Below are 72,089 nucleotides of genomic sequence, written 5' to 3' on the forward strand. Positions count from 1 at the left end.
CAACATGGAAACAGACCCTTCAGTCCAACTCATCCATGCCGATCACATATCCTAACTTAATCTAGTCCCATTTGCCAGCACTTGGTCCATATCCCTCTAAACCCTTCCTATTCATATACACACCCAGATGCCCTTTAAATGCTGTAATTATAACAGCCTCCACCACTTCCTCTGGCAGCTCATTCCATACATGCATCATCCTCTGTGTGCAAAGATTGCCCCTTAGGTCCCTTTTAAATCTTTCTCCTTACACCCTAAACTTATGCCCTCTAGTTCTGGATTCCCCCACCCAGGGAAAAAAAATCTTGTCTATTTATCCTATCCATGCCCCTCATGATTTTATAAACCTCTATAAGGTCATCCTTCTCTATGACTATGACTCTATGAACATCCTTGAAAATCTTTTCTGAACCCTTTTAAGTTTTACAACACCCTTCCAATAGGAAGGAGACCAGAATTGCATGCAATATTCCAAAAGTGGCCTAACAAATGTCCTGTACAGCTGCAACATGTCCTCCCAACTCCTATACTTAATACTCTGACCAAGAAATGAAAGCATACCAAACGCCTTCTTCACTATCCTATCTTCACAATCTTCACAATGCAACTCCACTTGCAAAGAACAATGAACCTGCACTCCAAGATCTCTCTGTTCAGCAACACTCCCCAGGACCTTACCATTAAGTGTATAAGTCCTGCTAAGATTTGCTTTTCCAAAATGCAGCACCTCTCATTTATCTAAATGAAACTACATCTGTCGCTCCTCAGCCCATTGGCCCGTCTGATCATGGTCCTGTTGTACTCTGAGGTAATCTTCTTCACTGTCCACTACACCTTTGATGTCATTTTCTGCAAACTTACTAACCATACCTCCTATGTTCACATCCAAACCATTTATGAAAATGACAAAGTAGTGGACCCAGCACCGATCCTTATGGTACACCACTGGTCACAGACCTCCAGTCTGAAAAGCAGCCCTTCACCACCATCCTCTGTCTTCTACTTTTGAGCCAGTTCTATATCCAAAATCTGTATTCCATGAGATCTAACCTTGCTAACCAATCTCCAATGAGGATCCTTGTCGAAAGCCTTACTGAAGTCCATATAGATCATGTTCACCGCTCTGCCTCCACCAATTCTCTTTGTTACTTCTTCAAAAAAGCTCAGTCAAGTTTGTGAGACGTGATTTCCCATGAACAAAGCCATGTTGACTATCACAAATACATGTAAATCGTGTCCCTCAGTATACCCTTCAACAACTTGCCCACCACTGATGTCAGGCTCACCGGTGAGCATGTCATTGGTCATTGCAGGTTTAAAGTAGTATGTTCAATGTAATGGGAAGTCCAGTGGCAAGTGAAATGAACTGTTTCCAGGAGCTTTATCAGCAGGTGATGAGGGTGAATGAACAGACTCTTGCTGGATAAAGGGGGTGAATATGTGGAAGAAGGGCTGATAGGAGACTTTCTTCCATGCAAATGCTGTAAATAGTTCCTCATTCATCTTAAATTTACCTTCTGTTTGTAATGTCAAAAGAATAAAATATGTGTGCTTCAAAATTTTTATAATGTGGAGGAGCCAGTGTTGGACTGGGGTAGACAAAATTAAAAATCACACAACACTAGGCTATGGTCCAACAAGTTTATTTGGAAGCACTAGCTTTTGGAGCATTGCTCCTTCACCTGATGAAGGAGCAGTGCTCCGAAAGCTAGTGCTTCCAAATAAACCTTTTGGACTATAACCAGGTGTTGTGTGAATCAAATCTTTACGCTGCCCATGTATTTAAATCTCATACTGTATTTTCTTTGTACTCAGCAGGATTCCACAACACAGGCCAATGAGGCTGAAAGACATCTGGCGAAAATTGCCAAATTCAAATCCTTCATCATCCATTCAATGTCTGTGAGTGAGACTGAAACTGCTCCAAGCTCATTGGAGGCTCAAGTATTGACCCAGGAGCTTTAAGGCCAAATCCAAACAGATGCTTTGCATTTGTTTTCCTTTGACTCTGTGGAGGTAGGAAACAGTACTTGTAGGCATACATTGTACTTGCTGATATGTTGGAAGTGCAAAGATTCAGGGAAAGACTGAAACACCGGAAGATCTGACAATTGAAAACTGGATTGAGGACAGAAAGCTGCTTTGACATCCAGGGGCTTCCATGTGACTGAGCAAGTACCACTTGTGATGGAGCATCTGTGTGCGTAAGCCCATAGATAAATATTGGGAAGAGTTGCAGTCGTTCGAAGAGGTCTGAAGGCATCTTTTAAGTACTGACACTGTTACATTTGAGATTTTGAGTACAAGCAAGCTAAAGGGGAGGAACTCGTCCCTATAACCCTGGAACTGATGAAGTTCTTCAATTACATTGACCTCCTGGATTCCACCTTCTGATTGACCAGGGATAGGATAGGATAGTGAATGGCCACCTGGGAGAGGAAGTTAACTATGGGGATATGAGGAGGCATTAGAGTGACAAACACCAGTTATGTTTGAAACATGGCACCACATCATCTAGATCATGGGGAATGACTGACTCATAACACCAGGAAAGAAGCTACCATCAGGGAGGTGATTGTCAGTATGGATATGAATGTAGACCTCAACTGAAAAGCAGATGGGACAGATCGCGGCACAGCCAGTGCAGATTCAGTCCTTGCTGACCTATCTCCATGGTAAGTCTTGCAGTTGATGCCACCCAAGGAATACCATAAATTGGTGCTAGAATTGTGACAGGGCTGGGTATTTCAAATGAATTGCCCCCAACAACAATGGCACCACTGCCAAAAGGCACAGAGACCCCATCTAGTGCAATGGCGTTCCCTTCCCATCAGGCTTTGAACTTGTTGTGTCCTAATTGAAAGTTAGGGGAAGGGGAAATGGTTCCTTCAGGCACAGGCTTGGTATCTTATGTACAGCAATAGAGACTAGCCCTGTGATGAACATGAAAATTGGCAAGGTAGAATCATTGCACCTAATTGACATAGAAGCAGAGCTGGCAGCATTCAAGGAGCAGGCGAATCAACATTTCAGGCATAAGCCTTTCATCAGGAATTCCTGCTCCTCAGATGCTGCCTGATCTGCTGTGCTTTTCTAGCACCATACTCTCGACTCTGATCTCCAGCATCTGCAGTCCCTATGTTCTCCACAGAAACAGAGCTGCCAACCATTCCTCATCAGATTTTCTACGAGCATCTTACTGAGAAGTGCAAACTGATTAATGTCTTTTTCCTCATATATGTCACTGCTGCACAAGGATAGAATATCCCTAGCATGGCTACATTGAACTTTCCCTAATTGCACACAATCACAGATTTAACAGATTGGGGTTTATGGAAGTTTCTGGTCCAAATCGATATCTGATTGAATGGAAGGAATAAAATTGAGAATACTTGGAGTTGAACATATCAAGAATATCCAGGCATCCTTGGAAAACATGCATGTTGAGGCCATGAGAAGTACATTATGAGGTCAGCAGAGGACACAGGAATTCTGTGGAGTCCCATACAGGTTGGTACACCTTACTCTGCACGTTACTCTAAACTATATCCCAAGGAGATATAGTTTAATTCTGTTCAATAATTAACCAGTTATCCTACTGATTGTATGAGTAAGTTTGTTTCTCATAAATTAGCTATTTTAGTTAGTTTAATTAGTTAATTGCAAAAGTGTGGTGGTCTTTTTTTTCTGGATAGTGGTATAAAAATCCCTATCCCTGAGCCAAAGGCCTGGGTTCAAGTCCCACCTATTCCAGAGGTGTGCAATAACATTTCTGAACAGATTGTTTAAAAATGAATTTGCTACAAAGATAATCAAATTTTACTATATCTGTGCTTAAATAAACCATGAACATGTACAGTTGTGGATTATCAGGGTACTTCTTCTGTCAGAATCCTACCAATGTTTAGCGCTACAAATGTGTTATAGTATGACACTTGAACCACATATAATGGGAGAGCACATAGCTTGGTAAATTCCTCTTCCCACTTAGAATAATAGAATCATATACATTGAGTCTGTATGACCTAAAATATGTTATGAGCTGCACTCATTTCACTTCTCTGCACAATGTCCATAGCTTTGAATGTTAATACATTTCAAGTTCTCATCCAAGTACTTTTTAAGGATTACATGTCTCAAGTACTCTCCCAGGCAGTGCATTCCAGGCCCCACAACCCTCTGGGTCATAGAGTCATAGAGATGTACCGCATGGAAACAGACCCTTCGGTCCAACCTGTCCATGCCGACCAGATATCCCAACCTAATCTAGTCCCACCTGCCAGCACCCAGCCCATATCCCTCCAAACCCTTCCTATTCATATGCCCATCCAAATGCCTTTTAAATGTTGCAATTGTACCAGCGTCCACCACTTCCTCTGGCAGCTCATTCCATACACATACCACCCTCTGTGTGAAAACGTTGCCCCTGAGGTCTCTTTTATATCTTTCCCCTCTCACCCAAAACCTATGCCGTCTAGTTCTGGACTCCCCGACCCCAGGGAAAAGAGTTTGCCTATTTATCCTATCCTTGCCCCTCATAATTTTGTAAACTTTTATAAGGTCACCCCTCAGCCTCCGACGCTCCAGGGAAAACAGCCCCAGCCTGTTCAGCCTCTCCCAATAGCTCAAATCCCTCAACCCTGGCAACATCCATGTAAATCTTTTCTGAACTCATTCAAGTTTCATAACATCTTTCCGATAGAAAGGAGACCAGAATTGCACGCAATATTCCAACAGTGGCCTAACCAATGTCCTGTACAGCTGCAACATGACCTCCCAACTCCTGTACTCAATACTCTGACCAATAAAGGAATGCATACCAAATGCCTTTTTCACTATCCTATCTACCTGCGACTCCACTTTCAAGGAACTATGAACCTGCACTCCACGGTCTCTTTGTTTAGCAATTCTCCCCAGGACCTTATCATTAAGTGTATAAGTCCTGCTAAGATTTGCTTTCACAAAATGCAGAGCCTCACATTTATCTGAATTAAACTCCATCTGCCACTTCTCAGCCCATTGGCCCATCTGGTCCAGATCCTGTTGTATTCTGAGGTAACCCTCTTTGCTGTCCACTACACCTCCAATTTTGGTGTCATCTGCAAACTTACTAACTGTACCTCTTATGCTTGCATCCAAATCATTTATGTAAATGACAAAAAGTCGAGGACCCAGCACTGATCCTCGTGGCACTCCACTGGTCACAGTCCTCTAGTCTGAAAAACAACCCTCCACCACCACCCTCTGTCTTTTACCTTTGAGTCAGTTCTGTATCCAAATGGCTAGTTCTCCCTGTATTCCATGAGATCTAACCTTGCTAATCAGTCTCCCATGGGGAACCTTGTTAAATGCCTTACTGAAGTCCATATAGATCACATCTGCTACTCTGCCCTCATCAATCTTCTTTGTTACTTCTTCAAAAAACTCAATCAAGTTTGTGAGACATGATTTCCCATGCATAAAGCCATGTCGACTATCCCTAATCAGTCCTTGCCTTTCGAAATACATGTACCTCCTGTCCCTCAGGATTCCCTCCAACAACTTGCCTACCACTGAGGTCAGGCTCACCAGTCTATAGTTCCCTGGCTTGTCTTTATCGCCCTTCTTAAACAGTGGCGCCACGTTTGCCAACCTCCAGTCTTCCGGCACCTACCTGTGACTATCGATGATACAAATATCTCTGCAAGAGGCCCAGCAATCACTTCTCTAGCTTCCCACAGAGTTCTTGGGTACACCTGATCAGATCCTGGGGATTTATCCACCTTTAACCGTTTCAAGACATCCAGCACTTCCTCCTCTGTAATCTGGACATTTTGCAAGATGTCACCATGTCCCTTTTGTCCTTAATATATTTGTAAAAACCTTTTGGATTCTCCTTAATTCTATTTGCCAAAGCTATCTCATGTCCCCTTTTTGTCCTCCTGATTTCCCTCTTAAGTATACTCCTACTTCCTTTATACTCTTCTAAGGATTCACTCGATCTTTCCTGTCTATACCTGACATATGCTCCTTCCTTTTCTTAACCAAACTCTCAATTTCTTTAGTCATCCAGCATTCCCTATGCCTACCAGCCTTCCCTTTCACCCTGACAGGAATATACTTTCTCTGGATCATTGTTATCTCATTTCTGAAGGCTTCCCATTTCCCAGCCGTCCCTTTATCTGTGAACATCTTCCTACAATCAGCTTTTGAAAGTTCTTGCCTAATACCGTCAAAATTGGCCTTTCTCCAATTTAGAACTTCAACTTTTAGATCTCGTCTATCCTTTTCCATCACTATTTTAAAACAAATAGAATCATGATCACTGGCCCCAAAGTGCTCCCTCACTGACACCTCAGTCACGTGCCCTGCCTTATTTTCCAAGGGCAGGTCAAACTTTGCACCTTCTCTAGTAGGTACATCCACATACTGAATCAGAAATTCCTCTCCATCTGAACCTTTAACACTATGGCAGTCCCAGTTGCTGTTTGGAAAGTTAAAATCCCCCACCATAACTACCCTATTATTCTTACAGATAGTTGAGATCTCCTTACAAGTTTGTTTCTCAATTTCCCTCTGACTATTAGGGGGTCTATAAGGTGATCATCCCTTTCTTATTTCTCAGTTCCACCCAAATAACTTTCCTGGATGTATTTCCGGGAATATCCTCCCTCAGCACAGCTGTAATGCTATCCCTTATCAAAAATGCCACTTGCCCCTCCTCTCTTGCCTCCCTTTCTATCCTTCCTATAGCATTTGTATCCTGGAACATTAAGCTGCCAGTCCTGCCCATCCCTGAGCCATGTTTCTGTAATTGCTATGATATCCCAGTCCCATGTTCCTAACCATGCCCTGAGTTCATCTGCCTTCCCTGTTCAGCCCCTTGCATGGAAATAAATGCAGTTTAATTTATCAGTCCTACCTTGTTCCTGCCTGCCCTGTTTGACTCACTTCTGTTCTCAACTGTACCAGTCTCAGATTGATCTCTTTCCTCACTATCTCCCTGCGTCCCGACCCCCCACCTTACTAGTTTAAATACTCCTAAGCAGTTCTAGCAAATTTCCCTGCCAGTATATTAGTCCCCTTCCAATTTGCGTACAATCCGTCCTTCTTGTAGAGGTCACTTCTACCCCAAAAGTGATTCCAATGATCCAAAAATGTGAACCCTTCTCCCATACACCAGCTCCTTAGCCATACATTCATCTGCTCTGTCCTCCTATTCCTGCCCTCACTAGATCGTAGCACTGGGAGTAATCCAGATATTACTACCCTTGAGGACCTCCTTTTTAAAATTCTGCCTTCAGAATCTCAACCTTTTCCCTTCCTATGTTGTTAGTTCCAATGTTGTCAATGACCTCTTGCTGGCCCCTCTCCCCAGTGAGAACATTCTGCATCCTCTCTGAAATATCCTTGATCCTGGCACCAGGGAAACAACACACCATTCTGCTTTTTCTCTGCTGGCCACAGAGACACCTGTCTGTACCTCGGACTACAGAATCCCTTAACACAATTGATCTCTTGGAAGCTGACGTACCCCTCGTTACATTAGATCCAGTCTCAATACCAGAAACGTGGTTGTTCGTGCTACATTCCCCTGAGAATCCATCACCCCCTACATTTTCCAAAACAGCATACCTGTTTGAAATGGGTATATCCACAAAAGACTTCTGCCTTAGGTGCCTACTTCTCTTATCCTTCCTGGAGTTAACCCATCTGTATGACTGTATCTGAGACTTTCCCCCCTTCCTATAACTGCCATCCATCACATATCGTTGCTGTTGCAAATTCCTTATGGCTTCTATCTGTCTCTCCAACCAATCCACTCGATCTGATAAGATTCGCATCCAACAGCATTTATGGCAGATATAATCCGCAGTAACCCTTAAACTCTCTTTAAACTCCCACATCTGACAAGAAGCACATACTAAAGGCCATTTTTGCTCCTTCACAATCTACAGACCCAGAAAATAACACCGTCTTATTCCTCTATAAAACACTGCACCAGGTTAAATTAATAGCTATGGCTTATATTTTAAGTTTAATCAAGAGACTTATCTCCAAAAACATACAATCAGGAAAGGACCCACTGTACTCACTAATGCAGCCTTTCTCTTGGACAGACTTAAAACAACAATTAACTTATCTGATTCTGTGTTGTGAACTTTGCCCAAAACGGTTCCTCCAAGATTAGTTGTGAAATTCACTGTTTGTTAATTTTCCCAGATGCACTCCGATGTCCAGCGACACATGAATTTAAAAACAGCAAAGGCAGTAATTGTGCAGGTTCTCTCTCTTTCCTGCACTGTCTTCACCATGGAGAAAGTGAGGTCTGCAGATGCTGGAGATCAGAGCTGAAAATGTGTTGCTGGAAAAGCACAGCAGGTCAGGCAGCATCCAAGGAGCAGGAGAATCGATGTTTCAGGCATGAGCCCTTCTCCGGTACCCTTCCACTGACATCCTCCTTCAATTGACTGAACTGGTCCTCACTCTTAGCAATTTCTCTTTCCAATCCTCCCACTTCCATGGGCACCCGCATGGGCCCCAGCTATGCCTGCCTCTTCGTAGGATATGTGGAACAGTCCATCTTCCGCAGCTACACTGGCACCATCCCCCACCTTTTCCTCCGCTACATCGATGACTGTATCGGTGCTCCCACAAGGAGGTTGAACAGTTCATCCACTTTACCAACACCTTCCACCCCGACCTCAAATTTACCTGGACCATCTCAGACTCCTCCCTCCCCTTCCTAGACCTCTCCATTTCTATCTCGGACCGAACCAATATGGCCAACATCCCTCCCCCAAGTCCCTCATCCCTACCTTTTATCTTAGCCTGCTTGACACACTCTCCTCATTCCTGAAGAAGGGCTCATGCCCGAAATGTCGATTCTCCTGCTCCTTGGATGCTGCCTGACCTGCTGCGCTTTTCCAGCAACACATTTTCAGCTCTGATCTCCAGCATCTACAGTCCTCACTTTCTCCTAGAAGATTTTAACCTACTGCGAATCCTCTTGCAAGGATGCCTTCCTTGAAGGACCTCTCTTCCTCCCTCTACAAGGATTTCAGTGAGTCCCTCTCTCACTGCACACCCCAGGTCATCTCCTCTGCCCAGAAGCTCTTCAGCCACGTTCTCAAACAGACTCGCTACCACAGCCACATCTCCTTCCTCAGCACCTGCCTACGGAACCGATTGACCCCGCTCGGACTCCGGACTATGTTCAGACCAACAAAAGTTGGACCCAACCAGGACAACCAGTACCTACAACAAATCCGAAGCCTCCAGCAACAGACCTCTCTCCGGATCCTCCGCTACCTCCTGCCCAAAATCCACAAACCTGACTGCCCTGGCCGACCCATTGTCTCAGCCTGCTCCTGCCCCACCGAACTCATCTCTGCATACCTCAACACGGTCCTGTCCCCCTTAATCCAAGAACTCCCCACCTACGTTCGGGACACCACCCAAGCCCTCCACTTCCTCCATGATTTCTGCTTCCCCGATCCCCAACGCCTTATCTTCACCATGGACATCCAGACCCTGTACACCTCCATCCCCCATCACGAAGGACTCAAAGCCCTCCGCTTCTTCCATTCCCGCCATACCAACCAGTACCCTTCCACCGACATCCTCCTTCGACTGGCTGAACTGGTCCTCACTCTGAACAACTTCTCTTTCCAATCCTCCCACTTCCTCCAAACCAAAGGAGTAGCCATGGGCACCCGCATGGGCCCCAGCTATGCCTGCCTCTTCGTAGGATATGTGGAACAGTCCATCTTCCGCAGCTACACTGGCACCACTCCCCACCTTTTCCTCCGCTACATGGATGACTGTATCGGCGCTGCCTCATGCTCCCACGAGGAGGTTGAACAGTTCATCCACTTTGCCAACACCTTCCACCCCGACCTCAAATTTACCTGGACCGTCTCAGACACCTCCCTCCCCTTCCTAGACCTCTCCATTTCTATCTCAGGCGACCGAATCAACATGGCCAACGCCCCTCCCCCAAGTCCCTCGTCCATACCTTTTATCTTAGCCTGCTTGGCACACTCTCCTCATTCCTGAAGAAGGGCTCATGCCCGAAAGGTCGATTCTCCTGCTCCTTGGATGCTACCTGACCTGCTGCGCTTTTCCAGCAACACATTTTCAGCTCTGTCTTCACTATGTGCTTCCTTTGTCTGTTCTTCTCCCTTTTAAAACTGCTGTTGTTTTGACTTTTTTTTCCCAAAGTTCAAAAACAATGCAACAGCATATAAAACAGTAATTGCTGCTCCTGGAATTCAAGGAAATCACCTCCAGCACCTAAAATACCTCAAAACAAGGAGCCGCTCTTACCGCCAGAAATTTTTCCTGTCTGCCATCTTGGAGAAAATATTTTTCTTCAATCCCCTCTAAATTTCTTGCCTTTCACCTTAAAATTATGCCCCCCTATTATTGATCCTTCTAGTAAGGAAAACAGCTGCTTTCTAGTAACCTTGTCTAAACCTTCTCAATCTTATGCACCTCTATCAGGTCTCTCCTCAATCCTCTCTGCTCCAACAAAAACACCCCACGTTTATGCAGATTCTCTTCATAGTTGCAATGCTCCATCCCAGGCAACATCCCAATGAATTTCTTTTGCATTCCCCCCCCCCCCCAATCCAGTCACATCTCTTCTATAGTGGGTGTTTGGTCAAAATTCAATACTAAATGTAAAGGGCAGGGGAAGAGAATTTAATTCAAAAGATAAAAGTTGTGAAATAAAAACTTGGCTTTTAAAAATTTCTTTAATGAATTGATAACTTTGCACACAGTAAAAAAGTTAAAAATCAAATTTAGAATAGCAATAAAATATTGTGGCATTTTGGGGAAAAGGTAGAAAAATGTAAATTTATGGAGTAAAATATTATATTTTACATCCATACATCAAACTGTTTCAAATATTGAAATACATTATTTGGTACTGTATAGACTAAATTATACTAAAGTGGGAAAAGAAAATTATGTAGGGGTGGCACGGTGGCTCAGTGGTTAGCATTGCTGCCTCACAGCACCAGGGACCCAGGTTTGATTCCAGCCTTGGGCAACTGCTTGTGTGGAGTTTGCATATTCTCCTTGTGTCTGTGTGCATTTTCTCTGGGTGCTCTGGTTTTGTTTCACAGTCCAAGGATGTGCAGGTCAGGTGAATTGGCTATTCTAAATTGCCCATAGTGTTAGGTGCATTCATCAGTGGGAAATGGGTTTGGATGGGTTACTCTTCAGTGGGTTGGTGTGGACTTGTTGGGCCGAAGGGCCTGTTTCCACACTGTAGGGAATCTAATCTAAAATCACTTTTACGAGATAAAATATATCATTCAGTTTATTAATATTTGAGCAACACAGCAGTAACTGAAACAAGATAAATCTAATGTAGATCCAAACAATTATTGGAACAGGAGAAAGTGAGGACTGCAAATGCTGGAAAACACCTTGATTTGAGCTGGGATCAGCAAATCTCTAATTCAGAATAATGTAGGCTTAGTGATGAATGCTGCCTTATTATAAGCAATAGATTCATGCAAAGAATTTGCATCTGGTGTCTGCTTGACTCAGTTGAAACGGTAGAGAGAAGCACAAAGTATTAGGTAACATTTTTATCCCCTGAGATGAATAAAATTCCATAAGGCAGCTACAGAGTAGCAGTAGAAGATATCTCAAATCAGCTTCCTTACCTGACTTGTAACGGTGTGTGTTATTGTAAAAGGAGAGAAAAAAGCTAGTCAAGATAATCACCAAGGGATAACTTGGTGATCTAATTAAACCAATTGGTGGTTCAGCTACTGTAAAAGCTTTCATCAGCATGGCACTATTAAGAAATGAAAGCAGTAAGATACTTCTGCATGCTACATTTGGAGAGAGACCAAGCAGTGAAAGATTTAGAAAAATACCTGAAGGCACAGAAGAGTTGAGTAAGCTTAGCATAAAACTCTGGAACAATTGAAACCTAAATCATAAATATGGAGAGCTATTTAAATGGGGACAGGGGTTTGTGTAGAAGTGTATTAGAGAGCCTTTGAATATAGAATAGGACACAAGACTCAAGGAGATTATGATCACAAGGCCTAATGTAGTTTGTAACAATAAGATGAAATAAGTCCTTGTAAGTATCTGTAAAACTTTTGATTTGAATTCATTTCATTGGTGTACAGAATCATCCGAGATCAGTGAGGTGAGAGATGATGAATAAGTATGGTCCAATCTAAGGTATTTAACTGGCACTTTTAAAGATAACATTCCATTATAATTTGCTATGTTCCAAAGAAGTCAATGCATAATAAAATATGTGGGATTTTATTTTATTGTTCATTTGTTGGATGTAGGCGTCGCTGGCTGGCCAGCATTTTTATAGCCCATCCCTAGTTGCCCTTAAGAAGAAGCTGATGAGTTGCCTTCTTGAACCGCTGCAGTCCACCTATTGTAGGTTGACCCAAAATGCCAGCAGGGAGAGAATTTCAGAATTTTGACCCAGTGACTGTAAAGGAACGGTGATATATTTCTAAGTCAGTTTCATCAATGGCTTAGAGGGGAACTTGCAGTTGGTGTTCCCATGTATCTGCTGTCCTTGTCCTTCTAGATGGAGGTATTTATGGGTTTGGAAGGTCTACCTAAGGATCTTTGGTGAATTTCTGCAGTGCATCTTGTAAATAATACCTATTGCTGCTATTGAGTGTCAGTGGTGGAGGGAATGGATGTGTGTGGATGTAGTACCAATTAAGCAGGCAGCTTTGTCCTGGGTGGTATCAAGCTCCTTGAGTGTTGTTGGAGCTGCCCCCATTCAGGTAAGTGGAGAGTATTCCATCACACTCTTGACTTGTTCCTTGTAGATGATGGACAGGTTTGGTGAGTCAAGAGGTGAGTTACTTACCACAGTATTCCTAGCCTCTGACCTACTCTTGTGGCCACTAGCCCAGTTATATGGCTAGTCCAGTTGAGTTTCTGGTCAATGGTAACCCCCAGGTTGTTGATAGGGGGGGGCGGATTCAGTGATGGTTACACCATTGAATGTCAAGTTGCGGTGGTTAGATTGACTCTTATTGGTGATGGACATAATCTGGCATTTGTATGGCATGAATGTTAGTTGCCACTTATCAGGCCTGGATATTGTCCAGATCTTGTTGCATTTGAACACGGACTGTTTCAGTATCTGTGGAGTCGTGAATGGTGCTTAACATTATGCATTCATCAGCGAACATCCCCAATTCTGACCTGATATTGGAGGGAAGATCATTGTCAAAGCAGCTGAAGATAATTGGGCCTTGGAAACTATCCTGAGGTACTCCTGAGAGATGTCCTGGTACTGAGATGATTGACCTCCAACAACTACAACCATAAAATACTTGACTAATATTTCAGTTCAGTCAATCCATCTATTTTGAATTTAATGCATTTCCTTTGTATGCACCACTGAGGTGCTATCAATATGGCTTGGCCATGATCTGAATTCATTATTTCATCCTTCACACTTGACCTGAAATTAGCCCACAGCCCCCTCTAACTTTGTTACAACACACCATTCTCAGGTTTGGTTTGATTGTCATATTTATGCTAATGGTCTAAATATTGAACTACTCCAAATTATCTCAATCCCATTTTCAAATTCTCCAATATTACATTAAAAAGGGCAAGATTGAATTACAGGGAGTTAAAGGTGACTGGTGCTTGAACTAATTTGGTCTTTTAACCTTGTTTCTAAGCAAAATATGATTATAGGCCAAAATCAACATATAACAGCCTGATCTAACAAAGTTGGGCAAGTGGGCTTAATTGACAGGGTTGCAATGTCCTAGGTGTATAGTGACAAATGCATATGGAGCAAAATTGTTAGACTCATGCAGTGATAGTACTTCTCCATCAGAACCATAGGCCCATTCTGGAGTCAAGCATGCAATTTAGGTTGACATTTCGGTGCTGTTATATTTTGGTTGAGCTGTTAAATTGAAGCAATATTTGCCCCTAGAAGATGTCAAATGTCCCATGCCACACTTTAAAGAGGGGTAAAGTTGACTTGCTAATATGTTCCCTTAATCAAATAATGACAGCTAAGGAGGTCTTTTGTAGTGATTATTGAGCTAGTTACTGGAGGAATATTTCTATGCAGAAATTGGCTGTTGCATTATCCAATACAGAGGAACCTCTATTATCCGAATAAGGTGGGCGGCCACTATTTTGTTCAGATAATTGATTATTCGGATAATTGATTTTAGCTTAAACTGGTGAAGCCATACTGATCTAACTCTGTGCTATACCAGAGAATTTGTTTAAATCTATGAGTCTACCATTTAAACAAACTAATCTTTGCAGTCTGCAAATTACAAGTTAAAATGAGAAGAATGAAACCATTACCATGAAATCCCAGCATTAAACAAGGTCCCTAACAGCTTCTACGATTGCAAGACCAATACATATCAGTTTCCAGGAACTCAGCCTCACAATAGAAAGATGGAAGCCCCATCGCGCATGCATTTACGTTCTCGGCCTTTTTTTTAAATGAATGCCCCAGTCAAGTGCCGGGATTACTGTAAAGCACTTACTTCTGCAAAGAGCTGTGTAATAACCCTTACCTAAAAAATATCCAGTCACTGATGCTTGAACTGCTTGTGTTTCTTTGTTTTGGCCAGCGTTTTCACATGTTCTTCAGTACAGGTAAATTGAATACACTTATCTCTTTGATGTTTTTGGGGGACCTTGAAGTCTTCTTCAGATAATCGAGATTCAGAAAATTGAGGTTCCTCTGTATTAGACTAGTGATTGCACTTCAAAAGATTTGAATTGATTTACTATTGTTACATGTGCCAAGATACAGTGAAAAGTATTGTTTTGTATGCTGTCCAGAGATGTTCCATTGTCTGTGCAGTGGCTTGAATTTCTTGTTGTTTTGAAAGATTCTAACTTCATTAGTCAACTCTGAACACAAATAAGGTAAATCTGTTTCCTTTGTATAATATGTTCTTAACCCAACCACAATTAGATTAGTTATGCTAATATAACATTTCAACAGCATTGTTAACTTTCTTTTCAGCTACCAAAGTGCTTATTTTGTTGGGACAACACAGGTCCCACTTGCACTTAATGCAGGACCCCTTGTAAAACTACCAGGCATGCCCTGGCAAATTTCCAACAGAGCCAAGAGTCGTCTTTCCTTGGCCACTTTAAGTGTTTTAGTTAGCCTCTAAATCTACATAAAGGTGACTGTGCATTCACAGACAGTGGTAAATAAGATTTTAGGCATTATTGACATATTGAAATGAGATGTGGCTATAATAGAGCCTGGGAGTGCAAGGATAACCCTTGATAGAAAGTTCTGGATTAGTGGTGCTGGAAGAGCACAGCAGTTCAGGCAGCATCCAAGGAGCTTCGAAATCTACGTTTCGGGCAAAAGCCCTTCATCAGGAATAAAGGCAGTGAGCCTGGAGCATGGAGAGATAGAAGGTGTCAAGGAAAATAAGAAAGGATGAAAGAGGAAGGGGTAGGAGTACTGGTTAGGGACAGTATTGCAATGCTGGAGCAAGAGGACATAACCAGAACAATCAAGGATAGAATCCCAGAACAGTCAAGGATAGAATCAATTTGACTATAGCCAAGGAGCAAAAAAGATACAATTACATTGCTTTGTGTTATATGCAGCCATCTTCACTGGGGTACGAGTAGATCTGGGTCAGGTTAAGTCAGATTCAGAGGTTGGCAGGAAATATTGTGACAGAACATTGGGCAACCATCAAAGTGATGGTTCAGATATAGTCATGATATATTGCCTCGAAAAGGAAATGTGAGGCAAATAAATTTACAACATCCTCAATGACAGAAGAGAGAACATTTTATGGTAAAGATGAAAAAGTATGCTTATGACCGATGTTAAGTAGAAAATATATTTAAAACCAGGTTAAATAAAGTAGGTTCAGAAAGTTAATAAGAAACATAATCAGAGAAGCAAAGAAGGAATATAAAGATGCCTCTTTATTGGTATTTGTGGATTCATGTCTGAAGGGTTGAGGAAATTGGTTCATTTGAGATGTAAATCAGATACCAGGACTTTTCTTTCTCTCTATCTTTTGTCACGGAAAGGACAGAAGTCACATGACTTAAGCTAACTCCTTTAACTTGTTTACTGGAAGTTACATTACCTCAGCTAACTGTTTGCAATTGAGGGACATAGATTAGGAATAGGACATTCAGCCATTGAACCTGCTCCACCATTCTAGATCATAACTGATTATCTACCACATTGGCATATGCCTGTGCTTACCCTCATATTCCTTGATGTCATTAGAAACTAGAGATTTGTCTTGAACTTACCTAATGACTGAATGTCTTTGGTCCTTTGGGCTAGCAGATTCCAAAGATTCACCACACTGAGTGAAGAGGTTCCTCATAATTGGAATCCTAAATGGCTCGCCATTTATTCTGAGACATGTCATGTGGTTGGAGACCTCTACAGTCATGGGAAACATTGCATATACACTTTTTGCATATACACCTTTTGTCTCTAAACTCTAGACAATGTCTCTAGCCTTGCCTCCTCCATAATTCCTCATAGAACAATCCCACCATCTCAGGATCAGTCTGGTGAACAGTCACTGCACTCCCTCCTTAGGCAGGGGATTCAGAACTGCACACAATACTCTAGGTCTAACCAGTGTTCTATACATTTGAAGCAAAACCTCTCTACTATTTTATTGAAATCCTCTTGCCTTCCAAGTTGCAAATGCATCTGCATTCTAACTTTCAGTGACTCAAGGAGAAGGATATCTAAGTCCCTTTGGACAACAACACTGTCCAACCTCTCACCATTCTTCTACCAAAATGGACTTATCCACATCTGCCATCTTGTTGCCAATTCATAGTATATTTAAATCCATGGCAGACTTTTTGTATTCTCCTCACAATTCATATTCTCATCAATTTTGTATCATTTACAAGTTTGGAAATATTGCAATTGGTCATCAAGTCAAAATTATTGATATGGATTGTGATAACCTGGGAACAAGCACTAGTCACAGTTTGCCAACTTGAGAATGATCCATTTATCCCTACTCTCTGCTTTCTGCCTGAAAGCTAATCTTCAATTCATGCTAGTACATTACCCCAAATCTCATAGACTTTAGTTTTCTTTACCAACTTCATATGTGGATTCCATCAAAGTCTCCTCAAAATCCAATTCCTCATGAGGTGAATGGGTGGTGCATTGGTAACTTCACTGGATTTGTAATCCAGCTGGTGAAATCAGAACTAAACTTTTAAAACAACCTGGAATTAAAAAAGCTGTTCTCAAGGCACCCTTTTAACCACTGTTGATCATTAACCTTATCCTTTGGAGAAGGAATTCTGTCAATCTTAACCAAAACAGAGAACTGTGGATGCTGAAGATCTAAAATAAAAACACAAACTGCAGGGGAAACTCAGAACATCTGAGAAACCATTCCATCTGCCATGCTCTTGACAACTCAAAAAACTGAAAGAACAGCAGACGCTGAAAATCTGAAACAAAAACAGGAATTGTTGTAAAATGTCAACAGGCCTGACAGCATTTGTGGAGACAAATCAGAGTTAACATTTCAGGCCCAATGACCCTTCTTTAGAACTGATGGTAGCGAGAAAAAGAATGGTTTTTATGGGGTGGGGGGAGTGGCGAGTATAAATGATAGGAGGAGATAGAGCGCAAAGAGAGAGAAAAAGAGTTTGACAAATAAAGGAGTAATTAATGGCCAATATGGGTTTTGTTATAGACCAGACCAGGCCCCCTCAAAACATTTCAAGAAGGTAGCCCAGACCCTAACTTTTCTAGTTGTTTTAAGCAGGTGAAAAGTGTATGTAGTAGGCATGATGTAGCTAGTCCAACTATTCAGTTTTACACAAAACAAAATGTAATTAAACACAAACAAGCCAAAAAATCAAATATAGAGTGACATATCATATCTACAAACTCAATTGATTCTATCGCAACTTAATGATGCTGTTCCAAATACTTGCAATATCCCCATAAACACCCCTTGACAAAAAAGGTAAAATCAAACACATGTTCTTACAGGAGATTTGTCAGAGAGAGAGAGAGAATCAGCATGGAACTGTTTCTTTGGGTCCAGCAGCTTCTCTGAGTCTTCAGCTAAAATTTGACTAGCAGCTGCAAAACAGCCAAAGTGCCAAAACTAAAACAAACCAGAGAAATGTTTTGCTGGGAGAATTGGCCACTCCCCTTTCATTGTACGTGTTTTTTTTTAAACTTGAAAGACTTTTGCTTGAAGCAGTATCCGTTATGTATAATCAATTTGGCCCCAAAACCCAGACAAACCAGACACATCAGAACCTCTGCATTTATGATCCCTCTCAAAAAAAAGGACAGAATAACATTGTCAAAAAAGCAGCATCTTCACAGTAATTTGTGGTAGCAGGCCATGTGATGACAAATCCTGGTGTGTGGGGGTAAGGGAAAACATGAGGAAAGGTGCTCAAGCCCTAAAATTGATGAACTGAATATTAAGTCCTGAAGGCTTCAGGGTTACCAAGCAGAAAATGAAGTGCTATTCTTCCAGCTTGCGCTGAGCTTTGATGGAGTACTGCAGCAAACCCGAGACAGAGACGTTGACCAGAGAATACAGTGGTGTATTGAGGTTACAGGAACTGGAAATTCAGGGTCTTTTTTTTGCAGACACAACATAGGTGTTCTGCAAAGCTCTCACCCACAGTCAAAAGGTGTGGTGCTGGAAGAGCACAGCAGGCTAGGCAGCATCTGAGGAGCAGGACATCAGGAATGATAAAGGGTTATAACTGAAATGTTTACTCTCCTGCTCCTTGGATGCTGTCTGACCTGCAGTGCTTTTCCAGTATTACATGGTTGGACTCTGATCTCCAGCATCTGCAGTCTTCACTTTCTCAAAGTTGTCACCCAATCTGCACTTCACTTCCCCATGTAGAGGAGACCACATTGTGAGCAGTGAAAACAGTAGGCTAGATTAAGTGATGTGTTAGGTCCTTGGATAGTGAGGTGGGAGGAAGTAGATGGGAAGGTGATATACCATAGCAGTTACAGGGGAAGGTGCCATTGTGGGCCTTTGGGAAGGCTAACAAGGAAGTGGAGGTGAATATGCGCCTGGTGGTAGCATCCCGCTGGAGGTGGCAGAAATGATAGTGTATAGCTGGAAGAAAGACAACCACTCAAACTTTGCCACATTTTGAGAAACCCTCTTTTGCCAACTCACTCAGCCAGTCTAAATCTCTGGAAGATTGTTTGCATTCTCTTAACAATTCATATTCCTATCATTTTTTTCTGAGAGACCTGCCAAGTTTCTCCAGCAATTTCTGTTTTTGATTCTGTCATCCTTTTCTGGTCTGGCTTCTGTGCAACCTTGGATCTGACCTCCGTGCAACTTTAGATCCTCAGCAATATGGTTGTCTTTTAACTGCCGTCCAGAAAATTAAGGATGAGTAATGATGGAAAAGGATAGACCAGATCTAAAAATTGAAGTTCTAAATTGGAGAAAGGTCAATTTTGACGGTTATTAGGCAAGAACTTTCGGAAGCTGATTGGGGACAGATGTTCGCAGGTAAAGGGACAGCTGGAAATTGGGAAGCCTTCAGAAATGAGATAACGAGAATCCAGAGACAGTGTATTCCTGTTAGGGTGAAAGGAAAGGCTGATAGGTCTAGGGAATACTGGATGATTAAAGACATTGAGGGTTTGGTTAAGAAAAAGAAGGAAGCATATGTAAGGTATAGACAGGATAGATCGAGTGAATCCTTAGAAGAGTATAAAGGAAGTAGGAGTATACTTAAGAGGGAAATCAGGAGGGCAAAAAGGGGACATGAGATAGCTTTGGCAAATAGAATTAAGGAGAATCCAAAGAGTTTTTACAAATACATTAAGGACAAAAGGGTAACTAGGGAGAGAATAGGGCCCCTCAGAGATCAGCAAGGGGCCCTTGTGTGGAGCCGCAGAACATGGGGGAGATACTAAATGAGTATTTTGCATCAGTATTTACTGTGGAAAAGGATATGGAAGATATAGGCTGTAGGAAAATAGATGGTGACATCTTGCAAAATGTCCATATTACAGAGGAGGAAGTGCTGGATGTCTTGAAACGGTTAAAGGTGGATAAATCCCCAGGACTTGATCAGGTGTACTCTAGAACTTTGTGGGAAGCTAGAGAAGTGATTGCTGGGCCTCTTACTGAGATATTTGTATCATCAATAGTCACAGATGAGGTGCCAGAAGACTGGAGGTTGGCTAACGTTTAGGAAGGGTGGTAAGGACAAGCCAGGGAACTGTGGTGGGCAAATTGTTGGAGGGAATCCTGAGGGACAGGATGTACATGTATTTGGAAAGGCAAGGACTAATTAGGGATAGTCAACATGGCTTTGTGTGTGGGAAATCGTGTCTCACAAACTTGATTGAGTTTTTTTGAAGAAGTAACAAAGAGGATTGATGAGGGCAGAGCAGTAGATGTGATCTATATGGACTTAAGTAAGGCATTCAACAAGATCCCCCATGGGAGACTGATTAGCAAGGTTAGATCTCATAGAATACAGGGAGAACTAGCCATTTAGATACAGAACTGGCTCAAAAGTAGAAGACAGAGGGTGGTGGTGGAGGGTTGTTTTTCAGACTAGAGGCCTGTGACCATCGGAGTGCCACAAGGAATGGTGCTGGGTCCTCTACTTTTTGTCATTTACATAAATGATTTGGATGCAAGCGTAAGAGGTACAATTAGTAAGTTTACAGATGATACCAAAATTGGAGGTGTAGTGGACAGCAAAGAGGGTTACCTCAGATTACAACAGGATCTGGGCCAGATGGGCTAATGGGCTGAGAAGTGGCAGATGGAGTTTAATTCAGATAAATGCGAGGTGCTGCACTTTGTGAAAGCAAACCTTAGCATGACTTATACACTTAGTAGTAAGGTCCTGGGGAGTGTTGCTGAACAAAGAGACCTTGGAGTGCAGGTTCATAGCTCCTTGAAAGTGGAGTCGCAAGTAGATAGGATAGTGAAGAAGGTGTTTGGTATGCTTTCCTTTATTGATCAGAGTATTGAGTACAGGAGTTACGAGGTCATGTTGCGGCTGTACAGGACATTGGTTAGGCCGCTGTTGGAATATTGCGTGCAATTCTGATCTTCCTATCGGAAGGATGTTGTGAAACTTGAAAGGGTTCAGAAAAGATTTACATGGATGTTACCAGGGTTGGAGGATTTGAGCAAAAGGGAGAGGCTGAACAGACTGGGGCAGTTTTCCCTAGAGCGTCGGAGGCTAAGAGGTGACCATATAGAGGTTTATAAAATTATGAAGGGCATGGATAGGGTAAATAGGCAAAAATCTTTTCCCTGGGGTCGGGGAGTCCAGAACTAGAGGACATAGATTTAGGGTGAGAGGGGAAAGATATAAAAGAGACCTGCAGGGCAACTTTTTCACACACAGGGTGGTATGTGTGTGGAATGAGTTGCCAGAGGAAGTGGTGGAGGCTGGTACAATTGCAACATTTAAGAGGCATATGGATGGGTATATGAATAGGAAGGGTTTGGAGGGATATTGTGTGGGTGCTGGCAATTGGGACTAGATTGGGTTGGGATATCTGGTTGGCATGGACAAGTTGGACCAAAGGGTCTGCTTCCATGCTGTACATCTCTATGACTCTATGACTCTAAGTGCTGGCCAAGCCAATGATGCCACATCCCATGAATGAATTTTAAAAAGTCCAAAGTTTTACCTACATCAACTCTGGTAGTAACACCCTCAAAAACTCTCAGGTTTGGCAAACAGGATTTCCCCTTCATGAATCCATGTAGACTCTGCCCAAATAGACAGAAATTATTTAAATATCCAGCAATTACATCCTTTATTTGGATTCTAGTATTTTTCTTCCTACTGATATCAGGCTAGCAGGTCTGTAGTTCCTTGTTTTATCTCTCCTTCTTTTGTTAAACAGAAATTGGGTTACATTTGTGACCTTCCAATCTGCAGGCAACATTGCAGAGTTAATAGAATTTGGAAAGATAATCACCAATGCATCCAATACCTCTGTTGCATCTTTTAATACTTTCGGGTAAAGATCATTGGTACCAGGGATTTTTAGCTTTCATTTCCATGAATTTATCCTGTACTTTATTTTGCCTAACATAATTTATTTCAGTTCCAGTCTTGTTAGATTGTTGAGATTTTATTTTTTTTCCAAGGAAACTCTTGTGTCTTTCTTATGAAGATAAATTAATTAGCTTTGTGGTATTTCTCTATTTTCCATTATAAATTCTTCTGTGTCTGCCTGGAATGGAATCATATTGGTCTTTGCCAACATCTTCCTCTTTACATACCTTTAGAAGTACTTACTGCAAGTCACATGTCACATGTTTAAGTTTATAGCTGTCAAGAGTGTGGCAATTTGAAAGTGTTTTGGAGTTCAGTTAGAGAGTAAATTATAACTTGGTGAAGGGTAGCTGGAAGAAAAGGCTACCAGCTTGGTTTTTGCCACTTCTTGAGAAACCTTTTTGAGGAGCCTATGTGAGAGCTGAATAGTCAAAATAGCAAAACATGAAAGGCTTCTCTAAGTTTCCTCGAGACATCCTGAATGAACTGCATCTGAAGTGGTCCCAATGGGATAACAATATGTGTCTAGTGACTGATGCTGGTGTCAAGTGACCCATCTACTGGTTCAATGACACTAGACTGGAAGCGCTCTGGCATATTCTTCTCACTTCTGCTAAGAAGATTGATTCTTTTCTTTTTCTCTGAGAATTAAGAAAAACAATTTGGCCAAACTGTTTGATAACAAAGTTAATCACTGCCAAGAAAATTTCATTTTTTTTAAACTGTGTGTGGGGGAGCAAAATTTAGATGAGTAAATAAATAATGTTTATATGTAGATATTTAAATCTGTGTTCGTTTTGCCTATTTGTTGAATAACTTGCATTATTATAATAAATCATCATTTTGTGTATTAAAGAAATCAGCTTGATGGATCTTTTCAAGCTGAACATGCTATGGATAAATTATATAATTTATTTAGTCTTATACAGATAAACAAAGAAGGTTACCTCAGGGTACAATGGCACCTTGATCTGATGGACCAATGGGCTGAGGAGTGAAAGATGGAGTTTAATTTAGATAAATGTGAGGTGTTGTATTTGGAAAGGCGAATCAGGGCAGGACTTATATACTTAATGGTAAGGTCCTGGAGAGCGTTGCTGAACAAAGAGAGTTTGGAGTGCAGTTTCATAATTCCTTGAAAGTGGAGTCACAGGTAGATAGGATAGTGAAGAAGGCATTTGGTATGCTAGCCTTTATTGGTCAGTGCACAGAGTATAGGAGTTGGGAGGTCATGTTGCAGCTGTACAGGACATTGATTAGGCCACATTTGGAATATTGTGTGCAGTTCTGGTCTACCCGCTATCGGAAGGATGTTGTGAAATTTGAAAGCGTTCAGAAAAGATTTGTAAGGATGTTGCCAGGGTTGGACGGTTTGAGTATAGGGAGGGGCTGATGCTGGGGCTGTTTGCCCTGGAATGTCGGAGGATGAGGGCTAACTTTATAGAGGTTTATAAAATCATTAGGGGCATGGCTAGGGTAAATAAACCAGGTCCTTTCCCTGGGGTGAGAGATTCTAGAACTAGAAGGCATAGGTTTAGGGTGAGGGGAAAGATTTAAAAGGGCCCTCGGGCAACATTTTCACGCAGAGAGTGATGCGTGTATGGAATGAGCTGCTAGGGGAAATGGTGAAGGCTGATAAAATTCCAATATTTAAAAGGCATCTGGATGGGTACATGAATAGGAAGGGTTTAGAAGGATATGGCCAAATGCTGGCAAATGGGACTAGATTTATTTAGGATATCTTGTTGGCATGGACAAGTTGGACTGAAGGATCTGTTACGATGCTGTACATTTCTGTGACCTAAGACTCTATTTATATTAATGTTGTGACAAGTGGAGTGGTTGGGCTAGAAATATAATGCGCTATTCGAACCTTAGTCATAACATTGGCAGCTAACATAAAAGGCATTTAATAGTAAGAAGCTGGTAAAAGGAGGAGTGAGCACTTTTAAGGATCAAAAATAGACTTACAAAAGGAGGCAGACAACTTGATTGAGGTATTAAATGAATACTCTGCATCTGTCTTTACCAAGGAAGAATGTTATACCCAGGGCTTGATGAAATTGGAAATTTAGTCATTATAGTGGTTTAAAATTGATAGAGGAGGCATTGGATAATTGGTCAGTATATAAAGTTAACAAGGTACCAGGACCAAATTAAATGTATCCAAAGAAACTGAGGGAAGTGAGAATAAAAGCTGCGGAGGCATTGGTCACAATTTTCCAGTCTTTCTCAGAGTCAGGAGTGGTATCAGTGACTGAAGAATTGGAAACATTTTGCCGTTATTCAAAAAACTTTATTCATATAGACACAGAGTACAAAAGCAAGAAGTTTCATTTGAACTTGTATAAGATACTAATACAACCTCAAGTGGATTATTGCTTTCAGTTCTGGGCATCACATTTCAGAAAGGACCTGAAGCCATTGGAGACAATGTAGAGAAGTTTTCCGAGATTAGTTCCATGGATGAATAATTTTTATTATGTACATTAGAGAACTTGGAACGGTTAAGCTGAGATCTCGTAGATATTAAAATTTGTGAGAGATCTGGACAGAATAAAAAACAGAGGCATGTTTTCCCACTTGTGAAAGGATTGACCACAGGAGAGTACAGATTCAAAATAATCTGTAAAAGAAACAAAAGTGATATGAGAAAGATTTTTTCACACGAAGCGTAGTTAGGGGAATGTGTTGCCAGAAAGTATGGTGCAGGCAGATTCAATCAGCATATTCAAAACAGAAATAGATGGTTATCTGGAAAATAATAATATGCAGGTTTTCAGAGAGAAGGCATGAGCATTGCATCAAGTAATATATTCATTTGGAGAGCTGGTGCACACATGATAGACTGAATAGCCTCCTTCTGCATTGTAAGAGTCCTATGATTTTGTGATTCTGCGTTAAGGAATTTGCATAGACGTGAGGGAAATGATCTTGTAGGCGATGTTAGATTGCTCCACAAAGAACCTGCATAGACTCCATGTGCCAAATGGTTTTCTTCTGTACTGTCATAACTCCATAACTTGATGGCACCTATACAAACTCTCCTCCTACTTTCTAAAAAAAAGTTTAATCTAGCCATCAATTTGCTGACTGCGATTTACTAACTCACTGTGCAGAAACTTATCATGTATTTCATCATGGTTATGGTCCAATGTAATACACCACAGTTCAGAGTTACAAATCTGACACTTGTGTTCTATAAAATTATTGTTGAAGGATTTTGGACTTTCCAAGAATGTCTTTTAATACCTGGTTTTAAAAAAGAATAAAAGAATATATTTGTAAATCTTGATCACTTTCTGAAGAATCACTGAATTATTAATTTAAGCAAAGATCAGAATGCTAAAAACTTAAATTATCGCCTCATTTCAAAATTGATCATGTTTACTACTTACTGCTTGGGTAGAGTTTTTCTCAGACAGTTAGTAAGGTATGACATTGAGGGAGGTCTGAGGAATTGATAGAAAACAATGTTTGCAACTGCGAAATAGATATCAAAGTTGGAAGAACAGATAAATTATTAGTGTTGGAATTGAAAATAATTGAAATATGGTATTATATTGTGATCAAAAATGATATCTTACATTTATATAGCATTTTTAACAGCACATAAAGACACATAATGAGACATTAGGGCAGATGAGCAAAAACTTGGTTAAAAAGGACATTTTAAATACGTTTTAAAGGTGATAGAGAGGTAGTAAGGTGGAGATGTGGAATGAGAGGATTCAACAGCAGGTTTAAAGGAAAACATAAAGACCAGTTCATTCTAAAAGCAATTCAACGAAACATGACATTGCAATTGGACAACATAGAAAATAAACACTATTATCCAAAGACAAAAATGAATTAATCAGTTCTTAAATCTGGTGTTGTATACAGCAGAAGAATGTTGCATGAGGAGTATTATTTTCTTCAAATAAAAACTGCCATGCCTGTTAGTCAAATTATTTTGTGGTAGAAAATAATTACAATATATCCCTTTAACTTTGACTTTTTACATCATACGCAAGAGAAATCCTGCTCTCCAATTACTCCTGTAATAATAATGAGACATGAAGGTGAATTGTGTGGGGGTTCAGGTTTTACGCATCAAGGCAAGAGAGCCTCTGAATGTGGTCTTGATTGTGCTTCTCACCTTGCCTCGGAAGGTTTCTGCTGCAAAGTAATATAAAAGGGGGTCCAAACAGGGATTGATTACCACTGCACACAGGGTAACCACCAATGCTTTGTGAGTACAGCTGACCGAGGGTGAATTCTGCCTTGTGACAAGATAGACGGTTCGTAGAATGTGATAAGGCAGAAAACAGGTCAGAAATATAATCATTACGATAATAATCATTGCAATCGCTGTTTTGCGGGAGCGCTTTTGCTGGTGGCACTGTATTTCTGAAGTTAGCAAAGTCTTAACAACAAATATGTAGCAGACAGAGATAGTTAAGAAGGGAATAATGCAACCTACCACCAGGGAAAAGAAATTCATAGTAGATTCATTAGACATAGTACTATTTTCATTACTAATCCCATTGTTGAGTTCAAAGCATTTTGTTGTGTTCGAATCGTTTTGTTCATTCTTTTTAATTACAAAAGGAACGGTTGAGACTCCCACAAACACCCATATTGCGACACAAATGATTTGCACAGATCTAACAGATCTATACTTTAAAGCTTTCATTGGATGCACTACAGCGAAGTAGCGCAACACGCTCATCAGGGTCAGAAAGTAGATGCTGCAGTACATGTTGAGGTACAGAGCATAAGTCAGGAACATGCAGAAAGAAAATGGAAAGTCCCATTTGTTGTTATTCCAATAATAATGGACCCGCCAGGGCAACGTGCAGACAAAGAGCAGATCCGATATTGCTAGGTTCACCATGACGATGCTGAATGTAGTGTTCCTCTTGTATAATTTCAGTAATATGTATAAACAGAAGGCATTTTCAATGAATCCAAAGATAAATACGATGATATACGTTTGTATATAAATATTAGCTTTGAAGTTAGTAATGTTGCCGCATGAATCATTGTTCAGGTTATTGTTGTCGTTCACCATTCTTTGCTTTGAGAAAATCGGTACGATCAGACGTTTCTGTAGGAAGAAACCATTAATTATAATGATGGCAAATAGATGAAAGGTTAAGCATTTTTACAAATTGTTTTCATTTGATGCTAACATTAATTATATTCATAGTTACTTGAGTGTCGCCAAGGATATCATTCAGAGTCATAGAGTCATAGAGATGTACACCACGGAAACAATCCAACTGGTTCATGCCGACGAGATATGTGAACCTAATCTAGTCCCATTTGCCAGCACTTGGTCCATATCCCTCTAAACTCTAGGTTCATATTCATATACCCATCCAGATGCTTTTTAAATGCTGCAATTGTGCCAGCCTTCACCATTTCCTCTGGCATCTAATCTCACACACACACCATCCTCTGTGTGAAAAAGTTGCCCCTTAGGTCCCTTTTATATCTTTCTCCTCCCACTCTAAACCTATGCCTTCTATTTCTGGACTCCCCCACCCCAGGGAAGAGACTTTGTCTATTTATCCTATCCATGCCCCTCATGATTTTATAAACCTCTATAACGTCACCCCTCAGCCTCTGACGACCCAGGGAAAACAGCCCCAGCCTATTCACCCTCTCCCTATAGCTCAAACCCTCCAATCCTGGCAACAATTTCTTCTTTGCAATGCTGTCTCTGGCAAAGTTTGAAATGAAATGTTTATTTTATTTTGACATTTATGTGTAATAAACTTATATTGACTTATTAATAATTTATTTGCTTTACAACATAAGTCATTTCCATTAACACTCAGGGGTAAGAACTTAGGAGGTGTATCTTGCCTAAGAAACTGGCCATTTTTTGACAGGTTTAATGGTGGCGTTCTCGCTGTGATGCTTAACAAGTTTTCTCATGCAGTTATTCCAAATTGCCTCATTACCTATGCATCATACCTATGCATTGCAGGTGGCACAGTGGCTCTGTGGTTAGCACTGCTGCCTCACAGTGCCAGGAACCTGGGTTCGATTCCTGCCTCGGGTGATTATCTGTGTGGAGTTTGTATATTCTCCCCGTGTCTGCGTGGGTTTCCTCCAGGTGCTCCGGTTTCCGCCCACAATCACAAAGATGTGCAATCACAATTGGCCATGCTAAATTGTCTATAGTGTTAGGTGCATTAGTCAGGGGTAAATATAGGGTAGGGAAATGGGCCTGGGTGATTTATTCATCCGAGGGTTGGTGTGGACTTGGGCCATAGGGCCTGTTTCCATACTACAGGGAATCTAATCTAATCATACTCCAATGCGACCCTGTTCATTATATTCTACTATTTGCCATCGATGGAAGTTTTTGCCACTGCTGAGACATCCTGAGACCCCTGGCACCAGCACGATATTTCAAAAAGCAGTCTGGAGTTGCCCTTCTCAGTTCATTTTATTTGACTTGGATGTGGCAGACAAGAAATTTGGCACCCTGCTTTGGGGATTCTAGAAGTCCTGGTGGTGTTAGAGAGATGTCCCCTCCCCTCAGAATTGGCAAAGGATACTATGACAGCAGACCTAGCCAGGCTGCTCTGAGGATGCCACCTGAGTCAGTGCAGTGCATTGCAGTGCAGAGGAATTCACAGTAATGCCACAAGGTCAATGACCTTCTCCGCTCCTCCAGGACAAACGTTACAATCTGTCTACGACCTCACTCCATCTATTTATGTGAGTTCAAAGGCCTGAAGAAGAGTCATACTGGACCCAAAACATTAACAGTGTCTGTCTCCATTGATACCACCAGACATGCTGTGTTTCTTCAGCTGTTTATTTTTACTTCAAATCTCCAGCATCCACAGTATTTTGCTCATATTATTTCACAAGCAATTGCTTATTTTTCATTTATCAGAGCTGTTTAAGGCAGGGCTCCTAAGCATTATTCTTTAAGCTTGGAATGAAGTTCAAGAACACATGCTTCAGTCAATATTATTGAGGGACACCTACAGAATTTATTCCATCATATTCATCACTTCTGCCTTGTAGATGGTGGGCTGGTTTTAAGGACTCAGCAAGTGAGTTACAACGCCACAGAAATCCCAGCCTTTGGTCTGCTTTTCTAGATGCAGTATTTATATGCCTGGTCCAATTATATTTCCATGGGGTTGTAGTGAATTTTCAGAGCCCATACTTCTGACCAATGCAAGTGATTCACAGTCCACTAATTTTTTTTCACTACCGAAGAAGTTTCAATTGTCCCTTGTTGGTACCTCATTATTGTTGGTGTTCATCATTATCGTTTCTTTGTCTCCCTCCCTTTATTATGTTTTTCTTTGTATTCCTCTTTATTAATCTTTCTCTGGTCTTTTCATGCTGTTTTGTTCTCTTCTGTAACTTCCCATCTGTAAGTTTTTACTTTTCTCTGTCTGTCATACATCTCACACTCTTGTCAGTCCACTCTTGTTTCCAATTATTTTACCTTATAATCCAAGTCAGTATTTAGAAGTCTGGGCACAGATGAAGCCAAGAGACATGGATTGGTCTCTTGTAAGCACATAGTTAATATCAAACAGTACAAAACTGACATTTTCCAATATATCATTATCAGGAACAGTTCGTAGTATTGATTAACATATTTAAAAACTCCCAATTATATGACAACAAAACAGGGATAGTCATTTCTCACACCTTATGATGCAGGCAAAACACTTGATTACATCATTTTTTTTCCATAGCTGTATTTCCCTGGATTGGTTGCTAGGCTTTCACCTGAAGTTACAACTTGAGAGGCATCATTCCATATCAACCATGGGTGACCAGGAGACTCTTTTTTGGTACCAGCCATAGGCTTATTGAAAAGTTTTTAAAGTCAGTTATAAACCTGTTTTGCCATGTCATGTTGCACCTTCTGTGGCCATTGGGTGCTGGAGTGGGACTTGAGTGCACAGTTTCTAGCTTCGAGGCGAGGACACACTACTCACTACACCACAAAACCTTGCTTTTTCTCGCTACTTTATCATATGAGGTTATAATTTTTACAATTTACTTTTGAGATATTACATCAAAGACCTCAACATTAAATGCCTCATAGATAGTACAAATATAATCACAAATTTTGGAACTTATAAAACTTTGCTATTTTACAATAATTTGTCTGTGACCACAATAATGACAGGGAAGTAAAGATGAGGATATGCAATGTGAAATTCGCAGTGACCAAAACTAATTTTCCATTCATTCAAATTCTTTTTCTGCATACCAAACAATGCGAACAGCTGGACATGTAAATTAAGCTCATTAAAAGCTATGATTACAATAAATTATGTTTATAAAAATATAATCCCTTGCTGCTGAGAAGGAAATGGTGCATTTGAATGAAAATGCGGGCTACGTTACCGACTTAAAACAAGTCGGTAACAGACAGCGGATCAGACAGCCTCCATGGGTAGAGAGCAAACAATGATCGAGTCTAGATGACAGTCCCACTGGGATGGGAGGAGGGGCGAGAGGATATGATAGCATGTAACAAGTTAAAAGATAAGGGAAGAAATGAGAGTTGGTTAACAATTTGAAGGTTTTGAACTCAATATTAAGTCCAGAAGGCTGTAAAGTGCCTAGTCTGAAGATGAGATGTCGTTCCTCTAGTTTGCACTGTGATTCACTGGAACACTGCAGCATGCCAAGGACAGACATGTGGGCATGTGAGCAGGACTCTGTGTTAAAATGACCGGCTATGGAAAGGTTGGGGACGTGCTTGCGCACAGACCAGAGGCGTTCCGCAAAGTGGTCATCCAGTCTGTGTTTGGTTTCTCCAATGTAGAGTAGGCCACATTGGGTGCTGCGAATGCAATACACAAGATTGGAGGAGGTACAGGTGAAATGACGCTTCACCTGGAAAGACTGTTTAGGTCCTCAGATGGTGAGCAGAGAGGTGGTGAATGAGCAGGTATTACACCTTCTACCGTTACATGGGAAGGTGTCGTGGGGATGGGGATGGTGTTGGTGGTTGCAGAATGGATTAGGGTGTCCCAGAGGGAATGATCCCTGCGAAATGCAAACAAGGGGGTGTGACTTAACATTATCTGACAGACATCAAAACATGTCATGAAATAGATTACTTGATTTTTATTTCACATTTATCAGCTCCATTTAATGAATGGCTGATAAAAGCTATTACTTATACCTGCAAAGATTGTTTAGTTAATGTGCTACAAACAGAGATATAATTAATTGCTTTTGCACAAATAGATACTTGAGGAATTTGACACAATTGGAGTGGCAAAGCCATTAGTGCCTTTTCTTTATTTTTCACCATTACCTTCTCAAGGGCAATTAGGGATGCCAGCAAAATTCAAATCTCAATAAACATTTTTAAAAAAGTCTTTAACATTGCTAAAAGGAGAAAAGAGGTTGAAGGTTTTCATCAAATTTATTTAAGTTCTATGTTCAAACATTTATTTAAACAAAAACTTCCTTTCCTGCATCAAATCTCATATTGCCTGAGAATTTTCACAGCATAGGTATTTATAGACTGTTGATTAGTCTTCAATTTGAAAAAAAAAATTAAATGTTCAACTTTCTGCTTCTGCTCAAAAGAAATTGAAATAATGTATTGGGATGATTTCCAGCAAATAAACCTCCTTTATTTAACATTATTTGAATGGCCATCATTATACAAACGGCAGTTGCTTCCTCACATAAAATGGGACAATTATAACAATGGAAAATTACTTGTTTGGAAACTGGCAGTGAAATAGATACAAAATAATCTTTAAAATTATCAGATTATTATTAAAGCTGAGTTTAATTGTTATATATCATTTTACAATGTTTACATGTATTCTAAGTTTGCATTTTTAAACATAACTTTACAGTGAAGATGTTTGGTTAGAAAAAGCACAACACAAATTTGAAAACATAAGTGCAGGAAAGTCAGAGGTGGTGCTAGTGCCAAACAGAGTTTGGGCATTAAATGCCCTCTAGAATCACGAAATCTACAGCACAGGAGTCCATTTAGCCTGTTGTGTCCATGCTATTCGTTGTAACAACATCTCAATTAGCCCCACTTTCTCCAACTTTTGCAGTAGCTGCAAGTTTTTCCTCCTCAGATAATTATCCAATTACTTTCTGAAATGCATGAGTGAATCTACCACCACTATACTCTGAATCAGTGTCTGTCATATCCTAAATAATTACTGCATAAAAACACTTTTCCTTATCACATACATGTTTCATTTGTCAATTAAATTAAATCATTGCCCTCTGGTTCTCAACCCCTCGGGCAATGAAAATTTTCACAATTTACTCTTTCAGATATTTGATGATTTTGATCCTTTATATGTAATTTCCTTTCAGTCTTCTCTTTCCAAGGAAAGTAGGCCCATTTTCATCAAATTATCCACAAAACTGAAGTCTATCATCTTCAGAGATGTTAAAACCTTTTTTGCTACCTCTCCAATGCCATTGCATTCTTAATGGACTGCGCTACTTAAAATCAAAGAGAACACTTCTATTGAGGGTAACTGTTTCATAAAGATTTCTCATAATTTATTTGCTTTCTTTAACTGTATGCTTTTGTTGATAAAGTCTAGGATCCTGTGTGTTTTAGAACTGCTTGTTTAATATGACTTGCCATAATCAATGATTTTTGCACATTTACATGGAATCACAGAATTATTACAATACAGGAGACCATTTTACCCATCATGTCGTCACCAGTTCTCTGAATGAACAATTCATGTAGTGCCACTCTCCCACCTTTTCTAACCCAATAACCTTATATATGCTTCCCTTTCATGTATCAATCTAATTCCCTTTTGAATGTTTCAGTTGAATCTACCACTACCATAGACTCAGATACAGCATTCCAGATTTTAACTATTCATTGTGTCGCAAAGAATTTTCTCACATTGTTTTGACTGCTTTATCTAATTACTTCTCATTCTTGATCCTTTCAACCGTGGGGACAGTTTCTCCTTAACTACACTGTCCAGGTCCCTCATGAGCTTCAGCACCACAATCAGATGGCCTCTTAGTCTTTTTCTCTAAAAGGAAAACAATCTTAACTTCTCCAAACAATCTATATAATGAAATTCCTCAAAGTTATAACTGTTTTGGTGAAACTTATCTGCACTGTCTCCAATGCCTTCATATCCTTCCTAAAATGTGAAGTATTTGTGAAATAGTTGCAATACTCAAGTGTTTTACAAGTTCAGCGCATCCTCCTTGCTCTTGTTGTACTCTATACTCCAGTAATGAATCTTGGATATTGTATTCTTTATTAACTGGTCTGTCAACAGTCCTACCATCTTCAATGACTAAAGCACATATGCCAATACCCACGTCCCTCTGCACCTGTATCCCATTTAGTGTCTGCTCTTTATTTTGGATTGTCTCTTCATGTTCTTCCTACCTAACTGAATTAATTCACACTTCTCTGTCTTGAAATTCAGCAGAACATGAGCATACAAAATAGGGGCAGAAGTAGACCATTTTGTCACTCAGGCCTGCTCCACCATTCAATAAGGTCATGGCTGGAATGGGTGGGAAGGTGGCAGATATTTCTTCTTGTGGGTCAGTTCAGATCAGAACTATGGTCACTGTTCTGAAATTAGGGGTTGCCACCTAAGGACAGAGATGACAAGAATTTTTTTCTTCTTGTGAGTTGTTAAATTTTGAAATTCTCTGCCTCAGAAGACAGTGGATGCGAGGTTATTGAATATTTTCAAGGCACATGCAGAGAGACTTGTGTTAGGTAGGGGTATCAAGGATCATTGGGGGTAGAATGTGGCAACACATGATCTTTGTTTTGCATCTGTGTCACATTGATGCCTGTTTATTTCCCCTCATTGTCAAATCGCTATTTTTCCAGTCTTCTTTGAAATCCACACCTGAGCTACACATGATCCCATGGACTTAGCTTCAGCTGCCCATCTGTGATTAAACATCACTTTCAACAATATTTCGAATTGAATACTATTAAAAGAATGGAATGCATTCAGAGGGCGCCTGCACTATCTGCCTATTTTTGTTTGCCTGCCTGATGGTCACCCATTCTCTCTCTCCTTCTACGTACTTTTAAGCTGTTGATCACATTTGTACATGTACTATCCACTACAACTTCATGGATGCACTACAGTATTGCCATCTGCAGCTCATGTTCCCAAACTCCCAATATCACATTGCTATAATTGGTAAGACTTCCTGCAGAAATGGTTACTCTTGTTCTGGTGTTCTCACAGGATGTGCATTGTTGTGGTTGGAACAGTCCTGCTATTATTTTATTTATTAGTTACTGTTGCTACTGCTAATAACATTACCAATACTAATAAACCTTACTACTATAAATAAATATTACCAATTTTGATAAGTCCTACTAATAACTGATAGGTCTTATTAGTATGTAGTAATAAATCTTATATAAAAAGTAAAAATAAAAGATAATATCAGCGACTTACTTGTTACATCATATTATCATTTAATCATTTTACAGTTCTAATCAGCCAGTTGTTTAGACTGGATAGCTTCCTTTAGAATTATAGAAATATTGTCTTTCCTCATTCTTCCTATAGAAATATATCAGGTCACAGATGTCTGCTTAAATTTCATTGTCTATTTGTCTGTCCCTCCCACCTAATATTTTGAAATCTGCCACTAATTTCCTCACTGGTCATAATACTTTCCGATTTAGCTTTGAAATTGTTCCCTGTATGTTCACGCTTAGCTCATTGTTTAGGAGCAAGACAGGCAATGATCATAATACAGTCTTTGAGGACAACTACTGATACATTTATCTGTCAGAAAAACAAGTTTGCCACTATTCATTGTTGCCACTCAGCCAATTTCACACTGCCACTGTATCTTTTATGTCATGTGTTTCAGCTTTACTGAAACATCTGTTCCATGACTCTTTATCAATAGCTTTTTGCAGTTCACAAGTACTTACATCAGCCAGATTACCATCAGCATCCTTTCTATCAAATTCCTTAAATGTGACTACCCCTTAACACATCTCTACTGCTTTTTCTAATCATTCCTTATTTGTCCAAGCAGTTTGTAATTTTTTTCCGGATTATCATTTCTAAGCATTTCCATCACTGAGCTTAAACCAACTGGCCTGTAGTTACTTAATTTAGCTTCACAACATATTTTGAACAAGTATGTAACATTTGCACTTCTCCAGTCCACTGACAACATACCTGTATCAAAGAAGGATTGGAAAATTATTACAAGTGCTTCAACAATTTCCACCTTTTGTTCCTTCAATATCCTTAAACACAATTGAATCAGTGCTGGTGATTTCACATTTTAAATCCCCATTATTAGGGTGGTGGGAATCTGGAACTCACTGCCTGTGAGAGTGGGTGTAATTACTGAGGAAGGAATGTCATTATTGCTGAAAACCAAAATAAAGCCACAACGTGTCGTTTACATTGGGTAATCTAAGCCCGGAGTTTTGCAGATCCATTCTATTTTTTAAAAAAATTAATTTACCCATTTTTGAATATACCTGATCAGAGGTGTTATTGTACAACTCTGGAACAGGTGGCACTTGAACCCAGGCCCTCCGCTCTGGAGCAGGGACTGTACCCCTGTGCCACAAGAGGGTCCCCTGGAAGCAGTTTTCCTAATTAATCCTGTTCATAAATGTTACATGCCTCTGGAGCAGGTGGAACCTGAACCTTGTTCTCCTGATCCTGGGGTAGGGGTCTACCTCTGTACCATGAAAAGGCCCCTCCCAAAGTTTTAAAGGGCTAATGGTGATGAATTCTAGTGGGGCAGTCCAAGGGAACTCATACTCAGTGACCTCCATAAGGAGATTAATTAGTGATTGCCCAAGCACCTTGTAGAGATTATCATAGTGGTAGAGGAAAAAACCCTGATAACATTAAGAAGTATTGGATGTACACTTGCAATGCCAAGGCATACAATGCTACAGGTAAGTGCTAAAAAATTGAATTAGAGTAGTTATGTGGTTGCTTTTGACCACTGCAAATCTGATGGGCTGAGGGATCATTTTCTATGCTGTAGATCTCAATGATTTAGATTAGATTAGATTACTTACAGTGTGGAAACAGGCCCTTCGTCCCAACAAGTCCACACTGATCCGCCGAAGCGCAACCCATCCAGACCCATTCCCCTACATTTACCCCTTCACCTAACACTACAGGCAATTTAGCATGGCCAACTCACCTAACCTGCATATTTTTGAACTGTGGGAGGAAACCGGAGCACCCGGAGGAAACCCACGCAGACATGGGGAGAACGTGCAAACTCCACACAGTCAGTCACCTGAGGCGGGAATTGAACCCGGGTCTCTGACACTATGATTCTTTGACGTTTCAATTTTTAATCCTCCAGTATATCAACTATCTCCTCTTTCACTACTACTTCAGCAACATCTTCTTCCTTTGTAAAAGCAGGTGCAAAGCATTGATCTAGTGTTGCAGCTATGTCCAAGAATCAATTCCCCTATCGGATCCTCAATGTCCAAGAATCAATTCCCCTATCGGTTCCTTAATGGTAATAATACACCTTTATTACCCTTCTTATATTTATAAGCCTGTAGAAAATTCTTGCATTCACTTTTAAATTGGCTGTCAATCTATTTTCATACAATGTTTTGTCTGCTAATCTTTGATTCCAATTTACCTATGTCAGATCTGTCCTTGAGAGAAAGTGAGGACACAGATGCTGGAGAGTCAGAGTCGAAAAGTGTGGCGTTGGAAAAACACAGCAGGTCTGTTCCTTGCCATACTGAAATTAGGTGCCCTCCAATTAATTGTTTTTATTCTAGATTTTTCCTTGTCCTTTTCCACAGCCAACCTAAACCTTATGATATTACACTCACTATCCCCTAAATGCTCCTCTAATGACATGATCCATTTGTCTTATTTCATTCACCAGAAAGCAATTCAGCAATATGTCCTTTCTCTTCATCCAGAAACATACTATAGAAAATTCTACTTTACATATCTAGAAATTGCTCCCTCTCTCTGCTCTATGTGGATTATATGCCAATTAATATTAGGGTAACTAATGTTTTCAATTACAACAAAATGTTTTAAAGTCTCTGTAATTGTTTGCAACATTATTCCTCTTGGTGGCCTCTACAGTACACCCAATATTGTAATAGTATCTCCGTTGTTTCTTAATTCAAATCAAATAGATTCTATCCTTGCTATCTCTCTGTCCAATACTGTTATATTATCCTTCACTGTTATATGATCCTTAAGCAAAACTGCCACCTTTCCTCTTCTCTTTTGTTCCCTGACTTTCCTGAACACCTTAGAAACAGGTCAGTACCTAATCCTACCTTTGTCTGAACCAGGTCCCCATTATCACCACAACTTTGTGTCTATCAACAGCATTACTTGTTACTTCCTGTACAATTCACATACATGTCAAATAAACCCAACCTTTATTGCATATCCTCTTACTCTGGCTCTAACTCATCATTTTCTTGCTCACTCAAGAAGGTGGCAGATTAACCAGTGGCCGCCCTGAATCTTTACTCTGAACTCCTGGCCTTGATTGAGCCTAATTTTTGGTATTGCCACAATAACATAATTCTATAGTGTGGAGGTGCCGGTGTTGGACTGGAGTGGACAAAGTTAAAAATCACACAACACCAGGTTTTCGTCCAAAAGGTTTATTTGAAAGTACAAGCTTTTGAAGCACTACTCCTTCATCACGTAGCTAGTGAGACACATAGTAAAAGATAGAAAAATTGTCATACAGCTGATGCAATATATTAGACAAATAGAGTCATAGAGTCATAGAGATGTACAGCATGGAAACAGACCCTTCGGTCCAACCCATCCATGCTGACCAGATATCCCAACCCAATCTACTCCCACCTACAAGCACCCGCCTATATCCCTCCAAACCCTTCCTATTCATATACTCATCCAAATGCCTTTTAAATGTTGCAATTGTACCAGCCTCCACCACTTCCTCTGGCAACTCATTCCACACATGTACCACCCTCTGCATGAAAAGGTTGCCCCTTAGGTCCCTTTTATATCTTTCTCCTCCCACTCTAAACCTATGCCTTCTATTTCTGGACTCCCCCACCCCAGGGAAGAGACTTTGTCTATTTATCCTATCCATGCCCCTCATAATTTTGTAAACCTCTATAAGGTAACCCCTCAGCCTCCGATGCTCCAGGGAAAATAGTCCCAGCCTGTTCAGCCTTTCCCTATAGCTCAAATCCACCAATCCTGGTCACATGCTTGTAAATCTTTTCTGAACCCTTTCAAGTTTCACAATATCTTCCCGATAGGAAGGAGACCAAAATTGCACGCAATATTCCAACAGTAGCCCAACCAATGTCTTGTACAGCTGCAACATGACCTCCCAACTTCTGTACTCAGTACTCTGACCAATAAAGGAAAGCATATCAAACGCCTTCTTCACTATCCTATTTACCACTTTCAAGGAACTATGAATCTGCACTCCAAGGTCTCTTTGTTCAGCAACACTCCCCAGGACCTTACCATTAAGTGTATAAGTCCTGCTAAGATTTGCTTTCCCAAAATGCAGCACCTCGCATTTACCTGAATTAAACTACATCCACCAGTTCCCATCCATTTGCCCATCTGATCAAGATCCTGTTGTAATCTGAGGTAACCTTCTTTGCTGTCCACTACACCTCCAATTTTGGTGTCATCTGCAAACATATTGACTACACCTCTTATGCTCACATCCAAATCATTTATATAAATCATGAAAAGTATTGGACCCAGCAGCGATCCTTGTAGCACTCCACTGGTCACAGGCCTCCAGTCTGAAAAACAACCCTCCACCACCACCCTCTGTGTTCTACCTTTGAGCCAGTTCTGTATCCAAATGGCTAGTTCTCTCTGTATTCCGTAAGATCTAACCTTGCTAACCAGTCTCCCATGGGGAACCTTGTTGAATGCCTTACTGAAGTCCATATAGATCACATCTACCGATCTGCCCTCAACAATCCTCTTTGTTACTTCTTCAAAAAACTCAATCAAGTTTATGAGACATGATTTCCCAAGCACAAAGCCATGTTGACTATCCCTAATCAGCCCTTGCCTTTCCAAATACATGTACATCCTGAGCCTCAGGATTCCCTCCAACAACTTGCCCACTACCGATGCCAGGCTCACTGGTCTATCGTTCCCTGGCTTGTTCTTACCACCCTTCTTAAACAGTGGCACCAAGTTAGCCAACCTCCAGTCTTCCAGCACCTCATCTGTGACTATCGATGATACAAATATCTCAGCAAGAGGCCCAGCAATCACTTCTCTAGCTTCCCATAGATATCTAGGGTACACCTGATCAGGTCATGGGGATTTATCCACCTTTATGCATTTCAAGACATCCAGCACTTCCTCCTTTGTAATATGGACATTTTTCAAGATGTCACCATCGATTTCTCTACATTTTATATCTTCCATATCCTTTTGCACAGTAAATATTGATGCAAAATATCCGTTTAGTATCTCCCCCATTTTTCTGCGGCTCTACACAAAGGCTGCCTTGCTGATCTTTGAGGGGCCCTATTCTCTCCCTAGTTACCCTTTTGTCCTTAATGTATTTGGATTCTCCTTAATTCTATTTGCCAAAGCTATCTCATGTCCCCTTTTTGCCCTCCTGATATCCCTCTTAAGTGTACTCCTACTGCCTTTTTCGATCTCTCCTGTCTATACCTAACATATGCTTCCTTCTTTTTCTTAACCAAACCCTCAATTTCTTTCGTCATCCAGCATTCCCTATAATTACCAGCCTTTCCTTTCACCTTAGCAGGAATATACTTTCTCTGGATCTTCGTTATCTCATTTCTGAAGGCATCCCATTTCCCAGCTATCCCTTTACCTGCGAACATCTGCCCCCAGTCAGTTTTTGAAAGTTCTTCTAGGAGAAAGTGAAGACTGCAGATGCTGGAGATCAGAGCTGAAAATGTGTTGCTGGAAAAGCACAGCAGGTCAGGCAGCATCCAAGGAGCAGGAGAATCGACGTTTCAGGCATGAGCCTGAAGAAGGCCCGAAACGTCGATTCTCCTGCTCCTTGGATGCTGCCTGACCTGCTGCGTTTTTCCAGCAACACATTTTCAATTTTGAAAGTTCTTGCCTAATACCATCAAAGTTGGCCTTTCTCCAATGTAGAACTTCAACTTTTAGATCTGGTCTATCCTTTTCCATCACTATTTTAAATCTAATAAAATTATGGTCGCTGGCCCCAAAGTGCTCCCCCACTGACACCTCAGTCACCTGCCCTGCCTTATTTCCCAAGAATAGGTCAAGTTTTGCACCTTCTCTAGTAGATACATCCACAAACTGAATCAGAAAATTGTCTTGTACACACTTAACAAATTCCACTCCATCTAACCCTTAACACTATGGCAGTGCCAGTCTATGTTTGGAAAGTTAAAATCCCCTACCATAACCACCCTATTATTCTTACAGACAGCTGAGATCTCCTTACAAGTTTGTTTCTCAATTTCCCCCTGACTATAAGGGAGTCTATAATACAATCCCAATAAGGTGATCATCCCTTTCGTATTTCTCAGTTCCACCCAAAAACTTCCCTGGATGTATTTCCAGAAATATCCTCCCTCAGTACGGCTGTAATGCTATCCCTAATCAAAAATGCCACTCCCCCTCCTCTCTTGCCTCCCTTTCTATCCTTCCTGTAGCATTTGTATCCTGGAACATTAAGCTGCCAGTCCTACCCATCCCTGAGCCATGTTTCTGTAATTGCTATGATATCCCAGTCCCATGTTCCTAACCATACCCTGAGTTCATCCGCCTTCCCTGTTAGGCCTCTTGCATTGAAATAAATGCAATTAATTTATTAGTCCTACCTTGTCTTTGCCTGCCCTGACTGTTTGACTCGCTTCAGTTCTCAACTATACCAGTCTCAGATTGATCTCTTTCCTCACCACCTTCATTGGCTTCAATTGATGTGGAGATGCCAGTGTTGGACCTGGGTGGACAAAGTTTAAAATTACACTACACCAGGTTATATTCGAACAGGTTTAGTCACCTGATGAAAGAGCAGCGCTTGGAAAGCTTGTACCTCCAAATAAACCTGTTGGACTATCACCTGGTGTTGTGTTATTTTTAACTCGGTTTCAATTGATTAATGTGTAAATCCACGAATTTCTTTCAAGTCGCTACCTCAGATAATTTAAGGTTTTCTCAGTACATCGAAAGAAAAGATGATACCTCAACTCAGACAATGCATTAAAGGTATGAGGTTAGGGTCTGCCTGTGTCCCATTCTAGAGTCAGACTGGTTTTATTTCCAAAATAGATATTTATAAAATGTCACATTGACTGCCTACAAATTGTGTGCTAGTTGAATAAAGTAGATTGTATCTGCAAATGCAAATTCACTGTGTGTGTGCGCGCATTTGTGGGAGAGAGTGCATGTGTGTGTACGTGCACGCTTGAGAGAACGTGTGCGTGAGTGTGCCGGAATGTAGCCTGCGAGAAACTGTGCATGAGAGTGTACAAGTGTGTGTGTGTGTGTGTATTTGTGTGAGAGAGAATGAGACAGAGAGAGAGAGAGAGAGAGAGAGAGCGTTTATATGAGAGAGGGTCTGTGTGTGTGCGAGAGTGTGTGTGTGTGTGTGTATGTGAGAGTGAATAATGTGGTGAGGTCACCTGTCGTGTAAGATGAACCCAAGGTCCTGGTTGAGGCCGTCCTCGTTCCATCACACTTGCGCATTTGCTCTCTTCAACAAACACACATTTGCCTACACACATACACACACACTCACACACACATACTCTCACTCTCTTTCTCACAACATGCACTCTCACTCTCACACTCTCTCTCTCTCACACACACACACGTCTATGGGGCAAATTTGTATTTGCAGATACAATCTATTTTGTTCAAAAAGTACACTATCTATGGGCAGTCAGTCAATGTGACATTCTATAAATATCTACTTTGCAAATAAAACCAGTCTGACTCTGGAATGGGGCACAGGCAGACTCTAACCTCACACCTTTAATGCATTGTTTGAACTGAGTTATCACCTTTTTTTTAAATATACTGATAAAACCTTAAATTATTTGGGATTTACATATTAATCAATCAAAACCTGTATCTAGATTCCAAGTGATTAAGGACTTAACAGCCATCTAGGTTTATCTCATACATTGCATCAGTTGTATCACACTTTTGCTTGGCCAGGGTGGCACGGTGGCACAGTGGTTAGCACTGCTGCCTCACAGCGCCAGAGACCCGGGTTCAATTCCCGCCTCAGGTGACTGACTGTGTGGAGTTTGCACGTTCTCCCCGTGTCTGCGTGGGTTTCCTCCGGGTGCTCCGGTTTCCTCCCACAGTCACAAAGATGTGCAGGTTAGATGAACTGGCCATGCTAAATTGCCCAAGTGTTAGGTAAGGGGTAAATGTAGGGGTATGGGTGGGTTGCGCTTCGGCGGGTCGGTGTGGACTTGTTGGGCCGAAGGGCCTGTTTCCACACTGTAATCTAATCTAATCTACTAAATGTTGTGTCCTATGTATCCTGTCCCACTAGCTACCTGATGAAGGAGCAATGCTCCAAAAGCTTGTATTGTCAAATAAACCTGTTGGACTATAAACTGGTGTCACGTTATTTTGGACATAATTCTATGTGGCAATATATATAAGCAACTGGAGTTCACCATCCTATTTGCCTTTATTTAAAAATTTGCTGATTTACCTCCATACAGTTTAAATCCACTCAAGTCTAATTTGCATCACATTCCTTCTGATCCTTCCAATTTCTGAATTACATTTTAGTAAACATTGAAACTTGGAAGAAAGGTTCTCTGTAATACATTCACAGGGAAAAAAAAGCTATTAGAAAAGAGTAAAACAAAGAGATCTGAATCTGTATGGTGTGCTACCAGCATATAAAGAGGAAACATTAAATAGAATTTAAGGATTTTTTAATCCCTAATTTTAAAGAATAAAATTATCTGACACTGTAAAGATCAGAAAATACACATTTTGTTTCTTCTAAAATAAACATATTTTACTTAATTTCAGACTCATGCTTGAAAGGGAAACCTGCAGCATACTGCCGAGGTAGACAGGATTTGCCTTAACAGCCAAGAGCAATCTGGTCAGGTTCTCAAGCTTACTAAATTAAATTCATTTAATTAAATGGCGCAAGAACCCCAAGAATGTTGTCTCAGAACACTTCACAAGTTTACTGTGTATTGCATTCAGACTTTACAAATGACAAAGTGTGTTGATGGTCCCAAGTGGACTTTACACGGAAACTCTGTGGCGTGAGGAGATAAACTAACATTGTTTATTTGTTCTGGTGGTGCTGACATTAATTAACTGCATCCTTGAATTAACTCACTTCCATTGCTGAAGTTAGAAAACAACAATGTTACAAACCAAGTTCCAAGCGCAATACTACCTTGAGTTCCATTAACTTGCACGTTTGCAGCTCTATTCAGCAAAAGAGTTAAGCTAAAGATATCTACAACGTACACACAAAACCAACATCCTTTCAACAAGTTTGGTTCATATAAATAACTTTAATGTAACCTAGCAATGGTTCTAATAACACATTTGAAATGTCCCTACCTTTGACCTAGAAGTCCGGGATCAAGTCTCACCTACTCCAGAGGTCTGTTAGAAAATATCTAAAACAAATTAGTCTTGTATTAACTGACGCAGAAAAATCAAAAATAAACAAGCTTCAAGACTTTAATATTTGACAATTCTCTTCAATTAAGTAAAGAGAAGGAGCTACAGTATTACCTGACCAAATTTCTTTCAGTGTGCAATGTGATGGTGAATCTCACTGAAATGGCACTGTTCAGCTAAGATGAACTAAGTTAAATTCACAGTGGAAATGACTTCATCAATTGCTTCTGACTCATTCAATAGCTGGAAGCTGAATAAATTAATTGAATAAATTAACTGAATAAACAGACTATCTTCAATAAGACAGCATTCTTTTTATTAAATTTCAGGAGCTTTTTGCTGTAGAATTCTCTTGGAGAAAGTGAGGACTGCAGATGCTGGAGATCAGAGTTGAGAGTGTGATGCTGGAAAAGCACAGCAGGTCAGGCAGCATATGAGGAAACATCCCTGATAAGGACTCTTGCCCAAAATGTCGATTCGCCTGCTCTTCGGATGCTGTGACCTGCTGTGCTTTTCCAGCACCACAATCTCGACTGTAGAATTCTCTTTTTGTTTTGTAAAGGTGCTAACAATGAAATTCAGTACCTGCATCAGCCACCCTCAGTGGAGAAGAAAGAGAAAGATAAAAACACAAAAGGGAATACAAATTTGAGGTGTTATTGAGCCTAGAACTAGGTTTGTAACATTGGTGTTTGCTAACTTCAGCAATGGAGGTGAAGTTAATACAAGGATGTAGTACCTAATTCAGGTGAAACTACCGAATTCAGCCACCTTTGAACTGGACAGCTAGGACATTACTGACATCGAGGTTACCATGGGAAGGTTTGTGGCCCTTAGATTTTACAAGAAACTGATACTAAATACCACAAATTTGGTGTTAAGTTCACAGATGCATTCGACTTTATATTCAGATATATGAAGAACTACATTTAGATCTACAGTGGCCTTGGTGAAGAAATACTATCGACTTTGTACTGGGTTAGGCAAGGAAATATTTTAGGACTACAACAATTCAAATTGGCAGCTGAATAGGGTGCTTCATTAGGAACTGATCCTGTCCGTCTGTTTCTTTTTTGTTTCTTCTCTTTATTTTCTCTTCTGTGTTTTTTCTTCCTCTTTCTTCTCAGCCTTGGGCTCCCTGCCTGCCTCAGTGTGGGCTTGAACTCTCGGCCTCGGACACTTAGCCTTGGACTCTCGGCCTCGAACACCTAACCTCAGACTCTCAGCTTCAAACACCCGGCTATCGACTCCCACCTTGAACTCCTGGGCAAGGTGTCTTCTCAGCCTGGTATGTCAACTTGGCAGCTCCTCTGCCTGTCATAGCTTCCTCTCAGCCTGGTGTTGCAACCTCTTGACCCAACATGGTGTCCTCTCAGCCCGGCATGGCGGTGTCTCAGCAGTCTAGTGTGGCACTCTTTTGGCCCAGTATAGTGGTCTATCTGCCCAGCGTGGTGGTCTTTCAGCAGCCCATGGCAGTCTTTTGATCTGGCATGCCTCAGCATGGTCTTGCCATCCCAAGGTGATTCCAGAGCAGTCTCCAGTCTCGTGAACCTTGAGGTGAAACCCAGTGCATACTGGAGGCTAGGTGCCAGTGTGGACTGGTTTGGAAGGACCATCATTCTGAACTTATTATTTCTCTATTTCTTGTTTTTTTCTTAAGAACTTGGACTGAAGAATCTGTTCCTAGGCACCTTTATATCTAAGATGGCATCATAAGTGGCGACCTGAAAACTTTTCACTGTAATCATCTGAGTACATGTGACAATAAACCTAATTAAACTCATTCAATTCATTTATAATGGACAATATGAATGTAAGAAAAAGGAGAAGGGGCAGATCATAGATTCCATCAATTCTATTCTGCCAGTCAATATTATCATATCCTATCTGCTTTCCTATCTGATCCATACATTCCTTGATTCCCTGTGAGAAAAATAATTGATCTATCTTGACAGAAATATTTCAACCATGGCGTATCCACAACTCTCTGGGCAGAGATTTACAAAGGTTCACAATCTTGTGAATGAAGAAATGTCTCCTCAGCACAGTCCTAACTGATTGGCACCTTATTCTGAGATTGCACTTGAGTTCTAATTTTCCCAATTAGGAGAAACAACTTCACGGTGTTCATCCCACCAAGCTTCTTCAGAACTGTACATGTTTCAATATGATCACCTCTTATTCTAAGCTCCACATAATATGGGCCAATTTACTCAGACTGTCATCAAAGGACAACCCTCTTATCACAAGTACCAAACTGATGAAGGTTTACCACATTGCCCGCAATGCAAGTACCTGTACATTCTTACTTAAATATGGAGACCCAAGCTGTGTACAATCATCGAGATGTTGTCTCCAGGTGTAGCCATAACCTTCTACAACTGCAGCAAGACTTGACTTATACTCCAATTCTTATACAATAAAGGACTTCTTAATTGCTTGCTATATGTAAACACTAAGTTTTATTTTCCTTATACGGATAAACCCAAACTCATCTGATCATCAACATTTGCAAGTTTCACACCTTTACAAAGTAATTACTTTCCTATTCTTACTAAAAGAGCGAATAAGTTCACATTTCACACATTATTGTTCATCTGCCACATTTAAAATGTCTACGTCTCTTTGCAGCTGCTTTGTATCCCCCTTTCTTCCATTGCCATTAGCTTTCTATCCTCAGCAAATTTAGTTACATTGCGCCTTGTTTCTTTCTATGTATACTTAGTATAGATTGTAAATGATGAGGAGGTGCCAGTGTTCGATGGGGGTGGACAAAGTTAAGAATCACACAACACCAGCTTATCGTCAAACAGGTTTTTTGGAGGTACTAGCTTTCAGAGAGCTGCTCCTTCATCAGGTAGCTAGTGGGGCAGGATCATAAGATACAGAATTTATAGCAGAAGATTATAGTGTCAAGCAATTGATATGATATATTGAACAAACTATTGTAAATAGCTAAGACCCCAGAGCTGATATTTACGCAGTCCATAAGTTACAGCCTGCCAATTTCAAAATACTCCATTTTGAACAAACTCCGTGTTTTGTTCATTACCCAATCCTCTATCCATGCTATTATCCCTTAGTCCATGAGTCCCTAATATGGATATTAGCCTTTGTACAACACCTTATCAAATGCCTTTTAGAAATCCAAATCTGACATATTCTAATTTCCTATTATCACCGTACAAGATACAACTTGAAGAACTGTAATAATTTTGTCAAACAGCATATTCCTTTTGTCTGATCATACTATCATTTTCCAAGTGCATTGTTGATTCTTACTTAATTCCAATATTTTACTTATGCTGATACTTGACTAACTGTCCTGTAGTTCCCTGCTTTCCCTTTCTCTCCTTTCTTGCAGCATGTATTTTCTAATTAATAATCCCTACAATCTTGTTTACAATCGAGAATTTTGGAAAATCATAACCACTGCACCTTTTTAAAATACTGGAATGTGTCGCACATGGGCTTAATAGTTATGTGCTAATAGCTAGAACATCATCAGTGATTTCAGATTACATGGAACTGTGACCTGCATGTAGAAGGTCTAGAGACGCCATTCCTATACATAGTGCACATTTTCACTAAAATGGCTGCAGACTTTTTTTTCAAGAGCTCCCAAACATCAATCCTGATATCGCAAAAGGTGATATTGTAAAGTTCCCAGCCAATGCTGTGACAAGCAGTAAACCAAAGAAACAAAGAACATACTCAGGAACTGCCTGCAGTAATACATCACTTGACAACTTGCTGAAAGAGTCTCACAACTGTTGAACACACATAGAGGGATAGAGAAACCCTTATTCTGTCCCATGACCACGAGAGAGGCCCTGATGAAGCTTTGCGTTGGATCAAATCGCAACACCATTTCAACCAGGACTGCCTCGCCTCCAGACTTTCTAAAAAACATGCAAAGTTTAAGTCAGTGTACTCCTGCAGTTGCTGCATTGACCGTAGTTTAAGAAGTCCAGTGGTTAATGGAGAAACCACTGAATATGAAGAATTCAATAAATTCTTCCATTTATACTTCAGGCTCTGAAGGAAGGCTCTTCATTTATTCACTTAAGGGACGTAGGCATTCCTTGTTGGCCACCTTTTATTGCCTGTCCCTAGTTCCCCTTAAGAAGATGATGGTGAGCTGCCTTCTTGAACTGCTGCAGTCCACGTGCTGTAGGTAGACCCACAATGCCATTTGGGAGGGAATTCCAGGATTTTGACCCAAAGACACTGAAGGAGTGGCAATATATTTTAAAGTCAGAATGATGAGTGGCTTGGAGGAGAATTTACAGGTGTGGTATTTCCAAGTATCTGCTGCCCTTGTTCTTCTAGATGGAAGTGGCTGTAGGTTTAGAAGGTGATGGCTAAGGATATTTGATGAATTTCTGCAGTGCATCTTGTAAATAGTATATACTGCTACTGAAGGAGGGAGTAGTTGCTTATGGTGACAATTGGGGGCTGCTTTGTCCTGGGTGGTATCAAGCTTCTTGAGTGTTATTGGAGTTGTACCTAGTATTCCAACACACTCCTGACTTGTGTCTTGTAGATGGTGGACATGTTTTGGGGAATCAGGAGGTGAATTACTCACCACAGCTTTCCTGAATCCAGTTGAACTTCAGGTCACTCCCAGGATATTGATAGTGGGAGGTGTCCGCGAGCTGGCGTTAGCCTCAGCGGTGTAAAGGTTGACCTTTACATCGCTGAGGCTAAACGCCAGCTCGCGGACACCTACTCCTACTGCCCCCTTGATCATGACCCCACCTCCCACCAAACCATCATCTTCCAGACCATCCATAACCTCAGCACCTCAGGGGATCTTCCATTCACCGCCTCCAACCTCATAGTCCCACAACCCCGCACCGCCCGTTTCTACCTCCTGCCCAAAATCCACAAAACTGACTGCCCCGGCAGACTCATTGTCACAGCCTGCTCCTGCCCCACCGAACTCATCTCTGCATACCTCGACACGGTCCTGTCCCCCTTAGTCCAAGAACTCCCCACCTACGTTCGGGACACCACCCACGCCCTCCACCTCCTCCATGATTTTCGCTTCCCCAGTCCCCAACGCCTTATCTTCACCATAGACATCCAGTCCCTGTACACCTCCATCCCCCATCACGAAGGACTCAAAGCCCTCCGCTTCTTCCTTTCCCGCCGTACCAACCAGTACCCTTCCACTGACACCCTCCTTCGACTGACTGAACTGGTCCTCACACTGAACAACTTCTCTTTCCAATCCTCCCACTTCCTCCAAACTAAAGGAGTAGCCATGGGCACCTGCATGGGCCCCAGCTTTGCCTGCCTCTTCATAGGATATGTGGAACAGTCCATCTTCCGCAGCTACACTGGCACCACCCCCCACCTTTTCCTCCGCTACATGGATGACTGTATCGGCGCTGCCTCGTGCTCCCACAAGGAGGTTGAACAGTTTATCCACTTTACCAACACCTTCCACCCGACCTCAAATTCACCTGGACCGTCTCAGACTCCTCCCTCCCCTTCCTAGACCTTTCCATTTCTATCTCGGGCGACCGAATCAACACAGACATGTACTATACACCGACTGACTCCCACAGCTAACTAGACTACACCTCCTCCCACCCTGCCCCCTGTAAAAACGCCCTCCCATATTCCCAATTCCTTCGTCTCCGCCGCATCTGCTCCCAGGAGGACCAGTTCCAATACCGTACAACCCAGATGGCCTCCTTCTTCAAAGACCGCAATTTCCCCCCAGATGTGATCGACAATGCCCTCCACCGCATCTCCTCCACTTTCCGCTCCTCCACCCTTGAGCCTTGCCCCTCCAACCACCACCAGGACAGAACCCCACTGGTCCTCACCTACCATCCCACCAACCTCCATATACATCGTATCATCCGTCGTCATTTCCGCCACCTCCAAACGGACCCCACCACCAGGGATATATTTCCCTCCCCTCCCCTATCAGCGTTCCGAAAAGACCACTCCCTCCGTGACTCCCTCGTCAGGTCCACACCCCCCACCAACCCAACCTCCACTCCCGGCATCTTCCCCTGCAACCGCAAGAAATGCAAAACTTGCGCCCACACCTCCCCCCTTACTTCCCTCCAAGGTCCCAAGGGATCCCTCCATATCCACCACAAATCCACCTGCACCTCCACACACGTCATTTATTGCATCCGCTGCACCCGATGTGGCCTCCTCTATATTGGGGAGACAGGCCGCCTACTTGCGGAACGTTTCAGAGAACACCTCTGGGACACCCAGACCAACCAACCCAACCACCCTGTGGCTCAACACTTCAACTCCCCCTCCCACTCCACCAAGGACATGCAGGTCCTTGGACTCCTCCATTGCCAGACCATAGCAACACAACGGTTGGAGGAAGAACGCCTCATCTTCCGGCTAGGAACCCTCCAACCACAAGGGATGAACTCAGATTTCTCCAGTTTCTCATTTCCCCTCCCCCCATCTTGTCTCAGTCAAATCCCTCAAACTCAGCACCGCCTTCCTAACCTGCAATCTTCTTCCTGACTTCTCCGCCCCCACCCCCACTCCGGCCTTTCACCCTCACCTTGACCTCCTTCCACCTATCGCATTTCCAACGCCCCTCCCCCAAGTCCCTCCTCACTACCTTTTATCTTAGCCTGCTGGACACACTTTCCTCATTCCTGAAGAAGGGCTCATGCCCGAAACGTCGATTCTCCTGCTCCTTGGATGCTGCCTGACCTGCTCCGCTTTTCCAGCAACACATTTTCAGTCTTGTTCAAACAGTCCGCAGGTACCTTGGACGAGTATGCCAACACCATCACAGACTTTATCAGCTACGCTTTTCCAGCAACACATTTTCAGCTCTGATCTCCAGCATCTGCAGTCCTCACTTTCTCCTGTTTGAACAAGGCCCAATCAACCGATTCCAGACAGCACCGGAGTTGATCTTCTGCCTCCTCCAACAGCACTGGACCTGTATCTGTGAGGGTCTCTCCTGCTTGAGCCTTTGCCTGTAAGTTGGGAGAAGAAACACGGCATTGAGGTCAGAGTTCCGAATTGAGGGCGGGGGATGGCGCGGTAGGCATCCTTCATAGTGGTGTAGCAGTGGTCTAAAATGTTTGGGCCCCTGGTGGGGCAGGAAATGTTCTGGTGGTACTTGGGCAACACATTCCTTAGATTGGCCATTTTGAAGTCACCAGTTATAATAAACAGGGCCTCGGGCTGTTCTGTCTCCAGGGTGTTGGTGGTGGAGTACAGCACATCCAGAACTTCCCTCAACCTTTGCTTGTAGCAGTATGTACACGGCAGTTAGAATAGCAGTGGTAAGTTCCCGTGGTAGATAGAAGGGGCAGCATTTGATGGTGAGGAATTTAAGGTTTAGGGAGCAATGGCTGCCCAGGGTTGCAATGTCCATGCACCACAAGTTTTTGATTAAAAAGCAAACCCCTCCACCCATTGTCTTACCTGAGGACAGTGTACAGTCCAAACGATGGATAGAAAAACCATCAGCCTGAAGTGCTCAGTCGTAAGTGGATGGGTTGAGCCAGGTTTCTGTAAAGCAGAGTGCGCATCAGTCCCACAGTTCATGCTGGAAGCTGAGCCATGACCTGAGACAATAAGATATAGAAGCAGAATTTATGCCATTCAGCCCATTGAGACTGCTGTGCCATTCAATCATGGCTGATAGGTTTCTCAACCCCATTCACCCACTTTCTCCCTGTAACCCTTAATCCCCTTGACAATCAAGAAATCAAGATTATATCTAACATCTTCTCAAAAACACTCAATGTTTTGACCTCAACTGCTTTCTGCAGCAGAGATTTCCACAGGCTCACCACTCCCTGGGTAATGTAATATAACTGAAGCATAACCTCCCTGCTCAATTTCTCCACAATAAAATATAACATTCTATTAGCTTTCTTGATTACTGGTGTACCTGCATACTAACCTTCTGTAATTAATTCACAGTGACACCTTGATCTCTCTTCATCTCACAGCTCTGCATCTCTCACTATTTAGATAATATACTTATTCTTAGTCTGTCTGCTCAAATAGACAGATTCACACTTTCCCACTTGTTTAACTGATCTGTATCCCTTTGTAGGCTCCTTATGCTCTCTTCATGATTAGGTTCCCTACAGTGTGGAAACAGGCCATTTGGCCCAAAAGGTCCACACTGACCCTCTGAAGAGTCATCCACCCAGACCAATTTCCCTCTGACTAATGAACCTAACACTACATGCAATTTAGCATGGCCAATTCACCTTTCTTGCACATCATTGGATTGTGGGAGCAAACTGGAGCACCCAGCGGAAACCCACGCAGACATGGGAGAATGTGCAAACTCCACACAGACAATCGCCCAAGGCTGGAATTGAACCCGGCGCTGTGAGGTTGCAGTGCTAACCACTGAGCCACTGTGCTGCCCTATAATTCATTTCCTTCCTATCTTTGTGTCATCAGCAAATTTATTTACCATATCTTTGGTCCCTTCATCCAAATCATTTATACAAATTGCAAAGAGTTGAGGCCTCAGGTCCCTATGGTGCACCACTTGAGATATTCTGAAAAAGATTCATTTATTCCTACTCTCTAGATTCTTGTTAGCTAACCAACCTTCTATCCATTACCAATGATATCCCTACACTACAAGCTTTTATTTTCCACAATAACCTTTGATGTATCAAAAGTCATCTGGAAATCTGAGTACAACATACCCAGTCGTTCTCTGTTAACCACAGCACAAGTTACTTCAAAGAACTTCAGTAAGTTAGTTCAACAAGATTTCCCTTTAACAAAATCAACCTAATCACATTGAACCTATTTAAATGTTATAAATGTCTTTAATAATAACTTCTGGCATTTTCCTATGACTGTAGTTAAGCAAATTGATCTGTAATTTTCTGTGTTTTGCTTTCTTTTTTGAACAAAGATGTTACATTGGCTATTTTCTAATCTAAAGGAAATGTCACTGAGTGCAAAGCGTTTTGATAATTTGATGTTACCAGACCTAAAGACATGTCAACTTGCAGTTCTGACAATTTATTCAGTGTTGTGTCCATGGTAATTGTAATTTTCTGGAGTTCCTGCCTTCCTTCAGTTCCTGATTTTCAGCTATTTCCAGGATGTTACTTGTATCCCTTTTAATGAAGTACAACAAAATGACTTATTTAATTCATCTGCATCTTTTGATCTTTGAATATTAATTCCCCAGAATCATTTTCAATTAGACCAATACTTAGTTTGTTAATTCCTTTCTTTTTTAAATATCAGAAGGATCATTTTTGAGCTGTTTTTAATTATTGGCTAATTTTGATTCCTTACACATACCAGGTGTTAGCTAGATGCGGAGGTGGGAGTGCCCCAGAGTACTTGCGACATTTCACAGCAAGAAGGCAGAAGGCATAGCTACCACCATTGCCTCATGTCTGCAGTGTTAGAGACAAAAAAACTGCAGAATCTGGAATCCAAAATACATGGGCAGGAAGCTGGAAGAACACAGCAAGCCAGGCAGCATCAGAAGGTGGAGAAGCCGATGTTTCAGGTGTAGTTACCCTTGAAACATCAACTTCTCCATCTCCTGATGCTGCCTGGCTTGCTGCATTCTCCCTGCCTCCTGCCTGTCTATCATGTCTGCAGTGTGGCAGGCAAATGCAATACCCAAGCTTGCCTAGTCTTTAATGCACATTGCCTCTTGCAAGAGGCAGGGGCATTTTAAAACAGTATGCTGCACCAGGAAACATCTAATACTCATTCAAAAATTTAAATGACGATCAGTTAGGTTAATCAGTGCCCTGAAAACAGAGAATGCAGATGAAACATGAAGTGCCTTTCTTAGGCGAAGCTGCAAAATCCAAGCAGGATCTTTATGACGAATTGCCTCAAATTTCATATGGAGCATGTCTTTCTGACATGATACAGTGACTGAAACCTGATTTTCTCCTGTGATCAACTTTAAGACTGCATGGTCCTGGAGCATTCAGCTGAGGGTTTAGGTGAAGGGGCAGTTGACTGCTATTTTTCAATGTAATGAAAAAACGTTACAGAATCTCTTCTGATACTCAAGATCAGTACTGCACATTATGAAACTGGACAGCATGCTCACATTTGGAACCTGTCCAAGAGCTAAACAGCCAGGTCAAATGGGAGAAACTCGGATTAAAATTTCCAAACTAATTAAAAATCTGTGGAGCTGCAAATGACTACCCAGATTACATCAAGACCAGATGCCAAACCATTATGTTTGTTCATTCCAAAAAAGGTTCCTCATTTGCTTTTGTAAAATTTAGACCAGAAATTGAAACTATGCTACACTGGGCAGTAATATCACTACTAACACAACCCATTCATTGGTGCTTAGACATGGTTTCTGTGCAGTAACTCCATAGTTCACTTCACGTCATAGTGGACCTTATGCAGTTGAACAAGGCTGAGAAATTGAAGGTCCATTTTGGATGAAAGCCTAACAAAACTAGCAAGGAGTTGGATTTTTAACAGCCTGAATGCAAACAACAGATTCTGGCAGTTACCATTGGTAGACCAACCCAAATTATTGTTGACATTTACCACATCCTTTGATGCTATTACTTCCATCATTTGGAACTGCCATACTGCCTGTGAGTTTTCAACATACCATCATTTGGAAGGGCTTGAAGCCACATGGACATGCCTCTTTCTAACATTTTAGAGCATGATATTGGATCAGAGCAGAGTTGCAATACTTGCATCCTGCAGGCCTTACCACAATGTGCTCATAATTGTGTGTACCAACTTTTTCGGTAATGCTAATGCATCAGGCATCTAGACTGACCTCTCAGAAATCAAAGTCTTCAAGGATTTCCCACAGTCCTTTAATATTACAGAGTTTCAGTGTTTCTTATGCTTGATTAATCAGTTGGTAAGTTTGTGCTAAATATACATACAAAATGCAATCATTACAGACCTGTAAACTCAAGGAGTAAAGGACCAATAGCAAAAACAAGTTGACTGGCAAGAAACAGGCAGCAATGGTTAATGGGCATTTTTTGGGAATGGTGAACTGTACTGGAGTGTGAGTGTTGGGACCTGGATCTACAGGGCACAATTTCAAAATTTGCAGTTGACATGAAACATAGAAGCATTGTGAACTTTGAGGAAGATTATTTGTAAGTTCAAAAGGATGTAGGCAGGTTAATGGAATGGATAAACAGGGGAAAGGTGAAGTTCCATCCAGAGAAATAAACAAGTGTTTCATTTTAGTAGGAAGGAAATGGAGAGACACTATAAAATCAATAGCATATAAGTGGTGTATTGTAGCTTTACCAGGTTGACACCTCATTTTTAGATATGCCTGATTCTGTTCCAGATGTGTCTTGAACTAGGATTGAAACTCCAACTTGATGGTGATGGTACAGTGGGGGATATGTCAAGCCATAAGGTTACAGATTGTGGTTCAATTCAATTTTGCTGCTTCTGACAACCTCATAGATACCAAATTTTGCAATGCCAGATCATTTTGAGATCTATCTCATTTAGCACAACTACATTTCCAATGCAAGATAGTATCCTCAATGTGAAGAATGGTGCTGTTCAGCCATTCATGGTGATGGAATTTGAAATCACCAACCAGAGTAAATTCTGTGCAATTGCCATTTCCAGTGCTTCTTCCAGTTGCTGTTCAAACTGAAGGGGTCCTGATTCATCAGCTGAAGGAGGCAGTGGGTGGTATTCAGCAGGAGAATTCCTTGCCCTTTACACTGTGGCATCTTGCAATTTACTTCTTTCTAAATAAGATTTGGCTTTGTATTTGCCTACCAAAGTGGAAAACTTCACGCCTCCCACCTGACTAATTTTGTCCACTCACTTAGCTATGTATGTACCTTTGCAGACTCTTTGTGCCCCCCAAAAAACTTATCTTTCATATTTGTTTTTGTAGTATCTACAAATTTGTCTATGATACAGTCACCCCTTTTATCCAAGTCATTTATCCAAGACCAAGGAAGTCCCCAGTCTATGAGCGAGTTCTGTTCTTAAGGCTATTTGTAAGTCAAATTTATATGTAATTTGGAACAGTTACATATGGTTCACATCTAATGTCAATTAGTCAAATGTTTGACTTAGTATGTGGTATATTTTTTACCTAAAACATTTTTAAAAATTTCTTAAACTGTTTAGATAGAAAAGAAAAGATAATGTTGAAAGGTTAACACTGACCTTCATTCCAATTGGTGTTCTCCATGCTGGAATTACAATTAACAATTAAGATGACTTTATTAATTGGATGATGGGTGTGGTGTTGGAGAGGATGGGCCTGGTGCTGAAGTCAATTTCTTAAAGTAAACATCAAGCGTGGCTTGAAAAAAGCTTTTCTTTTTCTCATTATAAATTGCCTTGTAGCAGCTGAGGCCATCGGTAACGATCCAGTAAACTTTGGTGGACCTCTCCGCATTAGGATCTTGCTCCTCTAACTTTGCCATCCCTGCTTCAATGAGACGAAAGGCTTTCAGCTAATTCCTTCATCAAAAACTTCTTAGGTTCTGGTTTTTCTAGCATTGGGCCTTCTTCCTCAAATTCTATCATCTGCTGCTCCAGCTCCATAAGGTCCTCATTGGTCAGTTCTTTGGCATGGAATTCAAATATCTTCATTGATGTTTAACTGCAGTTGCTTGTTACCAACATCAACCACAGCTTTCCTGGCTTCGGCAAAGTCCTCACGCTAAACTCTGTAGAACCATATGCAAATTAGGGGCACAACTTGTTCCAGACACCTTTCATGTTGGTATTCTTCATTTTCTCCCATGAACCTGCAATATTTTTGATGCCATTGTAGATGTTGTAATTCCTCCAGAATTCCTTTAAGGTCATTTCATCATCTTGGGTAGCCCTGACTGCCAGTGGTGCTGGAAGAGCACAGCAGTTCAGGCAGCATCCAAGGAGCAGCGAAATCGATGTTTCGGGCAAAAGCCCTTCATCAGGAATAAAGGCAGAGAGCCTGAAGCGTGGAGAGATAAGCTAGAGGAGGGTGGGGGTGGGGAGAAAGTAGCATAGAGTACAATAGGTGAATGGGGGAGGGGATGAAGGTGATAGGTCAGGGAGGAGAGGGTGGAGTGGATAGGTGGAAAAGGAGATAGGCAGGTAGGACAAGTCCGGACAAGTCATGGGGACAGTGCTGAGCTGGAAGTTTGGAACTAGGGTGAGGTGGGGGAGGGGGAAATGAGGAAACTGTTGAAGTCCACATTGATGCCCTGGGGTTGAAGTGTTCCAAGGTGGAAGATGAGGCGTTCTTCCTCCAGGCGTCTGGTGGTGAGGGAGCGGCAGTGAAGGAGGCCCAGGACCTCCATGTCCTCGGCAGAGTGGGAGGGGGAGTTGAAATGTTGGGCTACAGGGTGGTGTGGTTGATTGGTGTCCCGGAGATGTTCCCTAAAGCGCTCTGCTAGGAGGCGCCCAGTCTCCCCAATGTAGAGGAGACCGCATCGGGAGCAACGGATACAATAAATGATATTAGTGGATGTGCAGGTAAAACTTTGATGGATGTGGAAGGCTCCTTTAGGGCCTTGGATAGAGGTGAGGGAGGAGGTGTGGGCGCAGGTTTTACACTTCATGCGGTGGCAGGGGAAGGTGCCAGGATGGGACGGTGGGTTGTAGGGGGGCGTGGACCTGACCAGGTAGTCATGGAGGGAACTGTCTTTGCGGAAGGCGGAAAGGGGTGGGGAGGGAAATATATCCCTGGTGGTGGGGTCTTTTTGGAGGTGGCGGAAATGTCGGCGGATGATTTGGTTTATGCGGAGGTTGATAGGGTGGAAGGTGAGCACCAGGGGCGTTCTGTCCTTGTTACGGTTGGAGGGGTGGGGTCTGAGGGTGGAGGTGCGGGATGTGGACGAGATGCGTTGGAGGGCATCTTTAACCACGTGGGAAGGGAAATTGCGGTCTCTAAAGAAGGAGGCCATCTGGTGTGTTCTGTGGTGGAACTGGTCCTCCTGGGAGCAGATACGGTGAAGGCAGAGGAATTGGGAATATGGGATGGCATTTTTGCAAGAGGTAGAGTGGGAAGAGGTGTAATCCAGGTAGTTGTGGGAGTCGGTGGGTTTGTAAAAAATGTCAGTGTCAAGTCGGTCGTCATTAATGGAGATGGAGAGGTCCAGGAAGGGGAGGGAGGTGTCAGAGATGGTCCAGGTAAATTTAAGGTCAGGGTGGAATGTGTTGGGGAAGTTGATGAATTGCTCAACCGCCTCGCGGGAGCACGAGGTGGCGCCAATGCAGTCATCAATGTAGCGGAGGAAGAGGTGGGGAGTGGTGCCAGTGTAATTACGGAAGATCAACTGTTCTATGTAGCCAACAAAGAGACGGGCAGAGCTGGGGCCCATACGTATGCCCATGGCTACCCCTTTGGTCTGGAGGAAGTGGGAGGATTCGAAGGAGAAATTGTTAAGGGTGAGGACCAGTTTGGCCAAACGAATGAGGAGTGTAGGTGGAAGGGTACTGTTGGGGATGTCTGGAGAGGAAAAAACGGAGGGCTTGGAGGCCCTGGTCATGGCGGATGGAGGTGTAGAGGGATTGGATATCCATGGTGAAGATGAGGCGTTGGGGGCCGGGGAAACGGAAGTCTTGGAGGAGGTGGAGGGAGTGGGTGGTGTCTCGAACGTATGTGGGTAGTTCCTGGACTAGAGGGGATAGGACAGTGTCGAGGTAGGTAGAGATGCGTTCAGTGGGGCAGGAGCATGCTGAGACAATGGGTCGGCCAGGGTGGTCAGGCTTGTGGATCTTGGGAAGGAGGTAGAACCGGGCAGTGCGGGGTTCCTGGACTATGAGGTTGGAAGCTGTGGGTGGGAGATCTCCTGAGGTGATGAGGTTCTATATGGTCTGGGAGATGATGGTTTGGTGATGGGGGGGTGGGGTCATGGTCGAGGGGGCAGTAGGAAGAGGTGTCCTCGAGTTGGCGTTTGGCTTCAGCGGTGTAGAGGTCAGTGCGCCAGACTACCACTGCGCCCTTTTATCTGCTGGCTTGATGGTGAGGTGAGAAGGTCTGGCGTAAATAGTAAGCCTTAAAGGGAGCTATGATTCCCTGATCCATTGGCTGAAGTGGTGATGTGGTGTAGGGTGGTAAAAAGATGACCTTTACATGGGGGTGAAGGTCATCTAAAGTGCCAGGATCTCCGGGGCGTGTCAAGCACAAGGAGAATTTTGAAAGGAATCTGTTTGGCCAAGCAATAATATTCAGCAGCAGGAACAATAAAGTTCAGGAACCAGTCTTTGAGGAGAGCTTTTGTTATGCAAGCCTTCATGCTTGCCTTCCAAATAACGAGAAGAGATGCCTTGATGATTGGCTTAGTGCCCTCGGATTTAGGGAGAGGTACACAAGCATAGGCTTAAACTTGCAATCCCCGCATGCGTTACCACCAAGCAATAATGTTAGCCTATCCTTGGATGCCTAATGCTCTGGAGCAGTTTTCTCCTCTTTTGAAATGTATGTCCTTTCAGGCATTCTTTTCCAAAATAAGCCGGTCTTGTCTACATTAAATATTTGCACAGGCACATAACAAGCAGGAAGTGAGGACTGCAGATGCTGGAGATCAGAGTCGGGAGTGTAGTGCTGGAAAAGCACAGCAGGGGGCCAGGCAGCATCAGGAGAATCGACGTTTTGGGCATAAGCCCTTCATCAGGATTCCTCTTGGTGCTACGAGCTAGTGAGGGTAGGAATAGGAGGATAGAACAGATGAATGCATGGCTGAGGAGGTGTGTGGGAGAAGGATTCACATTTTTGGATCATTGGAATCTCTTTTGGGGTAGAAGTGACCTGTACAAGAAGGACGGATTGCACCTCAATTGGAAGGAGACTAATATACTGGCAGGGAGATGTGCTAGAGCTGCTCGGGAGGATTTAAACTACTAGGGTGGGGTTGGGGGGGGGGGGGGGCGGGGGGAGGGTGGTGGTGGTGGTGGGGGGTGGTGGATGGGGTAGGCGGGGTGGGGGGGGACCCAGGGAGATAGTGAGAAAAGAGATCAATCTGAGACTAGTACAGTTGAGAACAAAGGCGAGTCAGTCAGGGCAGGCAGGGACAAAGCAGAGAACAAGGTAGGACTGATAAATTAAACTGCATTTATTTCAATGCAAGGGGCCTAACAGGGAAGGCAGATGAACTCAGGGCATGGTTAGGAACGTGGGACTGGGATATCATAGCAACTACAGAAATGTAGCTCAGGGATTGACAGGACTGGCAGCTTAATGTTCCAGGATACAAATGCTACAGAAAAAGAGAAAGGGAGGCAAGAGAGGAGGGGGGGTGGTGGTGTTTCTAATAAAGGTTAGCATTATTTGGGTGGAACAGAAAAATGAGAAAGGGATGATCACCTTAATGGGATCGTATATTAGACCTCCTAATAGTCAGAGGGAAATTGAGAAACAAATTTGTAAGGAGATCTCAGTTATTCGGCAAATAGAATTAAGGAGATATAAAAGAGTTTTTACAAATACATTAAGGACAAAAGGGTAACTAGGGAGAGAATAGGGCCCCTCAAAGATCAGCAAGGCAGCCTTTGTGTGGAGCTGCAGAAAATAGGGGAGAGACTAAATAAGTATTTTGCATCAGTATCTACTGTGGAAAAGGATATGGAAGATATAGACTGTAGGGAAATAGATGGTGACATCTTCCAAAATGTCCAGATTACAGAGGTGGAAGTGCTGGATGTCTTGATATGGGTAAAGGTGGATAAATACCCAGGACCCTATCAGGTGTACCCTAGAACTCTGTGGGAAGCTCGAGAAGTGATTGCTGGGCCTCTTGCTGAGGTATTTGTATCATCGATAGTCACAGGTGAGATGCCAGAAAACTGGAGGTTGGCTAATGTGGTGCCACTGTTTAAGAATGGTGGTAAGGAAAAGCTAGGGAACTATAGACCAGTGAGCCTGACGTCGGTGGTGGGCAAGTTGTTGGAGGGAATCCTGAGGAACAAGATATCCATGTATTTGGAAAGGCAAGGACTGATTAGGGATAGTCAACATGGTTTTGTGCGTGGGAAATCAAGTCTCACACACTTGATTAAATTTTTTGAGGAAGTAACAAAGAAGATTGATGAAGGCAGAACCGTAGATGTGATCTATATGGACTTCAGTAAGGCGTTCAACAAAGTTCCCCATGGGAGACTGGTTAGCAAGGTTAGATATCAGAACTGGCTCAAATGTAGAAGACAGAGTGGGTGGTGGTGGAGAGTTGTTTTTCAGACTGGAGGCCTGTGACCAGTGGAGTGCCACAAGGATCGGTGCTGGGTCCTCTACTTTTTGTCATTTACATAAATGATTTGGATGCAAGCATAAGAGTTACAGTTAGTAAGTTTGCAGATGACACCAAAATTGGAGGTGTAGTGGACAGCGAAGAAGGTTACCTCAGATTACAACAGGATATTGACCAGCTGGGCCAATGGGCTGAGAGCTGGCAGATGAAGTTTAATTTAAATAAACGTGAGGTGCTGCATTTTGGGAAAGCAAATCTTAGCAGGACTTATACACTTAATGATAAGATCCTAGGGAGTGTTGCTGAACAAAGAGACCTTGGAGTGCAGGTTCATAGCTCCTTGAAAGTGGAGTCGCAGGTAGTTAGGATAGTGAAGAAGATGTCTGGTATGCTTTCAGAGTACTGAGTACAGGAATTGAGAGGTCATGTTGTGGCTGTACAGGACTTTGTTTGGGCCACTGCTGAAATATTGCGTGCAGTTCTGCTCTCTTTCCTATCAGAAGGATGTTGTGAAATTTGAAAGGGTTCAGAAAAGATTTGCAAGGATATTGCCAGGGTTGGAGGATTTGAGCTATAGGGAGAGGCTGAACAGGCTGGGGCTGTTTTCCCTGGAGCGTTGGAGGCTGAGGGGTGATCTTATAGGGGTTTATAAAATCATGAGGGGCATGGATAGGATAAATATACAAGGTCTTTTCCCTGGGGGGGGGAGAGTCCAGAACTAGAGGGCATAGGTTTAGTGTTAGAGGGGAAAGGTATAAAAGAGACCTAAGGGGCAACCTTTTCACACAGAGGGTGGTATGTGTATAGAATAAGCTGCCAGAAGAAGTCGTGGAAGCTACTACAACAATTTAACAACATTTAAAAGGCATCTGGATGGGTATATGAATAGGAAGGATCGGAGAGATATAGATATAGGGTCGGAGCTGGCAGGTGGGACTAGATTGGGTTAGGATATCTGGTCGGCATGGATGAGTTGGAACGAAGAGTCTGTTTCTGTGCTGTACATCTCTATGACTCTAACTGGGTTCTGGCACTGTACCACTCATGATAATTATCAAACATCTTTCTGGGATTAATTAACTCTGTGGGTTAGTTCAGTTTATTTGAAACAGCAAACCACGCGGCAAATTATGAAGCCAATATTGCAGGAACCAAACGATTTCTGTGTGTTCAGCCTGCAATTCTGTAGCAGACTAACTGACAGGCAGGGTCATAACATCGTAGACACAGCACATGTGGAGTCCTTAAACATGAAATGTCTTATGATCAGGGTATACATATAACAGCTCAGAACACTGCTCAGAACTGCAGTGCTTCTGCCGGCAGAAGTTTCACATCAGGTAGTTATGGAAATCTGTAACCTTGTAGAAGAAAATCTCCATCTTGGCAGCCTGTGGCTGTGAAGTTCATTCCCACCCTCAGGTTTTCGGCTGGAGATATAGTAAGTGTCTTGCAGTTGAAGATCTGCGTCCACTCAAGAGGGGCCTCTTGGTTCGAGATCAGTCAAAAGAATCGACAAATGTAGTCTATTTAAAAAGAAGGGTCATTAATTTATTGAATTAAGGTACCTTGACGCAATTCTATCCAGCAACACAGAGATTGAAGCTTCTGTGTTCCGTGGTGCAGTTGTGCAATCACACTTGAAAATTACACATTATTTATATATTGTCTTAAGAAATAGTACAGCCTTAAATACAAGAAAGACCAATCACATAATAAGGTGACGTGATTTACAGCAAGTTAATCCAATGATATTTCTGGGAAAGGGTTCTTGATTACAAGGAAGGTCCAATCAACTGTAATAAGGTGACATGATTGAAGACAGGCTAATCCAATGGTATTCTATGCTAAAAGATATTTTATTTATGTAAATTGTCATGCCATGTACTGGTTCAAGGTTTGTTCAAATGGTCAATTAATGTGTCAGTGTTCAGCTTTTGAAAACTCTATTGTCCTCTTATCTTTGAACTGCAACTTAATTCTGCAAATCAGCAGTATGATTCACAGGCCATTTTGTAGTATTTTAAATCGAGAAACCATTTTGTTATAATAAAAATCTACATATTTTTGTTGCCTAAATTCAAATTTTGGATCCTCACAGTCAGCTACACATGAATGCATAAGGCAGGTGTTTGGCCTGATTTTTGGTCAGGCAGTGAATTATCTACATTTCCCCTTTATGACAATAGCCACAATAAACAGGCTCTCAGATTCTCCTCTCTGTTGGATCCCCATAGACCAAGGAGGTCATCAGCTGCAACAAGTGACAGCTTGAGTAAAATGGGCAGTGTTTACAAAATCCTGGGAGATTTTATCCCATTAATGTGTGGCTAATGTGAAACCATGAGAAAACTTTATTTCGCTGGCGTACTCCCATTCAGTGGTGAAAAGATTCCAGCTTGCTTGAGAAAAGCTGGTTGCTGGTTTTTCACTTAATAGTGCTGGTTAACCTTCCCTTGACCTGTTTTCTGACTGGGAAAACTTACTTATGACTCCTGAGAATATTGTTTTGCTGGTATTGCATTGTTTAGGACTGCTTTCACAATATAAGTGTTCTGGTAGAACTGTCTGAGCATTGAGGAGAGATTAGAAGCAGATGAGAACAAGAGAAGAGGATGAGGCCAGGCCCAGTCCCAATCATATGGAGCAATTCTCATCCCTCAGTATCCAAGAGGTGCTACATTAGTGGCTTTTGTGCTTCACTGAGAAGCTTATCATTGGGCCATGGGTTACCTGCTGCAGCCACAACCCAAACATTGCAATAGCAAATTGACAACATTCCCAAGGCTATCAATGTCACCACCACCATAGAGCCTTAGACTAACAGAGTCATACAACATGGGCACAGACCCTTTGGTCCAACTAGGTCACACCTACCACATTTCCACCTGCCTACATTGGCCCATATCCCTTCAAACCTTTCCTATTCATGTACTTATCCAAATGTCTTTTAAACGTTGTAACTGTACCTGCATCCACCACTTCCTTTGGCAGTTCACTCCACACATGAACCACACTCTGTGTCCATTTTAAATCTATTTCCTCTCACCTCAAAAATATGCCCCACCTTAGAGAAAAGACTTTTGCTATTCACCTTAACTACGCCCATCATGATTTTATGAAATGCTATAAGCTCACCCTTCAACCTCCTATACCCCAGTAAAAAATGTCCCAGCCTATTTGTATAATTCAAACTCTTAATTTCTGGAAACATCCTGGTAAATCTTTTCTCAACCTTCTCCAGTTTAATAATATCCTCTCTATAACAGGGCAACTAGAACTGCATACAGTACTCCAGAAGAGGCCTCATCAAAGTCCTACACAACCTCAACGTGATGTCCCAGCTCCAATACTCTAAGATCTGAGCAATTAAGGCAAGTGTGCTAAATGCCTCCTTAATCACCCTGACTATCTGTGATGTAAAGTTCTAATTACCTGTGATGGAAAGTTCTAAGAATTATGTACCTGAAGCCCCAAGGACTCTTCTTTCTACAACACTACCCCAGGGACCTACCATTAATTGTATAAGTCCTGCCCTTGTTTGTTTTACCAGAATGCAATACCTTGCATTTATCCAATCCTTAGTGTCTACTCTGTGGGTACATTTAGGGCTGCAGCAGGTAACATGAGTGACATATCACAGTTCAGAGTGTACCTTTGTATAGCAAATAAGAACAAGAATAGGCTGTGCAGGCCTTCAAGTCTGTTTCGCCATTCATTATGATCAAAACTTATCATTAACTCAATGGCTTGATACTTTTACCCACATATCCTTTGATCCTTTTAGCCCCAAGTGCTAATATCCAACTCTTCTTAAAATCATACACTGTTTTGGCCTCAGCTCCTTCCTGTTAGTTTTTTTTTCAAGCTGGAAGGTGGCATTGCTTTGTGTCTCCATGTGAACTATGTGATAACTTTATTTACCAAGGTTTTCCATTCTGTTAGCTGGTTTGTGACTGTGGGCAATACATCCTGCAGATCTAAGCAGCATATTCTGGAAACAGTAATGACTCATCTTTCCTGAACAAGTCTTTTTTGACCAGTTCCAAAAACGCACAACCCAGATGGCCTCCTTCTTCAAGGACCGCAATTTCCCCCCCGACGTGGTCGACGATGCCCTCCACCGCATCTCTTCCACTTCCCGATCCTCCGCCCTTGAACCCCGCCCCTCCAACCGCCACCAGGACAGAACCCCACTGGTCCTCACCTACCACCCCACCAATCTCCATGTACAGCGCATCATCCGCCGTCATTTCCGCTACCTCCAAACGGACCCCACCACCAAGGATATATTTCCCTCCCCTCCCCTATCAGCATTCCGTAAAGACCACTCCCTCCGTGACTCCCTCGTCAGATCCACACCCCCCACCAACCCAACCTCCACTCCCGGCACCTTCCCCTGCAACCGCAGGAGGTGCAAGACTTGTGCCCACACCTCCCCCCTCACCTCCCTCCAAGGCCCCAAAGGAAACTTCCATATCCGCCACAGATTCACCTGTACCTCCACACATATCATCTATTGCATCCTCTGCACCCGATGTGGCCTCCTCTATATTGGGGAGACAGGCCGGCTACTTGCGGAGCGTTTCAGAGAACATCTCTGGGACACCCGGACCAACCAACCCAACCACCCTGTAGCTCAACATTTCAATTCCCCCTCCCACTCCACCAAGGATATGCAGGTCTTTGGACTCCTCCATCGTCAGACCACAGCGAAACGACGGTTGGAGGAAGAACGCCTCATCTTCCGGCTAGGAACCCTCCAACCACAAGGGATGAACTCAGATTTCACCAGTTTCCTCATTTCCCCTCCCCCCAGCCTGTCTCAGTCAAATCCATCAAATTCAGCACCGCCTTCCTAACCTGCAATCTTCTTCCCGACCTCTCCGCCCCCACCCCAGTCTGACCTATCACCCTCACCTTGACCTCTTTCCACCTATCACATTTCCGACACCCCTCCCCCAAGTCCCTCCTCCCTATCTTTTATCTTAGCCTGCTGGACAAACTTTCCTCATTCCTGAAGAAGGGCTAATGCCCGAAATGTCGATTCTCCTTTTCCCTCGATGCTGCCTGACCTGCTGCGCTTTTCCAGCAACACATTTCCAGCTCTGATCTCCAGCATCTGCAGACCTCACTTTCTCCTAACTGACTTTATGCCCTCACCCACTTGCTAACCTTGTCCAACTGTCACCCTTCTTCATCACCCACCCTCCTGCATACCATACTATCCCTTCAACTTACCTTACCTTATCACCCAATTATCTACCACTTTACTTCCTCATCCATATACTGTACATAATTTCCTTCATTTCAATATCTTGTCAAAGTGTCTTTGGGACTCTTAAACTCCATTTGATAGCAACTGGTGGCAATATAACAGGGGTGTGTCTTGGCACCCAATGCTGATTCTGTACTGAGTGGACTTCTAATTGGGTTGCGTTGGAATGAATGAGACTTGGAATACTGGCTGTGAAAAATCATTGACAGGTAAGTGGGTAATGTTTAATAGGATTGCTGTCAACTGGATCTGTTCTGGTGGTAATCAGAAGATCTGAGCCATAATGTTACAACAGGATTAATATTTATTTCATTTAAAATTTCGTGGAAGTAAAACAGAAAAGTTACCACAATGCATCATTTTACAGTGCAATAACAAACATGGGCAAAAGGATTGCTCTTAGTTAGGTCATCAGCACAACATTCTAAAACAGCAGAATTTCTCTAATTATATTCTCCGTGGAAGATTTCTGTACAAAGGTTACATTCCTCACAGTTATATCCTCATCTTAGAAGGATGTGCAACACTTTATATAAGAACCAATAGCATTGGTAATTTCTTTGAAAATATGTAAAGTTCTCAAAAACTGCTCGTACTTCGGGGATTTTTTCTTGGAAATATTCCAATCACCACTCTGCAGGCCCATATTTGGGACAATAGAGCAAATTGTGAGAAAAATAGCCCCTATGAACGTGCTGGCTTTCTTTGCCAAGATGCAGCAACCAAGTGACCAGATTTAACTGGATCTTTTCCATTGAAGAAGCCCTTGAAATTTATGTTTGGCTGAGGCACCAAACACAGTAAATGCAGCAAGAACCTGAGCGGGATTATCCTCAAGGAGATGTCCAATCTCCTTTCTTATATCAATACAATGGTTTAGCAACATTGATGCTCAACTGGCCTGGGGATTTTGAGAGGGTTGATGTCACCTCAGCTACAAGTTTAGCCTTGCGATAGTCCCCACTCAGTAGTTCTGGAGAGGCTCTCAGCATCACTCCAATTGAAATATTAGCTATGCATCTAGCATGCAGCAACTTGATAGCCTGATAATATCGAGTGAGTATATCTGGAAATATGGTTCAAAGTAGAAATTCAACTGGTATATGTTTTCACAGTTCAATTTTAAAGTTAAAGTCAAATTCAGACAGTAGCCTTTGAGTTAAAATAGCCTATTTTAAAAAAAAGCACCCTGATTGTGGTCGTCACCTGAAATGCCTTGTCTAAATGAAGTGGTGATTACTGTAGCTAAGAAGTGACTCAGAGCAGCTCCAAAAGAGTTTACACCACACAGTTGATGTGACTGGTGACTTCAAGCAAGTCAGTTGACGTTTCGGGTCCTGAAGAAGGGTTACATGCAAAATATCAACCTCTCCACCTCCCAATGCTGCCTGGCTTGGTGTGTTTTTTCAGCCTCCTGCCTGTCTAGGTAAGAACAGCAGGGACAGATATCCTGACAGTCTGAGAGCTGGCTTTGAGGGAGCTGGAACAGTGTAAAGGACTTTCCACATGTAAATAAGGGGTGACTTGGTGATGCAATACCAGCCTCTATGGAGTTATTTCAGGATGGTCTTCAGTTTGTAATCTTTTTATTCAGTTAAAATGTGTACAATCTACAAAAAGAATTGCAGAAATTCACGAAAAATCCTTAGAAAGCACCCTCCAAATTCATGATCACTTCCATCTAGAAGGAAAAGGGCAGCAGATACATAGGAGCACCACCATCTGCATGTTCCTCTCTAAGCCCCTCACCATCCTGACTTGAAAATATATCACCGTTCTTTCACTGCCATTGGGTCAATAATGCAGCTTATGGCTGCCTTCTCAGGGCAATAAAAATGCTGGCCAACCACTGATGTCCACGTCCCACAAGTGAATAAAAAGAACTGGACAAATATAAGATTGGTTATGGTGTTTCCTTTCAAAGAACTATTTTTAAAATTGAACTAAGGTAAAGAGTAGCAAACACTAGAGTAATTCATAAATAAATTAAATTAAATACAGGACTGAGGTGTTGCTCCTGCAGAATGTGGGAGCTGCTGTACACCAAGGGGATCAATGTAATAAGTATTTTGAGTTTAAGGGATTTAGGATCAGAGTTATGGAGGTGGAGTTGGAGCTATAGACACTGACTCATACATCAAAGACATGTTAAATGGACATTCCATGATGCAGTCACACTTGTCAGACTAGGTAATTCAAATTCAAATTTGATATATGATTGGGGAAGAAAAGTGTGACTGCAGGTGAGGCAAAGGTGAAGACCTGGGAGTACTGTTCATGGAGCATCAGCCCTTGCAATTGACCAACAGTTATGAGATCCTTGCAAGATGTGTGAATGAAAGTGGAGACTGCAGGGTTGATGAGCACACTGACGATGCCACCTTGGTACAGGGAGCCATTCAAGTGAGTGGTGGAAATAAGGGATATTATAATTAGTGAGATAATCTCCATTACCGTGAGCCCAAATTGAGAAGCCTGCTTAGTACCATTGAAAAGAACATCTCCTCAGGGCTGGGGAGGAACTTGGAGTGGGAGGAGAGGGATTCAGTTGTTGTCATCCATGTTGGTATCAGTGATATTGATAGATTTGGAGCTTCTGCTGAAAGAATTTGAAGAGGTAGGAGCTAAATGATAAAGCGGAACCTCCAAAGTATAATCTCAGGATTATTATCTGAGCTACAATCAAACTGGTAGAGGGTAAATAAGATCAAAGAGTGAATTGCAAGAATCAAAGATTGGTGTGGGACGAATGAGTTTCAGTTAATGCGGCACTGCCACTAGTACAGGGTTAAAAGAGAGCTGCTCAGGTCTGACGAGTTTCATGTGACCTACGTTGGGACCAATGTCCTAGCATATCAAATAACTAGGCCCTTAGAGAGGACTTTAAACTATTTAGAAGGGAGAGGAAACAAAAACAGAAGTTGCTGGAAAAGCTCAGCAGGTCTGGCAGCATCTGTGAAGAGAAATTAATGTTTCAGGTCCTCAGGACTGATGGTAGCTAGGAAATTGTCCGTTTTACAAAACAAAATGATTTGGCAGAATTGCAGGGCAACTATTTGGATAATGATATCCAGAGTGAGATTTTCTCGTGAGGAGAGGTTAGGTAGGGTAGGCTTGTACTCAATGGAGTTGCAAAGAATGAAATACAACCTTATTGAAACAGATCAGTTTCTTATGGGGCTTCACAGGCTAGATGCTGAGAGGTTGTTGTCCCTTGTGTGGAGTTTAGAACCAGAGGACAGAAACTCAGAGTAAAGTTATAAAACAGAGATGAGGAGGAATTTCTTGTCTCAGAGGACAGTGAATCTGTGTAATATAGGCTGACATATAGACACAGATTTAATCAGAAAGGGAATCAGGAATTAGACAGAAACACCAGGAAAGTCCATCAGCCGTGGACTCATTGGATTGTAGGACAGACTTGATAGGGCAAATGATCTCCTGCTCCAAAGTCTTAAGGTCTTATAGATCTGAATGAAATAGAGATCGTGGAAATTATCAGTGAAATGAATGAACACTTTAAAGTTTAGCAAAGAAGGCAGCCACAGTGGCTCTCTGCTCCTCCTTAGAGGTGAACAGGCTAGGTAAGATCCCATACTTACCTCACATTTTCTACAACTACATCTCCTCAGACCACTTACAACCCCCAGACCTAACCTCACTGTTCATGACCTGACACCCTGCCTCACTCCCAGACTTGACAACCCCTTCCTCTACGCTGAACCTACACCCTTTACAACTGGAATCTGAAACCTTCCCTATGAACACTCTGGACGTAACTCCCTTTTACCATTCTGCACCCAAACCTTTGCTGGACCTCATGTCCCGTCTCTTCCTTTGGATCTCCCACCCTCTGCATTGCACATGACCCCCTCCACTCCTTTATCCCACTCTGCACATGACCTCCCTTTCCCCTACAGCCACCCTGTCCTGCTCCAGACCTGTCTTTTCTCAGCCTCCTGCTGAACTCAAACTCCCTTCCCTTTCACCCTTCACCAACATAATGAGCATAGATTTATCATTATAATGTTGTGGGATCATGACATGTCTTCCTCACAAAAAGAGACAATGATCTCGGCAGAATTTGTCCATATTTTGTTGAATCATCACTGTATCTATATTTGGGTTTCTGAATTCTATTTTCACGTAGATAGTAAAGTTTAATTATTAACTAGAAGTATATGATTGAAATTCAAATAAGATATCCATTTAATTTACTTCCAATAGAAATGTTGCTCCATTCCATTATAGATACAATGAAGAGTACTTGAGAATCAGATGTCTGTTTTGGAATGAAGTGATAGATAGTAGCTCAGTGGTTACAGCTGCGTCACAGCACCAGGGTCCCAGGTTCAATTCTAGCCTTGGACGACTGTCTGTGGGGAGTTTGCATATTCTCCCTGTGTCGGCGTGGATTTGCTCTGGTTTCCTTCCACAGTCCAAAGATGTGCAGGTCAGGTGAATTGGCCATGCTAAATTGCCCATAGTGTTGGGTGGGATACTCTTCGGAGGGTCAGTGTGGACTCATTGGGCCGAAGGACCTGTTTCCACACTGTAGGGATTCTAATCTAAACTTTTTTGATTGGTGAGAATGTAATTTTTCATGAATTATGTATTTGGATGTTTGTACATTTGCTTAAGGTTTGTTATCTTACAGCAATATCATGAGATAAGAGTATTGATTTGCCTACTTGTCACAAGTTCTGTAAACCAAAGGCTATAAGGAGAATCAAGTGAATGTGGATCGGATGGAAAAGTCTATGAAACTCCTGGTCTTGAACTCAGTTTGTGCATTGAGTTGTTTTCCACTGCAAGCAAAAAAAAAAATTGAAAGATGCATTAACCTGAAATACTCACACCACCTACACAATGGGATTTGGGTTGCAGGCTACATGCTCCTCTCTCAAGCATAAAATATTACATGGAACATAAGAGGAAAGGAACAAAAATTTAAGCAGTCATCTGAATTTTTGTAAATTATGCAGCTTAGAAGTGGGGCATGTGCTCCATCATGCTTACGTTAGCTGTTTTAAAGACAAATTAATTTCATTCCATTCCTTTGCCCATTCTCCATAACCCTGCAATTTTTAATTTCAAGCACATGTCTAATTTCTCTTTCAAAGTTACTATTGAACCTGTTGCCACTATCCTGTGAGCTCTATATTCCAGAACTTAGTTCTGCTTCAAATTTTATTGTTTTTGGAAGAGATACAATTCTCAGAAAACTTCCTTATACAGTTAATTGTTGAGACACAACTAAAATAGAAGCTCTAGGGGCCATAATTTTCAAAGATTATGTATTATTTTTCAATCTTAAAAGAATTACATCAGGATGAAAATGTTTTCATAGTGATACTGATAGACCAAGGTCACTTCTAACAGATTTCTGAAACTTGACCTCATGTCAGCCCTGTTTATTTATAGCAACCAAGGCTAAGTCCTTGAATGTGTCTACACAAACCTTTCAGCCTATTTCACAAAAGGCTAGACAACCCTCGATGGAATCCTGTGCAGAATTCTTAACAGAATAGATTTAAACACCATGTTTGCACATTCTGCTCTTCATCTCACATAGATTTTAAAGTTCACATACAGGCCATTCAACCCAATAGGTCCATGGCATGTTTATATTTCACATGAACATTCTTTCACTCCTCATGTTCACTCTCTAATGAAATAAATTATTCTGTTTCTTTTTACCCATACCCTGTAAGTATATCCTCTTTTTGATTCAGTTACTCTATGTGGTAGCACGATTCACATTTTCTCCACCCTCTGAGGAAAGATATTCCTTCTGAATTCCTTATTAGATTTATCAATAATTATCTTACATTAATAGCCTCGAGGTTTAGACTCCCCTACAGCAGAAAAATGATGATTTGGAGTTGGGGACCACATGTAGTGTGTCAAAGTTTGTGGATGACACTTTGAGTGGTGGAGCAAAGTGTGCAG

At 41.9% G+C, this 72,089-nt stretch overlaps 1 protein-coding gene and 1 long non-coding RNA gene across 4 annotated transcripts; both read right to left on the bottom strand.

Annotated features, from left to right (window-relative positions):
- Nucleotides 1–24,339: 24,339 nt before the first annotated feature.
- On the bottom strand, nucleotides 24,340–43,830 carry LOC122555532 (cysteinyl leukotriene receptor 2-like). 3 transcript variants are annotated; one of them, XM_043701553.2, is made up of 3 exons: nucleotides 43,797–43,830; nucleotides 43,620–43,664; nucleotides 24,340–27,151 (listed from the first exon to the last, which is right to left on the bottom strand). In XM_043701553.2, the coding sequence occupies exon 3, from the start codon at nucleotides 27,113–27,115 to the stop codon at nucleotides 26,141–26,143; it is 975 nt and encodes a 324-aa protein (XP_043557488.1). In that variant the 5' UTR covers nucleotides 27,116–27,151; nucleotides 43,620–43,664; nucleotides 43,797–43,830; the 3' UTR covers nucleotides 24,340–26,140. The 3 variants fall into 3 exon arrangements, with proteins under 3 accessions (XP_043557488.1, XP_043557489.1, XP_087848539.1); XM_043701554.2 differs by having other exon boundaries at nucleotides 43,620–43,678; nucleotides 43,797–43,828; XM_087992413.1 differs by lacking the exons at nucleotides 43,620–43,664; nucleotides 43,797–43,830 and adding an exon at nucleotides 40,886–41,001.
- Nucleotides 43,831–50,644: 6,814 nt separating this feature from the next.
- Nucleotides 50,645–55,882, bottom strand: LOC148148562 (uncharacterized). Its single transcript, XR_015758765.1, has 3 exons — nucleotides 55,845–55,882; nucleotides 51,117–51,259; nucleotides 50,645–50,662 (listed from the first exon to the last, which is right to left on the bottom strand). It is a non-coding gene; the product is annotated as an uncharacterized LOC148148562 (long non-coding RNA).
- Nucleotides 55,883–72,089: the final 16,207 nt, after the last annotated feature.

This window comes from Chiloscyllium plagiosum, unplaced genomic scaffold (genome assembly GCF_037043375.1).
Source record: "Chiloscyllium plagiosum isolate Xiang-an unplaced genomic scaffold, Cpla_swu_hap1 HiC_scaffold_12, whole genome shotgun sequence".
In the NCBI taxonomy this organism is placed as follows: Eukaryota; Metazoa; Chordata; class Chondrichthyes; order Orectolobiformes; family Hemiscylliidae; genus Chiloscyllium; species Chiloscyllium plagiosum.

Coding starts and splice junctions, on each gene's coding strand:
- LOC122555532 (XM_043701553.2), bottom strand. CDS start 27,115: ATGGTGAACGACAACAATAACCTGAACAATGATTCATGCGGCAACATT.